Raw genomic sequence first — 71,685 nt, forward strand, 5'->3', positions numbered from 1 at the left:
GCCGATCTCGACGAGACATTCGCCAAGCTCAGAAGATACAAAATGAAGCTCAACCCGGCGAAATGTGCGTTCGGGGTCACCTCGGGCAAGTTCCTGGGTTTCATAGTGACCCAGCGCGGAATTGAAGCCAACCCGGAGAAAATCCGGGCACTGCAAGAGATGTCGCCTCCGAAGACAGTTAAGGAGGTGCAGCGGCTCGCAGGGCGAGTTGCCGCCTTGGGAAGGTTCGTCTCTCGGTCAGCCGAGCGCTGCCTCCCTTTCTTCAAAAGCCTCAAACGGCCGAAAGACTTCCGGTGGTCAGAAGAATGCCAGCGAGCCTTTGAAGAGCTCCGGAGCCTTCTGGCCTCTCCCCCGCTGCTCACCAAGCCCCAGAAGGGCGAGGTTCTTTATCTATACCTGGCCGTCTCCCCGGCCGCAGTGAGCTCAGTCCTCGTCCGGGAAGAGGACAAGCTCCAAAAGCCGGTCTATTACACCAGCCGGGTTCTCAGGGATGCTGAGACCCGATATTCTAAACTTGAGAAGACCATCTTCGCTCTCATCATCTCGGCTCGGAGACTCAGGCCTTACTTCCAAGCCCACACAATAGCTATATTGACCGACCAGCCTATGAAGCAAATATTGCAAAGGTCGGATCGTGCGGGGAGGATCGCCAAATGGGCGGTTGAGCTCGGGGAATTTGACCTCGAGTATCGGCCCAGGCCGGCTATCAAGGCCCAAATACTCGCCGACTTCATCGTGGAGTGTACCCTGCCGGACGACCCCGAGTTGCCACCCGTATCCGCGGAGGAAGCCCCGAGGCAGCCATGGGTCCTGCACTCGGACGGGTCTTCAACCTCGGGGGGTAGTGGAGCCGGACTCATCCTCACCAGTCCAGACGGAGTGGTGGCCGAGCAAGCCTTGCGCCTCGAGTTCCCGGCTTCGAACAACGAGGCCGAGTATGAGGCCCTCATCGCCGGGCTCAAGCTGGCGAAAGAACTGAAAGTGGAAGACCTGACGGCCTTCAGCGACTCCCAGCTGGTAGTGAACCAGATTCAAGGAGACTTTGAAGCTAAAGAGCCATCCATGCAAAAGTATCTCCAAAAGGTGCGGGAACTTACGTCTGCCCTGAATTCTTTCAATATTCAGTACATTCCCAGGGCGGAAAACTTCAGGGCAGACCAGCTGTCCAAATTGGCAACCTCCCGCATGAGCGAGCTTCCCAAGGGAACAACGCTCGAGTATCTTCAGATCCCCAGCACGGAAGAACCCGAGCCCACCATGTGCATCGACTCCGAGCCAAGCTGGATCGATGGGCTCGTCTGCTACCTCCAAGACGGGACCTTACCTCATGACGAGACGGAGGCTCGCCGAATCAAGCGCCAAGCCCCCCGGTATGTCCTGTACGAGAATAGACTTTATCGTCGATCATTCACTTCTCCCCTTCTCAGATGCCTCCGCCCCTCCGAGGCGGACTATGCCCTCCGAGAGGTCCATGAAGGGATCTGCGGAAATCACATGGGGAGTCGGGCACTGGCCCACAAGATCCTGCGGCAAGGATATTACTGGCCCACACTCCAGAAGGATGCGACGGATTTCGTCCGGAAATGCGATCGGTGCCAGCGAAACGCCAATATCCAGCGCCGACCTTCGGCCCTGCTGACTTCTATCATCGCCCCCTGGCCATTTGCCCAATGGGGGATCGACATCCTGGGGCCCTTTCCCCAAGCCTCCGGACAAAGAAGTTCCTGGTCGTCTCCATCGACTACTTCACCAAATGGGTCGAGGCCGAACCCGTCGCCCGGATCACCGAGCAAAAGATGCGGGACTTCGTGTGGAAGTCCATAATCTGCAGATTCGGACTACCCCGTATCCTTATATCGACAATGGTCGACAATTTGACAATGTTCATTTCAGGGAATTTTGCTCTGAGCTCGGCATTGATCACCGTTTCACCTCGGTCGCTCACCCCCAGACAAACGGGAAACTGAGGTAATCGCACTATTTTGCAGGGACTCAAGGCTAGGCTTGATCGGTCCAAAGGACAGTGGGTCGAGGACTTGTACAATGTCCTTTGGGCGTACCGGACCACGTTCCGACTGCCCACAGGAGAGACCCCCTTCAACCTAGCATACGGCACTGAGGCCGTCATCCCGTTGGAGATCGGCCTGCCTTCTCCAAGGGTGGAGCATTATGACCCCGACACCAATTCCTCCCAGCTCAGGAGCAACTTGGACCTCGTCGAAGAGACACGAGAGGTCGCCCGGGTCCGCATGGCAAGATACCAACAGCGAACGGCCCAATACTACAACTCCAGAGTCAAGCCCAAGCTCTTCAAAGTAGGGGACCTCGTCCTCAGGAGAGCCGAGGCTTCTCACCGACCGGCAAGGAAAGCTCCCAAATTGGAAGGGCCGTATCAAATGGCCCGTGCAACGAAGGGGCGTATAAATTAGTCCCTGGGGCCTGATCCCGCGAAGCTGGAACTCCGAGAATCTACGAATGTACTACAGTAAAACCCTAGGGGTTCAAGACAATCAGGACAATGGGCTCAGTTCCTTTTCTGCAATAATCTTTCTTGCGACTGTATTCTTTCTAATGTTGGGCCGTCTGTGTCTCGATTCTCCGGCCAAAATCGGGATGCCTCGAGGGTCGACCGTGAGAACAGACTCCCTCGACCTCGGGAAGAAAGCCGTGAGGGGTGGAAAGGGTGGCTCCACCCGGGGCGCCACAAAGTGGCCGGAGCGGTCGACGCCCGATCCCCGAAGCGGACAATACTTTCCTCGACTAAGGTCGGGATGCCCCGGGTCGACCGTAGAGAACCAGACTCCCTCGACCTCGGAAGAAGCCGTGAGGGGTGGAAAGGGTGGCTCCACCCGGGGCGCCACAAAGTGGACCCCCGGGAGCGGTCGACGATCCCCGATCCCGAAGCGGACAATACTTTCCCTCGACTAAGGTCGGATGCCCCGAGGGTCGACCGTAGAGAACCAGACTCCCTCGACCTCGGGAAGAAGCCGTGAGGGGTGGAAAGGGTGGCTCACCCGGGGCGCCACAAAGTGGACCCCCGGGAGCGGTCGACGATCCGATCTCCGAAGCGGATTACTTTCCCTCGACTAAGGTCGGGATGCCCCGAGGGTCGACCGTAGAGAACCAGACTCCCTCGACCTCGGAAAGAAGCCGTGAGGGGTGGAAAGGGTGGCTCCACCCGGGGCGCCACAAAGTGGACCCCCGGGAGCGGTTGACGATCCCCGATCCCCGAAGCGGACAATACTTTCCCTCGACTAAGGTCGGGATGCCCCGAGGGTCGACCGTAGAGAACCAGACTCCCTCGACCTCGGGAAGAAGCCGTGAGGGGTGGAAAGGGTGGCTCCACCCGGGGCGCCACAAAGTGGACCCCCGGGAGCGGTCGACGATCCCGATCCCCGAAGCGGACAATACTTTCCCTCGACTAAGGTCGGGATGCCCCGAGGGTCGACCGTAGAGAACCAGACTTCCTCGACCTCGGGAAGAAGCCGTGAGGGGTGGAAAGGGTGGTTCCACCCGGGGCGCCACAAAGTGGACCCCGGGAGTGGTCGACGATCCCCGATCCCCGAAGCGGACAATACTTTCTGAAGCAGAGCTCTGCCATTGAACTAGCGCGCACCCTACTTCGGTAGAGCGCCCACAGGCCCGCCGACCTGACACAAGTTCCTCGACTAAGGTTGAGGCGCCGGGGTCCGACCAGAGGGTCTCAAGCTCCCTCGGCCTCGAAAAGAACTGTAGATCGATAAAGCCTCCCCAGATCCTTTCAACTTCGGTGGGTGTCGTCGGGTCCGTGAGAAGCCCGAGCCCCCTTACAAGTCAAAATGACTCCGGAAGACGATGAGGAAGGGAAGCAACCTACCCCGCCATGTGAAACACAACTCCGAGAATGCAAGAGGTACATCCAACTCGATGCCCTCCTTGTCAAATTTTATCTACATACCGCTAATCATCTAACGTTGGAGTCCTATCTCGCCCCAAAGTCGGGCTACTCCAATGGGTCGGCTTAAGACCGATCTCCTAACTACATTATGCATGCTCCGTTCGACAAGTCTCCGCTCGTCAAGTCTCAACTTGAACAAAGTCTCCGTAAGTTAGGGCCCAACTCGGCCCCATACATAGACTCGATGTCTAGCTGAGAAAGCGGTCCCGGCCGCAAGTGCACCAGCCGAACACAGATACTAAGGCGATCTTCAGAGATTCCAGCCTTACTCACTGAAATCTCGGCAGAGTCCGAGAGCAATAACTATGAAAACCTTCGGCGATAATTCGACTATTAGCCCGCGCTCCCTACAAAGGACCCGGAAGTCAAGTTCGGAAACCCGACTAGACTCCCCCGAATAGCGGCACGAACAGACCTAGCCCGGTCCTACTCGAAGGGCTAAGGCCCGACCTCAATGCCTTGGATTTTCCTAAAGGCCGAACGTGACGACTTTCGCGATTCTAAGATCCGAGTTATAGGACTTAGAAAATTTTCTGGAAACCTAAGCTCGGAGCTCCCTTTGCTCGGAATGACTAAGATCCGAGAAGGCTAAGGTATAACTCAGGAAAAGGGCAACTTCGTTAAGTGGCCCGAGAACTAAAATACAGAGTTAGAGGTTGTCGAGGCGGTTAGCTAAGACCCTAGCCTCATTCACGACAAGAAAGGAAAGACGAGCACAAAATGACAAAAGTATTTTTCATTGACAAAGGGCCGGAAGGCCAATTACAAATTGGAGGTCGGCCATTCAAGAGCCGACCTCGGATACAGTGAAAAAGAAAAAATACGCCAAGTCTTAAGCGGCGGCAGTAACATCCGCGGGGTCGTCCGTGGCGATGGCCTCAGGACCTTCAGCCGGCACAGGCTCGGGGTCTTCTCCAACTGGCTTAGCACTTCCAGATCATGCCATCCCCCTTCCCGTTTCAAGTCAGCACCTTTCTTTCTCCCTGACTTGTCTTGCCCACGCTTCTTTAGCATCTCTATCAGGGAAGGATCCATCTTCTCCGCCTGTGCCTCCACAATCTCGCCCGCTGACATGAAAAAATACGCCAAGCCTTAAGCGGCGGCAGCTACATCCGGGGAATCGTCTGGCACTGTGATGACCTCGGGATCTTCAGCCGGCACAGGCTCGGGGTCGGGGGCAGGGGCCTCGGGTGCCGCCACCGGGACGTCGACCGTCTCAGCCGCCGGTGCGCCTCCGGGACACCCTCCGTCTCGGCCGCCCTCGTCGAAGGCTCGGATGGGTCTTGTTCGTACAATTCTGCCTCGGATGTCAAAATGGCAGGAAGGTCTTCCATGTCGGACCCGTAGCCCGCGTCCATCCTCGGGCGGACCGTCGAAAAGTTGTACTGGGGGCAGTACCGGGTCACCTGCAGCCGGAAGTTCTTGAAACCCGGAGAAACCGTCGACCGTCTCCTCCTCTAACATGTTGCGGAACTCCTGCGACCCCTTGAAGAGCTCCACGGCATGATCAGCTCGCTCGAGTGCCCTCCTCTCTCGGGCCTCGAGCTGCTCGATTCGGAGGCGGGAAACCCCGTCCTCATACTTGAGGCCCGCAACCTCGGATTGGACCTCCCCCAGGCGCGCCTCCGAGGCGCGCAAGGCCGACCTGGTTAGGGCGTGAGCGGCCTTCTCCTCCTTGAGCCCTCCGCCATAGCGAGGCGCTCGGCCTCGGTGGCCGCCCTCCGAGCCTCGGCCTCGGCCAACGCCGCCTCCAGCTCGGCGATCCTTTTCTTGGCCGGTTCCAACTCCCGGCAGACCCGCCGGGTCTCTTCCTGGCATCCCTGGGCGATGAACACCAGGGTGTCGAGCTCGTGAACATGCTGCAAAGAAAGAGACAAAATGATCATGAGTTAAAAACATACGGATTCACTAACAACTTTAAGGAAATCGAAAAAAGGACTTACCCGGGCGGTGTTGCAGAAAGCATTGTCAACGACCACCTCCAGCGGAATGTTCTGGAACTCGGCCCGGTCCGCTGGAAGCATCGCACGCCGAAGCACGGAGCGTGTGCAACCTCGGCGTTATGAATGGCCGAGCTCCCCTCGAGAATAGGGGAGTCCGGCTCGACTGACTCCTCCCGGGAAGCTCGGGAAGGGCCCGGCATGCCCGACCCGAGGTCCCGGAGCCACTCGCTTCGGGGCCTCGAGTCGGCTCAGGTCCCGGGCGCTGCTGCCGGATCGTGGACGGCTCCCCCGCTGGGCAATGGGGGCAGGGCAAGGAGGGGCTGATGGCCACGTGGCTGACGGACACGTGCCCGCCTCGGGTCGGCTGTGGAGGCCCCGCCTCGGGGCCACTCGTCCCGGCCGACGTCGAGGCGCCGTCTGATCTTGCCCCTTTTCCGAGGCTGAGGCATAGTTCCGCCGGCCTCGGCCTCTCGCCTCCTCAGGCGGAAAAAAAGCGATGTGTTGCTGGTCGGCATGGAGGGGAATGTCTGAACAAAAAATTTACTAAGTGTCAGACCTAGTAGCAGTGAAAACAAAGGACAAGAAAGAAAGTAATATAACTACCCTTACCCTCGGGCGCGCGCGAGCTCAGACCCACGCTCGCCAGGGGCGCCCTCCCGCCAGGAGCTCGGTCAGGTGTTGCCCCTCCCGAGGGCTCGCAGAGAGTCTAGGGTCCTCAGCTCCCTCCCCGACGGTTCGGAGAGCCTGTTGAGGGCCTTCAACCCGAGGGTGTCCCCACCTCGGGTCGAACCCCCAAGGCGCCTCGGACGCCAGGAAGAAAAACTTCCCCCTTCCACTGCATGAATCGAGGAAGGGGCGCCTTGGAAGAGTGACATACCGCCCCGAAAGGCAAAGTATAGCCACCCTGCATCCGCCGGGTTCTTCTTCAACAGAAAACACCGGCAGAAAAGACCCACTGAGATCGGGATCCCGTGCCCGAGGCACAGGGACAAGAACCCGATTTTTGTCCTCCACAGTTCGGAGCCAACTGCGCCGGGACGAGCTGGTACTCGGCCAGCAGGTTGTTCACGAACTCGTGAACGGGAAACCGCAGACCAGCCTAGAGTTTCTCGCGGTAGACCGCGATCCGACCTGGGGACGGCTGCGTCACCCTGTCTCCGGCCCCGCGGTTTCAAGGCGAAACCCGGGCCGAAAGAGAAGCGGGAGCGGATCAACTCCAGCTCTCCTCTGACAGGCTGGACCCTCTCCTCCGGACCAAGACCATTTTCAAGAGCGAAGTGAATCGAAAACGGAATGAAACTGGGGAAGGAAAAGGAGGAACCCTAGCAGTTGCAGGGTAGGAACCTACTGACATTGCCGGAAATCGTCCGGGCACCGGATGGCGGTTCGGTTGAAGAAGGAAGCAAGGGAGAAAGACACAAAAATAAGAGGAGCATAAAACCTTTTAGAGCACCCAAGGGGTTTAATTAGACCCCTCGGCGGTCAGATCGGCAGGGTCGGTTCCATCCCCCGATCGGTTGTGCCACGTGTTGACCTCGGAGACCGAGGCACCGTATTCACTCCGGATCAATAAATCGGGTACGAAATCGAAGCCCTGTCCCATCGGATCTCGGGGCCTCATTATGGGTCCGCAGAATCGAATCGCCTTGAACAACGAACGGACGGCACCTCCGCTCCCCTCATTTAATAAGGCCCTGGGGCACGTGGAGCCCCGACGTAGCCTTCACCTCGCCGGATCCATGATCCAGTAATACGAGATCGGAAGCGTCCGATCCTAGGTCATGCCGCGTGTCCGTTTTGAACCCCGTAACGGCACGCTCATTGATGAGCGGAGAATTCCGATTACGGGATCGAGGCGTCGCCTCGTCGAGCCCAAGGACCCTCATCATGAGTCCGCCGCACGAAGCGATCTTGGCGATCCAAGAGACGCCACCCCCGCTACACCCGCTCCGAGAAACGTAAAGACACGAGCTCCACCATAAGTTCGCTGAATAAAGCAACCTCGAAACGCCCAAGGCGCGGGTCTCGCCATAAACACTCCGAGAAACACGAGGGCGCAGACGAGATTCGCCCCCCAACTTTAATGATAGACTTTACTTCCCACGTCCGAGCCCGCAAGCCGCTCGAACTCGGAAGTCGGGGGTAGTGTTGGGGGAATAAGATTTTTCCCCCCAAGTGACACAAATGCCCCCAAGAAGCCGCACAATCGCCGACCCTGAACAGCTGAAGTCGGCGTCCGACCTCGGAACGCCCGACCTCAAGACATCCGACCTCGAGACTTCCGACCTAAAAATCCTGACGCTCAAGGTCTACCCTTGTCAGCCACCTACTACGGCCGTACTCCTCCGAGGTCCAACTGAGGACCATGCCCTGCCACTGCTTCAGCATTTATTGCGCATGGCCGCTGTAACCCTCCGGTTCACTCTACAATTAATGTGGATCTCCGGCTTACTCCACCATTAATGCGGATCTCCGGCTTACTCCACCATTAATGCGGATCTCCGGCTTACTCCCACCAATTAATGGCGGATCTCCGGCTTACCCCAATTAATGCGCAGCTCCTGACATCTACGGATCCTCGGCTCTCTACGGCAAGTTAGCCCAGCAGAGTCTGTCAACCATGATCTCTGATCTCGGCCATACCTCCGACACCAATGCAATGATTCGCCTGGTAACGTACTGGTTCGGGTCGTACGACGCCCTCGGCCGCCGACATCAGCACAATGACTCGCCTGACCATGCGCCGACCTGAGCCACATGCCGAGCCGTACTATGGCCTCGCCTGTTACATCACAGGTAAACCGACCCCCACCTATAAAAGGGAGCCTTAGCTTCTCAGGGGGGAAGGAAATTCCGGCGCCTTACAAGCACTGTTCATCTCCTCCTACACTATCTGCCCCCCTCCCTGACTTGAGCGCCGGAGGGCCGTGCCGGAAACCCGCCACCGGCTTGTCTGCAGGCACCCAGACGGAGGACGCCGCCCGCTGACGGATTGCTACCCGCCGTGAGGATCCCCAGCTCCCTCTCTCCGGCCACCCAGACGAAGGACGCCACCCGCCGACTGGTCGCCGCCCCGCCGTGGTGACCCGCAGCTCCCTCTCCCTCAACCGAAGATTGCGCCCGGGTCCAATTTCCAGCAACACCTACTAAAGATATAGATCAACCCCATAAGTATTATAGATGGTATAGCTGATCATGAGATGGGCTTTAACATAGAAAAATATCAAATTTTAAATAGGCCCGACCTGAAGCTCGACTAAAAATGGATCTAGTTTAGGCTTGCCGAGCCCATGATCAGCTTTAATAGATAAGTATAAAACCCAACCAAAGTATTTTAAGAAAATGAGATTCATTAACTTATATATTTTATATCACAACCTCTACAAAAAATAAATTAGATCCTGAAGCTTATTAGTTTATCCTGAAGCTTCAAAGGATAAAGATTTTATTAATAAAGAAAAATATTCAGTAGAAAGTAGAGATGCAGTATTCTCAGAAGAGGCCTAACAAAGACAACCAATCAATAATTAATAATCCTCTAGAAGTATTGGAGAAATAAATCCATTGGAATTGAATAGTGAGAATGTAGTGAAACTAGTGGACCCTTTCCTGTAGATCAACTTTATAGTACCAAAAAGACCCCAGAGAACCTACACCATATTTAAAGGATTATTATGTTCATTTAAGCAGAAAAATAGAAAACTCTATAAATTTAGATGAGATTGATGAATCTGTTAACTTTAAAAATATAAATAATCTTGCATGAAATCCAATGAATCTATTAATTTATTCTTCATTTTAGTCGAACCAGAGAAAAAAAATTCCAGATGTACCTGATGAATGATCATCATTCAATTACTTTGTTCAAATGTAATTAGATTTTTTACAAAATAATTTTTTCATTTATGTGAAGTTGATAACATGCTCAATTTCCACCGTTGCAGTTCTCATGTTACCACAAAGCATGGCGATTTTGTTCTTTCTATTATAGTGCGACCCAAGTATAATCCTGCACCGAGAGATTTGGTAGGGAGGTTTATCATGAATTTGATTACCAAGTTACTATTAGGGAAGAAAAAAACATTTGTACTATAATTATTTATAGTGAAAATTTGTAATGAATATATTTAGTTTCACATCAACTATTTTTTAAATAGTTATTTTGGAATAAGTTTTAAATTATTTATAAATAGTATTAAAGTAGGTCTGGCTTGAAAGCTATTTGAGGCTGATTATGAGTTAATTGTGATACTTATAATTAGATTTATTTGAAAAACTGGAAGACGCTACGTGTGGACTGCTTCCCGAGCTTATGTGTCATGTCAAACTGTAAATCCTACTCGTGTGGCCGCATCACGATGAGAGGGTGCACAAATGGCGTTACCATTGCTTTTCCCCACTAATAAGCGGTGGGCGCTAGAAGGCTGCTTGGTCCGGCAACCAGCCCAACGATTTCTTACCATTTATCCCATGGAAAGAGAAGTGGTGGGCAGCGGTTTTTTCTCGGTGCCGTCCCCTAAATTGGGGGAGTTGGAGGTGTAGCGTGCGTGAGAGAGAGAGAGAGATAGAGAGAGCTGGGACAGAGACAGGTAAGGTGGGGTGGATTCCCAACCCTCTTCTCCGGATAGATAGGTAGATAGATAATAGAGGTTTCCCTCTCCCTCATGGCCATCCCCCCATCACGGTGGCCTTTGTAGCCAAAGGAGACGGAGGAGGAAGAGAAGCGAGCCAGGATCTTGGGCTCTTATCTTCTGTAGAGAGGGGAATGACGGTGGCCATGGCTTCTGGTAGCCTCGCAGCTTACCTTGGTTTGAAGCCGGCCAACAACTTGCTCGCCATCCATTCGGTGCTATTATTTCCCATCGTGGCCACCGCCTGGTCGTTCCGGTTGGACCTAGGGCCAGGTTTGGCGCTCTTTTTCCTGGCTGGTTTCCTGTTCATGTTTGCTGATTTTGTTCAGATCGATGATCATTTTTATTTGATGCTATGGTCCGGTTAGTTTCCCGATCCTTCTTGTGAATGCGGATTTTGCTTCATTGGAGCTCTCTTCTGGTGTGCTTAGACTGAGGAGTTTGTATGAATCAAATTTAGGGCGTTGTTGTACAAAAACAAAAGATTTCTAAGTTTTTTTTAGGGTATTTCTGTCGTGAGAATCTAAATATAGGGTTTGGAAAATAAATTATATGCGCATCGTGTCCTCCTCAACAATCTCTAGTCGTGATTACTTACTGATGATTTTTATCTTGGGGCTGTTGTTAGATTGCCATCTTTTGTAACTGCGGGGATCCTAAAGCTACGTCGCAGACTGCTGTTGAGGTATGGTATGCTTCTTACTCCAGGAAATTGGTTGGAGATTGCATCTGTGATTGCTTAAACTTTTCGGTTAACAGGATGGGAGTTCTAATGAGACTGATACAGTTCCTACTCCCAAAGTTATAATAGATCAGGACTCAGATCCAGATGCAACTATTGTAGAGATAACATTTGGCGATCGCCTTGGGGCTCTTCTTGACACTGTATGTTTCAGCATCAGTTTTTCTTCTAATAATTTATAAACTTTCAGCTTCCAAGTAGTGAGAAGAGTAGTTATGTTGCTAAGTCCTCTTTTAGCTGGACAAGTCTTCTGCTTCCTCTCTGTTCCCAAGATGAAAGCACTAAAAGAATCTTGGGCTCAATGTCAACAAGGCTAATGTATATTTGGATTCTTCTGGAAAGCAACAACAAGTTTGCAAATCACTAAAGCGTAAGTTCTCTCATAACTATAATTCTTCATGTTTGAAGACTTCAGAAACAAAGAATATCACTACATGAATCCCTCTATAAGTTTCTTCCTTTTGTTCTTCACATGGAAAGATAGCTTTACTTCCCCCATATCAGTTGTTACTTCATTGATAGGGATTCTTCACAGGTCTACTGGCCGTAAAATTGATGATCCAGAGTTGCTAGAAGCAATACGCTTGACAATTATTAAACAACATGCTCGAGTATCATCCGGTACCTTCTTAGAGTTTTCTGGTGCTTTTTTACTTTCCTTGAATGGTTCTGGTGAAGTCTCTCTCTCTCTTTAAAAGAAAAAAAAAAGAGAGAAAAAAAATCCTTATCTACTTGTATGCTGTTATTGGAATTCTTCAATTGGTTTGACAGGAGTCTAGGCAGCCAATTGGCCCTGGGAGCAACTTTTGGAGTTGAGCAACCTAAGCAGGTAAAGGTCTTATGCAATCTCTGAAAAGTATGACTTCAATGAAATGCTTAAGTTTGTATACCCAAAATTTGGCTTTTACACAGACAAATCTGGGATATTATATCATGCATGAAGGGTTCTGATTTCTTGTGCACATTGTTGGTGTCCAAAAAATCTATAAGGTTTACCTTAAAAATATCTTATTATATAATATTTTCTTAGAAAAATGTTTTTTATTAACCAAAACATATTTAGCTGGTTATTGTGCAAGCTAGCCAGACAATTCAATGCTTTGCAATTTTATATTTGTTGAAGGAGAAAGAAAGAAAATAATCCTCGGAATGCACTGCTTGTAAGCTGATGACATGATCTGGTTCAATTTAATACAATTTCATTTAAACGCGTCTACCTGTGTTGCTTATTGCAATATCACATATCTCATTCTGCCACTGTCCGAAAAATGAGTATTGTCATTATCAAAGATAATCCATCTCATTGTGACATTGTCCAAAAAGATGAGCGTCTTGATTATCAAAGATAATTCATGCTGTTCCCTTCATCTTCATCTCATATCAAGGGCAATTAAATGATTATGACATCTTTGGCCTACAGATGCCACTTCCTTAATGGTTATAAGATAGCCTAAAGAATTATATTGACTGACTGTTGATTGGGGTTGTGTTGTTTAATACCATTTTCGTTGGTCTCCGTACATGGAAACTTAAAGATGTTACTTTCCTTTTATGATGATCCAGTTCCTTTTACATGCAATGACATATTTCCAACATTTTGTTATTGGTCTTTCAGCTTCTGGTTTCTTCCAGCTAATTTGCATTAGCAAGTCAAGAGAGTGCATTATCACAAAAGAATAGTGGCACTATAAATCCTACGCATTTACAAATCCATACAATTTCAACACAACAGACTAGTAATATCAGGCTGAGAACTTAGTCCACTGGTGGAATCAACTCATTATCATTTGTATGAGTTATTATTTGTAAGCATGGGTAGAATGTTGACAATTTGTATTCCAATCCCATGGCAAGCAGAGTATTGTGCTTAATTTGCTTGTTCATATTGGTCATGGGGAAAAAACACTAAATGATTGGTTACTATTCTTGTGTATATGTTTTCTTCTCTTCCTTTCACTAGCATTAACGAAGTAGATTGAATAAAACCACTTTTTTTGTGCTATATTCATATGATTTTTTGTTTCAACTGCACAACTGTATGCCTTTCTTAACTACCTTTGAATATCCACCACCAAATGGTCATAGCTTATTGATTATGGTCTTCCTTGATAATAGTGGTCAGTAGAAGTGGCATCTTGCAATACTTATGGATACTTTAATACTGTCAATTATATTTTGTCCTATTATTAATCAATAAAATGGGATAACCATATTTTGCCTGGATCATGTAATTGTTTAGGCTTGTTTCATACTCTATATTCTTTTTTTCTAGAGAACTTTGGCTATCATTTTCATTCTTATTTGTTCAGATTGATGTGGATATTGCAACCCATATAGATATTTACGATGATGGCCCTGATCGGAGGTATGTGTTCTTGGTTGATATATGCTTTACTCATTTCTGATCAATACAAAATTGCTGACAAGTGCCATCTTAGAATAGCCTATGATTGGGATAGCACATTATTGGTCAACTTATTTTCCACCTTGTTAACTTAACAAAACTAAGATGAGAATCCAGATGTGTTTATCCGAACAGATTCACTTCATTTGAGCCATCAACCTTTCAATTGGTTCCAGTTCTTTTACCTGCATGCTGCAAACTGGTATCTTTGAGTACTAGAGTATGTGGAAATTTCTGGGCATTCCATGATGCTCAGACTTTCTTTGATATATACAAATGTTTCCAACCAATAAACAAATTAAATGTGAGAAGGAACCGTTGAAAGCCACAATCTATCAAGTGATTACACTTGGGCGGTCTTCCTTGACTATTCCCTGTTACTCTAGGTGAAATGGAACTGGCAAGCTTAGCATCAAGTAAACCTTGTTCATCAGCTTATATGCTGATATCTGCAAGGATATAACTTGGCTTTACTTTGTCGATGATATTGCAAGCAGTAATGAAGTCTTCCAAGTGTACTAGTTGGAGGATTTGTGCCACTTTGGAAAAATATTGTACAGAGGCATTGATAACAGATAACTAAACCGTTGATTACAAAATTAACGACTAAAGAGCAATACATAAACATATAATTGATAGCTTTGGTTATAAGAAAACATTGCCGACAATTCAAAGCATGGATCGCTGAGTTCTTGGCTCAAATTTGATCCCTAGTGGGAGAGAAGACTGATTCTTGTTCTTTTTCAATTTGTATATCCGACGTCAAATCTGACAGTCCTCTTGCTGAGGAAGTGGTGACAATTATCATAGCGTTTTTTTATTTAGATGTTGGCTAGTAGAAGGGCATCTCCAAGGACCTTTTTACCTTAGGCTTTCTTGGTTGCTTCAGCTCTGGGGATTTATGCTTCTCTATACTCATCCTCTGTTTGCATCTGATTCAGCTCATGGACAGATGTCATTATACGATATTTGTAACTCTTTTAGTAGGCAATCCGCCTTCAGTAATTTTTATGTGGAAATGCCTTTTGTTGCCATTTCCTCCATGGAGCTCTTTTAATGTGGTTATCAACCAAACCTGTTTCATAAATGTTTAGACTAAAACACAGCAGGAGGTAAATTGATTGGAATAAGCCAAGTTGTTTTTGTCAGCTTGCAAGGAGTGAAAATAAAGGGAATGCTTTCTCGAAATTAATCAGATGAAGTTTAAAATTAAAAATGCATAATCACTGGTCAAGCAATGACAAGAAGTCAGTTCATGGAAAAATCTATACATAAATTGCTTAAAAATCTCTACAACAGGCAAAGCTCTCTCAAATAACAATTATCACGAGATGGAGAATCATGCCACTTGTCATTGTTCTGTTCGTGTCTTTTTTCAGCTTGCTTGTGGTGGAGACAGCAGACCGTCCTGGGTTGCTGGTTGACCTTGTTAAGATCATCACTGACATAAACATAACTGTCCAATCAGGAGAGTTTGACACTGAGGTAAGATTTGTTTCCGCCAACTTTGTTTTAATCATCCATATATCTCGTGAACTGAAAGTTGTCTGCCTGTAGGGGTTGTTGGCCAAGGCAAAGTTCCATGTCAGCTATAGGGACAAAGCAATCATCAAGCCTCTGCAACAGGCAAGCTATCAATTGACTGCACCCTACAATAATTTTACTTGAGCATGTTTATGTGGATGCATGCCTTTATGAAGTCAATGCGCATTTGCTACTCTAACTGATTTTTAATCTTATAATATAATCATGATAGCTTGCTGTGTATTGATTATTTTAGCATCTGTTTGGCTGCTGTATTGATCTGAAGTTGTTCTTTTAAAATTTTCTGTAGGTTCTTGCTAATAGTTTGCGTTATTTCTTGAGGAGGCCAACAACAGAGGAGGCAAGTTTTTAGATATTTTCAAAACCCATACTCAGATAATATGCTTTGAACAGGTTAAAAAACCTCAGCTTCTCCCAACTGAGTCTTGGGGTCACAATCTAAAGATGATACCTGTCATTTTGATCAAATATTTTACTTCAGAAGCTTAGTAATCTGTGCGATCCATCTGAGATGCATAAATTGGAAATGGTTAGTTTATACAATGGAAACCTTTTATAATAGCAGCACGGAAACTTTTGCAACTCCAAATGGTAGCCTTGTTTTTGCCTTTTAACTTTTTGGGTTGTAGCAGCGACTTCCAGTCAAAAGATGTTTCTCATCCTGCATTCATTAGAATGACATCCTCTATTTGATGTATGGCCATTGAGAAAAAAATAAGGAAGTCCAGACTAAGTGAGGCAAATTGCTAATTTTGTTCATCCAGAATGAGTAATCAAAGAAAGATCAAAGACATTTCATTATTCCGCAAAAGAAGAAAAGACTAGTAGTCATTTCAAGTCTGCTTCATTCCGTATTTATAGATCTTGCGTTTTGTTGCCCCAATCTTGCCTACTTCAGAGAAACCAGAGTCCAACCACCAGTGTTTAAAGATTCCTACTTGTCTATGACAACTGATTAAGTACACAATGACTGAAGCACTTTCTAGCGACTGCGGGTAACAAGCCAGTGATGTACTGAATACCATTGCTTTGAATGTAAAATAGCAACTACAGGATGTGCAGTTGGCAATGCCATCTTAGGTTCCAATTGTTTTTAGAACATTCACAGAAGCCATGATGCGGTAAACTACGAGTTTCTATCAGGCAAATGCATCCAAAGTGTACACCAGAATGTCAGAGCATACAAGGATGTGACCAGGGTGTTCCGGAGGAAGGCTGTAGTAATGGTTTGAAATCAAGTAAGACGACCGTCCAACATATCTGCACCTAGTTTTTATCAGCAGTTACACATCTGGGACAAAGTAGTTGTCATTTGCTATCACGCTTGATTCAAAGTGGTGCATTCCTTGACGGTTTAATTTCAGAAGTTAATAAATTGTTGGCAAGCTGATGACAGGTGAGTTGGAACTGTAATAAGCATGCGATCCATATTTTCCACTATCTTCTTATGAAGAAGCCACTTGGATCTCAGATGTTCTCATGATAGGTGTTGCACTCCTATGAGGAGGCTCTGTTGTCATGGGGGACTGAGGAGGACTTCAAGTCAGGACTGCTGCTCTCTCTCCGCGTTAGATGAAGGTCTGCTGGGTAAGGAGAGCCTGCAAATCAGATGCTGGAATGGATCTGGAGTTGCAATCTCCACCCCTCCTTCCAGCTTCTTCACTGCAACACTCATCCATGGTCTAAGATCAGGCCGGTACTGTACACACCATGATACAACCATTGCCATTCTCTCTGCCTTCTTGTCCTTTCAGTCTCAGCACTTCACCAGCATGTTGCCTATCTCTCATTTTTAAAATTTCGGCCACACCCATATTGGGAAGCAACCGTCTCTCTTCAAAGTTCTCTCACACCTCAAACGAAAGCATTCCAAAGCTACAAATATCACACTTGTGGGTTAATGAGATGGGCATGAACAGCCACAGTGCTGCTTATCTTGGAATCACCCCTCCTTTGATCGTTGAGTGGGTGCCGTACCTGTTACAATATATACCTTTGGTCTCGCCTAATCAAGTTTTTTGATAGACTGTTTGACCCTTTCTGTCACAACACAATCTGCAAATGTATTGATAGAATCATGGTGTGCTGTTTCAGCATCGGATTCTGATAGAATCGTGGTGCGCTGTTTCAGCGTAGGATTCTGCTCTGGTGCTATTCTCACTGTATCGGTACAGAAGAATTTTTTGTATCATGTACCGGTAGTATCGTGTGGTATATTCTGTACCATGTACCATGGATAGAACAATTGCAGGTGCAGAACTGGAGGTGTTTATCAGACCATTCATGACATCATAGCAAGTGCTGGGAAACCAAAAGGAAAAAAAAAGGGTGAGAGGGTTTAAATAAAATTTGAAAAATTAAGGCTAAACGTCTTACTGAAAGTGGCAGGGGGGTATGAGGGTATCTTGTTGGAGCATCCAAAGTTACTTTAATAAGGGACCTGATTGCAGAAGGAAAGAATGCCACCTGCTAGTTAAAGTTAAAAATCTGATAAAGAACTTAGAAGCTGCTCTTAGCTTCTCCGGAGGGATGAAATCAATGAGTTATTCGTACTGAATTATTCCTTGGATACCGCACTACTAAAAGAGATAATTGTTTAGGTCATTATTCTACTATTTGCATATAACTAAATCAACGCTTACTATCCTGGGAGCTAATTGAAACGCAGACCTTGACTGCACTGAGCTCTGATAAACTCAAACGGTTTGTTAAAACCGTGTGACAAAAAGCTATATCGGGGAGAATTTGAGTTCAGAAAGTATAGATCCATAATCAAAGCACGTTTTGTATATCTTTCAAATATTGAAGTTTAGCAGTCTTCCAGTAGATGTTAACTCGTCCTTCGTTCATTAGAACTTAAGGCACCAATCTGCATTTGGTTTATCACCATTGACGAAAAAAGAAGCTCAAACCAGATTAGGATAGTGGTTGGGTTTATCCATGATGAGAGCATAATGACAGAGACGTCTTCCATCTCTCATAATCTATAGGAAAAGAAAGCGCATTGTTTGATCTTAATCTCCCATAATATCAACACTAGCTTTAATAAGATCTAAGGTAACCAGTTGCATTTACAGTACAATGCTTCTTGACGGCATTTCATATTTATAGATCATGCAGATTCCTAATGTTGCCTGCTTAGAGAACCACGGACTAGCCACCTCTCTCTCTCTCTCTCTTGGGTGACTGCGGTTATGTTAACTAGTGCAGGACCATGGAGCAGGCAATGGTATGTTAAGCTCCAAAAATTATTATTCTCACGGAAGCTACCATGCAATGGATTCATGAGTCTCTTCAAAGAAAGTACAACAGAGAGATGCACCCAAATGCCAGGGCCTACGAGACACTAAAATTTATGTCCTGATAATTTATAAATCAACTAGTATGACTGCTCAAAATATGTGCACTAATTTTAAGCATCGGTGCAAGTGGGTGATAGAAGTTGCCATTACAGTGAAGCATGAAATTAAAGGAGAAGTACGGCATAACTTGACAGTTCAAAGTTCATAAAAGGTTTGCAAACTAAGATGGTGTGATTGACCAATAACGAAATATACAAACCAATTTTCCTGCTATGTCTTTACGAAGTAGCTATTTTGATCTCATATTTTCTCATGATAGGAGTTGCACACGTAAAAGAGGTCTCTGTCGACGTATGGAAGGACTTGGACTCAGCACATCGTCCATGTTTGATAATTAGGAAACGCCGGGAAAGGGGAGAGTCGGCAATCATATGCTGAAATGGATTTGGTGGAGCTGGAATTTCCACCCCTCCTTCCGGCATCATCACCAGAGCACTCATTCAAGGTCTAAGATCCAGCCGATACACAACACACCACGGAGCAACCATTGCCATTCTCTCTTTTTCATAATTCTTCCACGCCCAAATTGGGAACCACTCCTAGCTCCTGAAAAATTAGCATCAAGGTTCCTTTGCCTCCCGAATACCTCAAACAAAAGCTATAATCCTCACACTTGTGGGTCATCGGGAAGGGCATCCATATCCTGGAGTTTCCCTTCCTCCGGTCATTGTTAGGTGGGTGATGTCCCTATTGCATAGCCTTGCTAGCCCAAGGTCCGCTACTTTGGGGCAATGTCTTGCATCAGGAAGTACATTTCCGGGCTTTATGCCATAATGTATTATTTTTTGCTGGCAAATTTTGGAATCATTCAATTTACAGGTAGAATTTTTTTTCGCCGAAATATTTTTTCTAGAAAATTGATGCATGAAAAAATGATTTTTGCATGTTTGGTTGATCATGAAAAAATGATACATTATACCAGCTCCAAGATGAGAATTGTACTTTTTCATGTTCCATATAGATTTTTTCTTTTCCATGAAATATGAGAATCTTATTTCAATACAAAATCTACTTTTTCTTTAAAAACTCTAATCATACATGAGATATTTCTCTACTAATCCATGTCAACAACAGCCATCTTTCTCCTCTTCTCGCGATCTAAATGAGTCCTTTTTGTAAATAGGCGGTTGTCTTTGGCTGTCCCAACTGCAATCTCATGTAGTTTCTCCCACTGAATGGTCTTCTCTTGATGGAATAATAGCTTGTCGAGGGAACCCTCCCATGTACTCGTAAACAAGAGATCTAAGGTCCCCTTCATAGCAGAAGCCATAGAGCCTGACGACATCAAAATGGATCCTCCCAGTGGTGCTCACTCCAACCATGAACTGCTCCTCTATCCTCCTATCTGAACTCGCTGTCAGAGCGTCCACTGCCACCAATGCACCATTACTAAATGATCCTGCGTACACTGCATCAAAGCCACCAGCGCCTAATAAATTCCTGTGATTGTCAAAGCCTGAGTTGTACAGATGCAAACCTGATTGGCTTCTCTCTTTCCATTTCACAGGGGAACTTATCCATGGCGTGCGTTCGAAACCTCTGGTCTGGATGCATTGAGCTGCTGTTCAAATCTTCAGACCTTTTGTAGCAGCATGCCATAAGAACCAAGATCTTTATATCTAGTGTTGAATTAAATCAAATAATTTAAAATTTGAAAACCAAACATTTGACTTGGTCAACGGCTAAGTGGCAAGCATCCACGCAAAAGCAAACGAGCAAACATGAAAAGATCCCAAAGAAAGCAGGCTATGACAAGTGTCATGCATCCACGCGCAAGAGCAAGCATGGAAAGGTCCCTCGAAGAAGAAAAGAAGCATGGGCAACCAAGATGCAACAAGCCGCAGGATCAAAGGAGCATAAGAAGACACGTCATCAATCCGCGGAAGGAGAGTCTGCTTCTTTTGACGCGCCTGAGCTTATATAAAGGGCTCTATGGATCATTTCAAATACAATGAAAAAATTTCTCTTTTTCCTATTCCAAGAGTCTATATAAAAAGGGCTCTAGGGATCATAGGGAAGAAAAGAAAAAAAAGAAAATTTTTCTTCTCCTCATAATTTTTCTAAGTTTTTTTTGAGCTATCTGCAAGCGTGAACGTGCTCTTCTTTCTTCCCTGGAGGCGCACTGACGGGGAAGACATGGTTCTGTACTGGGTTATCGTATCTCTAGGAGATCTACATGGCTGTTATTTTGCCCAAGGAGTTTAGGGCAGAGTCTCATTATGTTCCTCAGTTCACGCCAAACATTGGACTTCCCAACCGGTGGAAGGATCTGTCCTTGCATTTCTGAGATAGGGCTCCCTCATGGCATTCTTGCTCTTGCATTTCAAAGTTGAATCGGGATTCCATCTAGAGAAAGGTACTGAATGGAACATGTCATACGGGATTTCCATCCCCTTTTCCAGCAGACCTGTGCGTGGAAGGCATAAACTTTTTTGGGATAACGCGTCAGCATGCTTCGATCCACAGGCCATCTTCTCTCTCTATTTCTTCATTTTATTATTCTATTGTCAAGTTAATTATTTGCTAATTTATTCTTCTTATTTACTGTTTTTGAATATTACAAATATTTAATTATTGATTTATCAATTATATTTGTGCATCTAGGCTAACAATCCAGAAAAGTTTATGTACTGTTAGCATTAGATTTTAAATTGTAATATTTATTATACATTTTGCTGCATAATTGTAAATTGTTATATTTTAGCTGTTACACATTTATGCTAGCTTTACTTTAGTACTTTATTTTTCAAGCAAAATATTAGATTGTCTAACCTTCAAAAGGTTTATTAATACCTCCATTTGGACTCCTCACGAAGTAATTTTCAGATTCTATTCAAACGGAAATTCAGAAATTGATTAATTCATAGGAGCTAGCTAAATATTGCACTTAGGATAAAATTGAACGATATCTAGTGAAATTATTCATTGAATAACGGTGTCTAAGAAAAGCTTATCAAAAAGGCCTATGTGCCTAAGAAAGGCTGGTACTTAAGTGAGCCAAGTGCTCCACCACCGATCTAGAGCTGATTTGGCTGTTATTCTTTCGATTTTTCAACTAGACATCTAAAGTTCAAATTAGATATCAGTGCAATAATTTGACATAAACCTTCTTATTTTCATAAGTGTCAAAATTGTGTTAAGCTATAAATCAATGACTTCCTACACATCTAAAAACCTTAATGCTAAACTTGAAAAGTTTGATAGTTAAAACTTTAGGAGGTGGCAGAATCAAATGCGGCTCTGGCACACCACCTTATGCTTGATCTCAGTCGTTGGTGAGAGCACTACTGAAGTCAGTAATGAGTCTAACCCATCTGCTTCACGATTTGCTACTCGCAGCAACTCAAACCCTGCTCCTTCCTCTTCCCAAATTGCTGCTGCTTCCTCCACCTCCTCCACTAGGACTCTAGAAGAAACCAACTACCACTGTCTTTATAGAATCCTAGGAGCCCTTTCTGATAGGCTTTATGATATTTATTATATAGCTAAGAGTGCCAAAGATCTCTGGAATATCTTAGAAAATAAATATGGACTTGATGATACCGGGGTAAAGAGATTTAAGGCCTTTGACTTTAGCAAGTTTAAATTTGTTGATTCCAAACCTATGAATGATCAAATCCATGAATATGAAATCCTGATTCTTCAACTCTAGGCAAATGGAACCCACCTAGATGAGTCTTTCCAAGTTGCCTGTATCATAGATAAACTTTCCTCTACCTGGTCAGACTTTGCTAAGACTTTGAGCCACACCCAAGGAGATCTGTCTCTAACTCAAGTCCTAAATTTTATTAGGATTGAAGAACAACATCGCCTTAGGAAGAAATTCCACTCCTCCAATCCTTTGCCTAAAGTCAAATATGTTGAATCCAAGCCCAAATCCAAAAATCAGAACTTAAGAATAATGACAAATGTGAGATATGTATAGAGGCTAAATTACCTAAATTACCCTTCCACTCTATAGGTAGAGATTCTGATCTCCTTGAATTCATACATAGTGATGTATATGACTCAGGAAGAACCTCAAGGGGTGGAAACAAATACTTTGTAACTTTTATAAATGATCTTTCTAGATACTGTCACCTCTATCTTATCAAAGCTAAAGATGAGGTCTTAAATAAATTCAAAGTCTATAAAGCAAAGGCTGAAAACTAATTAGATAAAAAGATTAAAACCTTAAGGTCTGATAGAGGAGGTGAATATACCTCATTTGAGCTGACCCAGTTTTGTGAAGAACATGGGATAATTTATAAAGTAATAGCTCCCTATTCACCCCAATCTAATAGAGTAGGCAAAAGAAAGAACATAACCTTAATTGATATGGTTAATGCTATCCTAATTAGTTCAGGTGCACCAGAAAATCTTTAGGAGGAGGCACTAGTAACTGCATCTTATATCTTGAACAGAATTCCATTCAAATATAATGATAAGACTCCATATGAAATCTGTAAACATAGAAAACCTAACTTAAAATACTTAAAAGTGTAAGGGTGTTTAGCTAAAGTAAAAAATTTTAGAAAATAAAATAAAAAAATGAACCCAAAATAGTAGATGCAATATTTATAAGATATGCAATTAAGAGTAATACTAATAGATTTTTAGTGTTTAACTCTCAAATAAATGAAATTAATAACAATACTATAATGGAAGCAAGAGATGCAATCTACTTTGCAAGTATATTTTTCTTTAAAACAAGGATAAATGATCAAATAAATATCAATAATAATCTAGGGACTAGTTTAAGCAGAACCAAATTTAGAGAGAAAGAAGAAGAAGAAGAAACTAAACCTAAAAGAAGTAAAAGAACTAGAGTTGAAAAGAACTTTGGAGAAGACTACTATACATTCCTAATAGAAGACTCTTCTATTTTCTTTAGAGGATGCCCCCTTTTGGAAAAAAACAATAGATAATGAAATGCAATCCATAGTTCAAAACCACACTTAAAAATTAGCAGACCTACCCCCAGGAAATAAATCCATAAGGCATAAATGGATCTTTAAGAATAAACTTAGGCCATGTGGAACTGTAGACAAATACAAGGCTAGGTTAGTAGCCAAAAGTTTTACTCAAAAATCTGGAATTGACTTCTTTGATGTTTATGCCTCTGTAGCCAGAATCACTACCATTAGGATTCTTGTTGCCTTGGCTTCCATTCATAAGCTAGTTATATATCAAATGGATGTTAAAATCGCTTTTTTGAATGGGAACCTAAATGAAGAGATCTACATGGACCAGCCCGAAGATTTCATTGTCCCAAGTCAAGAGAAAAAGGTATGTAGGTTGATTAGATCTCTTTATGGTCTAAAACAAGCCTTCAAATAATGGCATCTTAAATTTGATGAAATAATCCTAACTAATGGATTTAAAATTAATAATACAGATAAATGTGTATATTATAAAAAGAAGAATAACAAAATTATAATTTTATGTCTATATGTAGATGATATCCTAATTTTTGGAATACGCTTAGAAATTATTAATGAAGTAAAATAATTTTTATCTCTAAAATTTAACATGAAAGATTTAGGAGAAGCAAACCTAATCTTAGATACTAAAATTATAAGGAATGAAAATAGAATAACTTTATCCCAAAGTCACTATGTGGAGAAGATTCTTAACAAGTTTCACTACTCTGATTGTCATCCTGTATCTACTACTCCGTATAATCCATCTCTTCATCTAAAGAAGAACTTAGATGATCCAGTCAATCAAAGCTTGTATGCCTAGATTATTGGTTCTTTAGGGTTTCTTGCAAATTATACCAGACCTGATATTGCATACTCTGCGAACCAACTGAGTAGATATACGCACAATCCTAATAATGATCATTGGACTGCTCTATAAATAATTCTCTGGTATCTTAAGGGTATCATATCTCTGGGATTACACTATTGTGGTTATCCTGCTATTCTGGAAGGCTATAGTGATGCCACTGGATCAATGATACAGTTGACACCAAATCTACTACTGGTTTTGACTTCCTTTTAGGAGGTGCAGCTGTATCATGAAAATCTACCAAATAAACTATAGTGGGTAGAAGCATCATGGAATATGAAATGATTGTCCTAGATACCACTAGCATTGAGGCCGAGTGGCTTAGAGATCTACTGGTAGATTTACCTCTTGTAACTTCACCATTACCTTTTATATCTATTTATTGTGACTGCAGATCTACTATAGATAAATGCAATCAAGAAAATGCAAATGTGAAAATGAATAGGCACTTGAAAGTGCGCCATAAATCATAGAGATACAAATTAAAGAATAACTTAATTGCACTAAATTTTGGAAGATCCAAAAGAAATCTAGCTTATCAGCTTACCAAAGGATTGTCTAGAATAGTGGTTCTAGAGTTGTTGAGGGGGATGAGGCTAAGCCCATAAGTAATGTCACCATGGTGGTAACCCAACCTGAAAAGGTTCAATGGGTAGAAACAAGCTAGATATGTGACTAATGAGGAGTACTATTTATTTTTTCCATCCCTAGAGCAACAATGCTCATAAAAAGCAAGGGTTAGGTTGAGTTTTTACTCTTAATAAATCTGAAACCCATGAGGCAGGGTACCTATTTGCTCGTACCCTTTTGAGGATTCACCTATATGCATGTAATCGTGAGGCCGTGACCGTGGGAAGTGGGCTATTCTCTAATAACACACATGAAGAGATACCTGCGCATGGCCGTAAAGCGCAAACCCGCTTCGAGCATGTTCACGCTATATTATGTGTGCTGTTGATGAAATCTGAGCCATGGACCAAAGTTCAAGGCATAGTCCATCTTGGCCCCATAGAGATAATTAATTGTCACTAAGTGAAGGTTTAAACCGAAAGATACCTACACCTATTACATAATATATGATACTTAACACTTTATTTTGATTTTAAATTTTTTAGATATTCAATTTATGTGGGGGATTGTTGAATTAAATCAAAAAATTTAAAATTTGAAAACCAAATATTTGACTTGGTCAACGGCCAAGTGGCAAGTATCCGCGCAAAAGCAAGGGAGCAAACATGAAAAGATTCCCAAAGAAAGCAGGCCATGACAAGTGTCATGTATCCACACACAAAAGCAAGCATGGAAAGGCCCATCGAAGAAGAAAGGAAGCATGGGCGGCCAAGATGCAACAAGCCGTAGGATCAAAGGAGCACAAAAAGACACATCATCAATCCGTGGAAGGAGAGTCTGCTTCTTTTGACGCGCCTGAGATTATATAAAGGGCTCTAGGGATCATTTCAAATAACATGAAAAAATTTCTCTTCTTCCTATTCCAAGAGCCTATATAAAAAGGGCTCTAGAGATCATTAGAAAGAAAAGAAAAAAAATCTTCTCTTCAAAATTTTTCTAAGTTTCTTTTGAGCTATCTACAAGTGTGAACGTGCTCTTCTTTCTTCCCTGGAGGCGCACTGATGGGGAAGACATGGTTTTGTACTGGGTTGTTGTATCTCTAGAAGATCTGTGCAGGTAGATCTGTGCGTGGAGTGCATAAACTTTTTTAGGATAACGCGTCATCATGCTTCGATCCACAGGCCATCTTCTCTCTCTCTTTCTTCATTTTATTATTCTATTATCAAGTTAATTATTTACTAGTTTATTCTTCTTATTTACTGTTTTGAATATTAAAAATATTTAATTATTGATTTATCAATTATATTTGTGCATCTAGGCTAACATCTAGAACTACTGTAAAGTCAGAACAAGAGATGTCACTAAACGTATTTACATCGTATGAGCTAAGAATTGAAAATTGGGAGGAGATGGATGAAAAATTAAAGCATTAACAATGGGAGTCTCACTGAAGACAGCAATGGTGTACACTACTTCAGTATCCAAACTCTGTTCGGTCGTTGCGAAGGAACCTAATAACAGAAAGAGCCCGGAATATTTAATGCTGGTCTCATTAAACCCAGGACATCGATGATGCTAGTTAGGAAATCTGAAGCTAACCTTGGCTTATTTGAAGTTGAGGGAGGGATGATTTCAATGATGGGTTCTTCATAGGTCCATTGGGTTATTTTCACCTCTTTTTTTTCTGAGTAATTTACGAGGAAGACCACAAGGCCAGCAATGAAATGATTGTTTTAAGTCATTACTCTCATCTTTGCAGCTACTCAAAATAGACATTGGTCCAACATAAGACTGCTACCCTGAAAATTCAGAGATACAGGCATTGCTTGCATGTAGCTCTGATAAAAGTCAGTCAACAGTAAAGTTGCCCCTCATTTGTAATGGCCAGAGGTATTTCAGTGCAGAAGTTTGGAAATGACAAGGTTGAATTCACAGTATTGACATATGACCAAACCAGACCCTCTTAGCTATCAAATAAATACTTGTATTTCCTAAAAGGCCACCTTTAGTTTGCTTTCCTAGGGTTGATCAAACACGAGATCTTTTAGCTGACGCTAACTTATGAGCCTGTCAAATATATATATATATATATATATATATATATATATATATATATATATATATATATATATATATATATATATATATATATATATATATATATATATATATATATATATATAAAAGCTGGATTCGTGCTCTTATGGCATGAGTACATCCAAAAAAACTAGAAAAAAAAAAGATGACGGAGAAGAGGTGAAGCAGAGCCATCGCTCTCACAAAGCCAGCTGCTAGAATGCTGTGCAATGAATGAGGCGACCTAATTAATTATGTTGTTTGCCCCACGATAAGCATAAGTGACCTAAGAGGCCACACGGTGCCCATCAAATCTTTAGTGGAATCAATGCTTCAACAATCAGAGTGAAAATAATAAGCACAACAACGAAGCGTGATTTCTTTGAGACGGTAATTTATCCTAGCCACATGACAAAAGCAAAGCAGGGCATTTACCCAATGGGTGGAGTTCACACATCAGCCAATGTACTTCATGCCATGCTTCAAGGTTTGTGGGGATTGGATTCAACACTTCTTAAGGCTTCGACCTGTTATTCCAATAGAATACTTACAAATACATACAGATTACTAGTTTACCTGCACCTATTTTATCAAAGAAAAGCATAAGGTGCCAAAAGAACATAAGCAGTAACCATAACTCTGGGCATAAGAGAATGCATGTTTGTCAATTTTCCAATTTGAAGATCATAGCAAGGTCAAAAACAAAACTCTGACCTCTAATTCATTGCTCATAGATGATATGAACAAATTGCTCTACAGATGATAACATTTTAAATAGAAATAGACTCCATGATTTAGAAGCCACACCATAATTAACAAAGACAGAATGGCATCTGAAGCAAAAACATGAGACCCAGCTTTTCAATGGAATAGTACTCTCTCCGCATGCTTTTGCATAAAATTATTCAGATGGAATTTTCATCATAGGGTATTAGATATGAAGCCATAAGAACTGCATAATGTTGAAGTAACACTGCACAGACAGAACACGACAGAGTAAGAGATAAAACAAAATTTAAAACGATTAAGTCCCTACAAGTAACAGCTGGACTGAACTACATACCAACAAATCACACAACTTGGTGTTTGTTAACAAGTCCTTTTGCTTTGCCACTTTCCTTCACCTACAATTTGGAAACCATAAGTTTGGCATGTTCATAAACCAAACAAGAAATCTACGGTCATAAAGCTTATTGGGAAGTGATAGATCAGATATTTGTTTCTTCAGGAGAACAAGATGCTAACCAATCTTGAGCAACATATGGTTTGCAGCTATAACAGTAGTATATTGAAAAGAAAGGACAAAAAAAATATTGTATTTGAACAACCCTGCTTTGTAAAACTGTTCAGTCCAACATTTTGAGATGCAAACTAGCAACTAAATTCACACCAGGCTGAGTAGATGAAAATGATTTAAATATTATGCTCTAGAAAGCAATCTCGAGTCTAAAGTCACTTATGTTCCACAGAATCCCAGGCATTATTTATCTTAGAATGAAAGGCCTGGATCAAATGATAACATGACTTAAAGTTAATACAAGAATGTCAAGTATGTCCATGAAAGAATGCTAGCAGCTTCTTTTATTGAATGAAGCCACAAAAGATAAACCTTTGCATGGCCCTTCAAAGGTACTAATAAAATGAATATGTAATCCTTTTCAATTAAATTGAATTCTTCGAATTGATGCATCTAGAACAACAGTGAAAATTTACTAGCTGAAGTCAACAAGACTTGTCATGTTTCTTTGTTGTAATGTTCTTCTCAATTTACGATCTAATTTTGTGTCATAAGCTACAACTTTTGTCAGCACAACATATTCCAAAACTAACTTGCAGAATCACTCCAACTCACATATACCTCTCTATCATGTTCTGTTATCATCTTAAAGGCTAAATACAGAGTAACCTATTTCAAATCTAACTCGCAATGAGGCATGTACCTTTAATATACCCACAAGTTCTCTATTCAATTTATCCTTTAGAGTTGCATCTTTTTAAGTTCCTCCATTTTTTATGAAAGATCCATGCATTTTAAGCCTCCCTTCATTTAAGAGGTACATGTTTCTTTGTCCAACATTCTAACACATACAACATTGCCAATTCTATTGTTCCATCCTTTTTTTTTTTATCTACTAGCATGGGTAGATCAGTTAGTAATCACGAAGCATTTTTAGTTACCCTAGTACTGATATAAAGATTTTAAAATATTTCATAATTGCTGGTAAATTAGTCATTGATCGCTGGCGACCCACTCATAGATCCTCGGAGAGTTTGCTTCTTTTTTTTTGTCTAGTTCACTAACAAGTTCAATACTCCATTTTAAAATGAATCAAGTGATACACATTGAACACAATCACACACACAGAAATATCTCAACCCTAGTGGTTCTACGAAGGGCATTCAAAGTCCACAAAATGAACTTCAAAAGTAAAATGCTTCTGGACAGAAAATCAACATAAAAACTCTTATAGATATCAACCAAAAGAAAATTACAGCTCAGCAAACTAATAGTAAATAGTTATGTTTAAACCAAGAAGAGTGTCCTGCTCAACCACATTCCTTGCTGGTACACAAGAAGCTGTTCCACAGAAAAAGCATGGAAGAAACAAGTGCTTCGTGCTGAAGCACCCCAATCAATGCTATACGAGGGTGGGCATACATAAGAAGGATAGACAGAGATGCAAGCTAGAGTAATTTAGGACATTTGTTTTCCTATGTACCACATAAAGCTCATGAAGTCTCATTATTGGTTTTAAACCTTATATATATGTCATTCCACTGCAACGTCAGTCCATGGAATGGATGAGATGCAACCTCTCATAGGAAGAACCACACGTAAAAAGTGATCTATAATATTGAATAGGGCAGGCTTTTTCCCCCAACAAGTAAATGATTTCCTTTATAATAGACAAGTCAAAGAAGATATGCCATTTGGGGAGAGGTTAGTCAATTATGTATCCAAGAGAACAGATTAGCAGTGGCATCAAACTATTTAAATGAAGCTTCTCCCACTTTGGGACCACAGAAATCTTTGAAACTTTGGAAATTAAAATTTGGGAGATTGACCCCAAGTTGGATAACCCTTCATGGATCCTTCCAAGCCCCATGACTCCAAGAGACCATCTACTTACAGCAGTAGATATAAAGAAGATCTAACAATACAAAAGGCAACTAATTTTGCGATTAAAAAAGTCGTATTTTCCATGTAACTATGCATGACTACTCCAATTTCATGGCCAAAATGTTAAATTCTCACCACTCCTTTGTTCTCGTAGTAATTGTTCAAAGCCCACTGATACTTCGATTGGTCCAGCCCCAACCAATTTGCCAAGCACTCATCCAAGCTCGAATGCACTGCCAAAACCACCAAACAACAGCTCAAAAGCTCCTGAAATTTAAAGAATCGAGATGCCACGCCACACCAAAAACCCTAAACCCTCAAAAAGATACCATCTTGGACTTTGGCGACCGCGTTCCAGAAGGACCCGAACGCGGAGCCCGACGATCGGGTACGCGGCTTCTCGAAATTCAGCGGTGGAACCTGAACGGGAGGAGGAGGAAGAGGAGGAGGGGAGGGAGGAGACTTGGGAGGCAAAGGAGCGGCCTTTCGAGGGCTGGAGCTAGGATCAGACCCAGGGTTGGGGACTGGGTATCTCGGGGCCTCGGAGGGCTTTGGCGTCGCCAGAGGGGTCAGGAAGACCGTGTAGCTCCCGGCTCTCCCGATGACCGGCGGCGGGAATGCCTCTCGCGCCTGCGCGGCCTCCATGCCCGACCTCTGAAGCCGATCGGAACCTCCTTCTAGGGTTAGGGTCAACGTTAGGGCTAGGTTTGGTAGCAGGGGAGGCCAGTGTCAAGGGAAGCTAAAGGGCGTCGCCCTACCATGGCCGCCATTGCCGGCGGTTTTAAACAGCATCCCCGAGTTCCCAAGAACCTCTTTTTTTTGGGAATAATTTTAACAAATAAAAATTAATTTGGCCTTTCTTTTTAGTAAAATATCTAGATTTGCCATTATAAATTATAAATAGAGAGAAGCGAGAGGGGGAGAAGTTCGCGGGAGGGGAATGATAAGGGTATTCTGGGAAATAAGTGGTTGGTACGGCAGTTAGATCTTGGTACGTACTGGTCGCTGTCTCCCTGACACCTGGGTATACTTAGTCGCGGAGGAAAATAAGTAGTTGTTATGTCTCTCTCCATATTGATTATATATAGATTATATGACGATTAGCCAATCTAAGACTTTATTAGTCTATCGAATGGTCGAGATTCATTTGCACGAGATGAGTTAGATTATATATAGATTATATATAGATTATATGACGATTAGCTGATCAGACCTTGTTAGCCCATTGGATGGTCGAGATTCATTCGTACGAAAAAATGTTTTGAATACTCCTTAGTGTACTCTGTGATTTGGTTTTTGTAAATTAATAAGAATGTAATAAATAACCAAGTCCTTCGAGGGCTGGCAATATGGGTCGGATAGGTTGTTATTGGGACCCGCCCTGTATTTGCCTCGGATAAGATAGAGCAAATAGATTTAAATGGAACAGGTTAAATAGATCATATCAGGTAAAACTAAACAATCATTTTTTTATATAATTTTTTTATCTCTAAAAATCTATTAAAAGTTACATATATTCAGATAAGTTTGGGATGAATCTTATCATTATCCCTATCTGTCTCAGATAGAGGTTTAATCGAGCTGAGTTGAATCAAAAGGCTCAAGCACGGCTTGATTCAAAATATTTAAATTTAAAATTTAGCTCGAAATTAATCAAACCTCAATATCTAATCCTAAACTCGACTTGATTATAAAAAAAAAAGCAATACTACAATTAACTCAACTCGACTCGAATACCAATCGAGCCATATTCAATCTTGGATTCAAACCTTGATCATAATTAAAAAAACATAGTTAAAACAAAATATAATATAATATTATATTATAAAATATTATAATAATAATATGCATAATAAAATAATAAATAAATATTATTAAATATATATATTTGATTAGGCTTGTGCATCTTCGAAGCAAGTATTCTATTATTGAAGCTTGATTGGAATAACTGTTCGATCTACTTCCACAGGGACTAAAAATTATATACCAGTATTTGGATTGAGCACTACGATCAACTCATATACTTCTAATGTAAATACATTTCAAAAAATAATAAGTCTTGAAATGTTCTAGACAGCTTTTTCTTATCAATGTAGAGAGTTTCTATGGTCATATATATATATATATATATATATATATATATATATATATATATATATATATATATATATATATATATATATATATATATATATACTCGAAAATAAGAAGAAGGCCAATAAAACTGCAAAGTAGATAGTCTCATATATATATATATATATATATATATATATATATATATATATATATATATATATATATATATATATATATATATATATATGAGACTATCTACTTTGCAGATTTATTGGCCTTCCTCTTATTTTCGATAGTAATACTTCTGGAAATAAATATAAAAAAAATGCCGTATAGGATTTGAGGTGGGCCCCGACGGGAGGAAAAGTATGGGGACAGCCGACGCGCAAGGGATGTGACAGCCGAAAGGGGTGCAGAGATCACGGTGCCGTCCATGTGGTGGGCTCCAGCCGCGCGATGAGGGAAGAAGGGGTTCGCACGGTCGGGTTTTCTAAGGGACCAATGGATCCCGCTGCGGTGGAAATTTGGATTTATACGCGCTACTGTATTATGAGCATAGAAAAAAGACAGTAGAAATGCTGCTGATGTGACGGGTATTATGCTAACTTTGGCACGTGAGCATGTGGTTCTTTGTTTTAATATACGGGTTTTCTGATTTTAGTGCGGAATTCGTTTGCGTTGCAATTTGACGCACAGAATGGGAATCACAGAATTTTTCAAAAATTAACAATGATTTGGAGTGAGTCTATTCATTAATCGATAATTCATCTAATAATTGGAGTTCGGAGAACTTTGTGAAGTAGGCCTCCTACTAAAATTCATCTGAAAAATAAATTGATATCCTCTAGTCACTGTCACTAGATGATCTACTATAGACGTTTTATTGTTTTGTTGGTTCTCAAGTTTCCATCTTCTTTGGCTATTTTGGCGAACTCCACATGGTCATAGTTCACCTTTTGTCTGCACACATCTCTGGAGCAGCAGCATTGCGTTTGTCACAAGTTACATTGCATAATTTTGTGCTCTTGACAATCACAGTCTTAGATCCATGTTATAGGGGCACACAAAAAGCTAACTAGCATTACGGTTTGTTTCATTTTTATTTTTTTAATTTTTTTTTTTATGTTGCTAGAACGGATGGGTCATATTTGATAAGTACGAATGCATCCAATAAAATCAAAAAATAGAATACCTCGGAGTGTCAGGGGTAACTTTCCATCTCCAGCCCACAAGGTACTACTGAAGTGCCTGGCTACATAAGCCACCACCCAATCTGCAGCTCCATTAGCTTCACGGAAAATATGTTTGGCTGGAAAGGCCTCTCCATCCCTCACCATTGTGCAGATATCTCGAAGCAAAGGATGTACGCAACCATTACCCCTTGAGCCCTCCGGATCCAACTGATGACAATGGCTGAGTCTCCCTCCAGGACGATGGAATTGGCCCGTCAAACACACTGAGTGTGATGAAGGTCTGCCCAAGGAGCTCGCAGCTCCGCACCCGAAATCGATATATCGAAGAGTTGACTGCTTCATGCAGCCACAATCCTAGCCGACGAGTCCCAAATAACAAAACCCACACCATCTCTCGTATCTCCGTCCAAGATAGATCCGTCGAAATTGACCTTAAGGAAACTTAGAGGTAGGGGCTCCCAGATGAAAAACACAATACGAGATGCTGCCAAAGCTGAATAGGAATTCCAGATGTCCCGAAAAGTTGAACCAGCCTAGTCTCGTCCCATGCAGCTTCCTTAAAGATAAGGAGATCACAGACACGTAGGCCCTCCTCAGCCTCGACACTAACCATAGTCGGCCAATGCCGTAAGAGGAGGACATCTACCCACAGGTTTCCAGCCACTTCAATACTACGCACATCGCCTATCAACCATCTGGTGTGTACCAATGCAACACGTAGGAGTTTAGTTTATAGCTTACATGACAATCCATGCTGTGATGTTTCGTGAGTGCTTTTTTTGCATTTTCTGATGAGGGATGGATGCAATAAGCTGACAAAGACAATTCAATCACAGTTGTAGATTATCAATTGATAGAAGTTGGTCGGGATGAAGTGCAGAGGAAACTTCTTTGTAGGGTAGCCAGCAATGCTTTGGATTTTCCAGCATTAAGATTTACGCAGAGCCAGCAAGTTTTGCTGAAAAATGTCAAATAAAAGGACCATGACGGATTTTTAATTACTCATGGTCGCCTCGCCTCATATGTTTAGCCACCTCTCTCAAGGAACCCAACCTGCAGCTCCATAGACCAATGTCAAATTACTTGCAAGTCCAAAAGGTACAATTATTTTTCTAAATATGGCGTTCTTGCCAACTTGCCTAATTAGCATCCTAACTGTATGAAGGAATTCACAAAACATACACAAGCAATAGCGAGGCTCCAAATTGAAAATTTATATCATACACAGAATGCACCATATGGCCGTGCATGCGACAAATCATACATGTATGTTCTACAAAGATTCTTCCAATGTCTCATTTCTGGGTCCAATGGAATTCATAGGTATAGAAAGAATAGGTATAGGAAGAAGCCCCATCAAATAGAGATTTTTTCTTTCGACCATCTTTCGATTGTTAATACGAGATATTCATCAGATGTTTATCTCGATACACCAATATAAGAATGAGCGGTTGCGATTGGCGATGTGCATGGCCCCATAATACATACCGTGTAGGATATAATTTTTCTTCCAAATTAATATTTAATTTTTTTTTAAAAAAATAATAAGGTGTTCTATTGGTGCTTATAAGGGGACATCCTCTCCATGAGATTCAACAAAACAATAGACTTTGCCACACTCCAGGCAGGCTAGGAAAGTGAGGAATAACAAGGCTCTAACCTCCTGTCTCTAGTCAAGCTCTTTTGAGCCGGAGTGTGGGAAGTGGATATGGGAGAGCGGCATGGATGGTTTGAGACCAACCATGCAAGATTAGACTGCCAAACACATTGAAGCCATCTCCACAGCCCCTAAATCCTCTCTCTTTCTCTCTCTCTTCCCCCTCGCGCAAAAAATGGAGGGAACCCTCTTCCCCAACCGGCCAACGTTGCCAACCCAAACCACAAAACCACCTCAAAAACCCTCAAATCATCCCACGAGATTCAACCTTTCCCTCCCCCCTCCTCCCCCCTCTCCCTCCAAGTCCATTCCCTTGGACTCCCTACTCCAACACCTCACCGAAGAGAATCGCACCACCCCGTCCCATAAAAATCCCACCTTTCCTTCCTTGGAGCTCGCCCTGTCGTCAATTCACGAGGAGAAGCCCTCCCCGGCCTCCCTGCCTCGGCTCGGCAATGGCGAAGAGGGCTTCCGAGGAGGCCTACAGGACCGCCGCCTGGAATTCCTCTCCAGAAAAGGCAAGTCTTTGCTCAATTCCATCATCAAACAGCCTCTCCCCGCATTGAATTCCTATCTGGAATCGGCAAAAGATGAGATTTTTGGCCTGGATTTGATCAGCCTTTTGAAGGGGCTCGAGCGCTCGGGGAATTGGGAGAGAGCCCTCCTCTTGTTTGAATGGGTCGCCTCCAATCCGGACGTCAGAGGAGCCAAATTAGATGCCCCGGCAATCGAAGTCATCGTTCGGGTGCTGGGCAGACAATCCCAGCATTCCATTGCCTCCAAGCTGTTTGATTCTATTCCACTGGAGGACTACTGTCTTGATATCCGTGCGTACACTACCTTGCTCCATGCCTATTCCCGGGCAGGCAAGTACGATAGAGCCATTGCCTTATTTGAACAGATCAAGGAGAAAGGACTATCGCCCACCTTGGTCACCTACAATGTAGTGCTTGATGTATATGGTCGCATGGGCCGGTCTTGGAATAGGATATCGGCCCTTCTGAATGAGATGAAGAGCAGCGGGGTGGCTTTCGATGAGTTCACTTGTAGCACTGTCATATCGGCTTGTGGAAGGGGAGGGCTGTTAGAGGAGGCATCAGAGTTCTTCAGACAAGTTAAGTCTCAGGGCTTTGTTCCAGGGATTGTCACGTATAATTCTCTGTTACAGGTGTATGGGAAGGCAGGAAATTATACCGAGGCACTGAGTGTTTTGAAGGAAATGGAGGATAATAACTGCACCCCAGATGCTGTTACTTTCAATGAGCTCGTAGCAACATACGCTAGAGCTGGTTTCTATGAAGAAGGGGCAGCCGTGTTAGATAAGATGACTAATAAGGGTATCATGCCCAACTCTGTTACGTACACCACTGTTATAAATGCCTATGGTAAGGCTGGAAAGGAGAATGAGGCTCTGGCTTTGTTTGATCGAATGAAGAAGTTGGGTTGCGTTCCAAATGTGTGCACATATAATACTATTCTCGGAATGCTTGGGAAGAAATCACAGTTGGAAGAGATGTTGAACATACTTTGTGAGATGAAGTCTAATGGGTGTGTCCCCAATAGGATTACATGGAACACAATGCTGGCAATGTGTGGTAAAAGGGGTATGGAGAAGTATGTGAGCCAGGTGTTTGGAGAGATGAAGAACAGAGGGGTTCAACCTGATCGTGATACCTTCAACACTCTGATCGCTGCATATGGCCGGTGTGGGTTGGGGACTCATGCTTTGAGGATGTATGATAAGATGGTTAGGGCTGGCTTTAGCCCTTGCCTTACTACCTACAATGCACTATTGAATGCGATAGCTAGGAAAGGTGATTGGGTAGCTGCAGAGTCTGTTATGCAAGATATGAGGAACAAGGGCTTCAAGCCTAATGAACTATCATATTCTTTGTTGCTCCAATGCTATGCAAAGGGAAAACACATCGAAGGGATTGAAGCAATGGAAAAAGAAGTTTATGATGGTCGGGTCTTCCCAAGCTGGGTGATCTTACGAACACTTGTGCTTGCCAACTTCAAGTGTAGATTGTTGAACGGCATGGAGAAAGCATTTGAGGAACTGAAGAGGAATGGGTACAGGCCTGATTTAGTTATCCTCAATTCAATGATTTCAATCTATGCAAAGCATGGGATGTATGGCCGGGCTCGTGATATGCATGATTTGATCCATCAGAGTGGGCTGCAGCCTGATCTCATCACATATAATAGCTTAATGGACTTGTATGCCAGAGCTGGAGAGTGCTGGGAATCAGAAGATATGCTGAGGCAACTTCAAAGGTCAGGAATTAAACCAGATGTAGTTTCTTATAACACTGTGATCAATGGATTTTGCAAGCAAGGGCTCATGCATGAAGCCATGAGGATTCTGTCAGAGATGATGGCTAAAGGTATTCCTCCTTGCTTGGTGACTTATAATACCTTCATTGGTGGTTATGTGAATTTGGAGATGTTCAGTGAAGCTAGTGATGTTATCAGCTACATGATGCAGCACGACCACAAGCCTACTGAACTGACATATAGGACTATGGTTGATGGTTACTGTAAAGCAAAAAGATGTGAAGAAGCCACGGAATTTGTATCCAACATTTTGCAAGTAGACCCATCTTTCAATGAGCAGTTGGTGCATAAGCTTATTCGCCGCGTACAGGAGAATGTTCAGTCATGGCAACGATCCAGCTAATCTCTCCTGGTAAATGAGATTATTGAGATGCAGCAGTGCACAGCTGATTAAGTGCTACCATTTGTTCATAGTTTTTGTTATATAAAACTTTTCTTTGAGATTTAAGTGCCTGTAAAACCAATGTCGACCTGTTCACAATCATGATCTGGAATTGTTATTGGTTCAGTGTTGAACACTTTTCTGGATATATTGTATGAGTTTAATATTTCTATATTCTCATATAGCCAACACAAAGTAGCTAACTTAACGGTTTCCATAATCACATTTTGTTGGCCATGCCATTGGATGGAGGCTTAGAAATGCCTATTAACTACCCAAAAAAACAGAACTTTCATCTCAGTAGTGTTCCGGGAGACATGTTATTGTGGCCAACTGGAAACCAAGGCATTCTCTTTTATTTGAGAGTGTACTATTTGAAAGGCATGCTGTGATCGACGCAAAAAAAGAAAACATCTCGGAGAATGGTAGAAAAGAGTTGCCCTAAATACTGTGCTATCTAATGAAGATCTCTATAGAACTGAACCTTGCTTGGTGGAGGATCTTGAATTTAAAAGAGAGGTATGGGTCATCTCAGGAGATTCAACTTGGACTCTTTTCTGGTCGAAGCTTCATGTAGAGTATGCAGTTTTTGGAAGAATGTTGTCAAAGCTGCAGATATTTTCAGATGCGGTTTCAGATTTAATGTCAGAAATGGAAAACTTGTTCTCTTTTGGAATGATATATGATGGGCCCAAAATTTGCTGGAAATGTATTTTTCTTAGCTTATTTTTGAGATCTAGAATGGGTGGCAGTTTCTTGGCTTATTTCGTGTAGCGTCTAATGGCAATATAGTATTAGAGATAGGATATCTTCGCCTACGGATTTGCTGGTGAAGTTGCAAAATCTGTTTCAATTTTTGAGCGGTTTTAAGGTGGCGGCGTCCAAGATCGTAAAGTATGGTTTGCTAAATTGGGTTGAACAATCCGGTTCATTTCATACTGAACCAAACCACCATGGAACCAGTACGATTTGATATTTTTTTTGGGGAATAGCCTAAATCGTTCCAAACAGGATGGTTCAAAGCAAAACTAGTGCGAACCGCTTGGTTTATCCCATACCGAACCGAACTAGCATGGATCCAGTACGGTTTGGCAATTCTTTTCGGAAAATAGCTTGAACATCTTTAAGCTGGACAGTTAGGGGTAAAAGCAGTATGTATTGTTCGGTTCGCATTGGTTTAGCTTGAATAGCTCTGAGCTAGACGATTTAGGGCAAAAACGGTACGTACTGTTTGGTTTGCACTAATTTGAATCGGTTTAAACTGTTCCATTTGCGGTTTGAATTGGTTCGACCCTCTCTCCTCTTTCAATATCTCAAAAAGCATGAAAATAGCATCTTGAATCGAGGTAAACCGTTCGGTTCATTTTATACCGAAATAGTACCATACCAACCAGTAACTGACCGGTATGGATCCCTACTGATTCAGCTAATCTTGGTGTAAAGATTTAGAGATGATCGGGAGATGGGACCTCCTAGATTAATTATACTATTGGGTCCCTCTATAGATTTTCAAATTTTAATTATCTAGTGGTTTTGAAGATTAGTTTTGGAAGTACATTGCTCCGCTGTAAGTTGAGGCTCTTTCTGCAAGTCTATCTACAGAAGGAAATGCGGAAAAGAGGAATTGGTAAGAATATGATCTCGTATTCTTTGTTTAAATGCTAGGGAATAGGGAGGCATGAATAATTACTCGTGGTTAGGGGATGGCTGGGAATGCCTTTTGGGGGCGTTTGGTATGGAGTAATCGTCATAGGATCAAGAATAATGTGGATGGAGGTGATGAGATCACTGCATTTGGTTGCACCATGGTGATCCTAAATTACCTCCACTCCTCAAATCACCGCCGAACCCGGTGATGGGATACTCGTCTATGAGGCGGGAATCCAAGATCACCCAAGGGCAGTGATCTTGGGTTGAAAGTTAAAGACAAAAATACCCATCAATTTAGCAGAAAAATTGATATATCAATATACCATGAATATATTATGTCAATGTTATATATATATATATATAATATTATGTCGATATTATATATTATATTAATGATATATATTATATTATAATATATTACTAATCATATTATTATCATATCATTATTAAAGGATAATTTTAAATTATAGTAGAAATATATTATTATATTTTATATTTATATAATGAAAATATTTAATATATTACTCCTATTTACCTTATTTTTTAATCAAAATAATTATTAGTATTAAAAAATCTATTATAAGGACTGCTAAAAGTAGAATATGTGACAAAATTATGGAGCTATTATAGGAATTAGTATATTGACTTATATTTTTGATTCATTAGAATTAAAAATACATAAAAAATCCATCTAAGATATATCAGGGGTATTTATGGTATTATGTGGTCGGTGATCTTGGACTCCATACCATACCAAATAAGTTACTCATGGATATCCGAAGATTTTTAATCACTGGACCATAGCCTATCAAATACATTGATCTTAAATTACTGAGAGCATTCGGATCACTGGAGATCTTATATCACTGGAGTGATCATGTTGGGGTTGCTAAATGCCTCTTACGAATTCAACGAGTGGGCCCCCAACCCCTTCGTCGTGGTCCCCTCGTATCTGTGAGAGGGTCTGCTTGGGGGTGACGAAGACGTATGTCTACGATTTCTCTCTCTATTTTTTTTTAATTCACCACCCTATCGCGGTTCCGCGGTCTGTACGGAGCAACGAAGGTTTCATTTCCGCTAAAACCCTCAGTCCTCTCGCTACTCGGAATAGATGCACAAATAGAAATTGGAGGCTAGGGTTGCAGGGCTGGGTCCCTTCGGAACTCCTTCCAAGAACGCTTCTTTATCGGTCTTTCCTCTTCGATTCGCCGAGAGCCATGAATACTCTTCTTCTCCGGCCCTTCTCCTCCCCTCCCCGGCTACTTTGTTCTTCGTCCCGGCGAGGTACGTGCTTCGAACTGAGGGATTTGAGGGGAAGAAGCGTTCTTTCTTGTAAAAATGCCTAGATTGATAAGAAGGTGGGGGAACGTTCATAGGGGAAACGATGGCGAAAAGGGAGTAGACATATCGAGAAGAGGGTGAAGCAATTGGAGCGGCGTGGCTATTCCAGGGTTTCGATTCGGAGGATATCTGCCGTTTCGTATGGAATACCACGACATCTTTAAACTGTCTAGCTAAAGATAGTTTTCTTTTTCTTTAAGTCTCAAAAAAGAGAGGTCTTTTAGGGAATATGTATCATGGAGCCTCAGAGATTTGAATATGTGGTTTGTGGTAGGCATTAAAAGAATGATTATCTTGCTTTCTTTCTTTAAATGTGTAGATGCGTAGAAAGCATGTATAACTGCTAATCTATTCCATGCTGATTGGAACTGATGCAGACAATGTTTTGTTCCTTCAATCGAAGTGGAAAACCATCTTTGAAATGTTACGTGATTGCAAGTATTGATAACCGGCAGCCTTAAACATTTAGACTTCTAACAAAATTCCTGGGTCAAAATTGGACTCAGAGTTTGCAAAAATATTCCCCATGCATTTCCTATAATAGCTGACCATTAATAGTTGTCTTGCGAATCTTAATCCATATTGGACTAATATAAAGTGGTCAACAATAACAAAGGAACTGCTAATTTGATGTGACATATATTTGAAGCTTTTTCAGAGCTAAAAGAACACGAGCATTTCTGGCTAAAGTTGACCTAAAGACTTGTATTTATGAAGAATTCTCTGAGGATCCAACCCTAAAATTTCAGTTGAAGGCCTCATTTGGAAAACCTCTAAGGGTCAATTTGCATCTAACAAGGAGCTAGTAGAGTATTCATTGACATGAACAGCCCATGCAACTCGGGCATTACGGTAGAATTACTACACATGCTAGGCCAATGTGAAGCTGTGCTATCAGGTTTACATCCTTGTTTGAGTGCCTATCTGAGCTTGCCAAGTTTAAAAGGGAAAAAGAAAATGCTTGGACTGGCCCACCAATTAACTTTCCTGTACATCTGTAAAAACGAGAAAAAGATTCACCTCTTTTCACAAAGTTCTATAAGGAGTAAAGAGATACTAAACTTTGTTTGAGCTCATTCATTTTATCTGAGGGGGGCTTATTTCCTTTTTATTTAAATTTTTACATGTCTTAATATTTTCGAGGGAGTTAAGTGGAACTTATTGCATTACTGAGGCAAGGTTGTGTTTCATTCTCATAGGCTCTGTTGCACGTAGAAGTGATATTTGAATATGATAATTCATATGTGAACATGGCCTTTGCTCTACATGTTATTAGTTGAATCTACAGATTATCTTATTTGTCTGGACAGATTGGAACTGACATGCGACTATGGAGAGAAGAGGGAGATAATGGGTCTTCCCGCAGATTTTAGGTTTAGCAAGCAGTGATGAGAAACAGATTTAAGGTTTTAGGAATAATAAAAAGGGATATAAAATGTTGTTTAAGCGATTTGTAATCTGATATGTCTTACCTGGCAGGCTTCTGCAATTTATCAATTGGTTTTCAGTGATTCTGGTGGAGGCATAGGGTGGGGACAGTGCTAGATATGCCATGGTACCCAATGGATGACAAGACTTCTAGAGTTCTCAAGGAACCAAAGTAGTGCCTGACATGTTTATTACAGATTTAAGCTTGTTATTGGCCCCAGAAAATAAAATAGGATAGCAGAAAGAATGGTAGAATGGTAGAGAGAGGATTTAGAGAAGAGAGAAGCAAAAATAAAGAAAGAAAATAAGAGAACGGAAGGGTGAAAAACCAAACCTTGCCCTATGATTTCTTTCAATCAAATCAACTGAAAAAAAAGGAAACAAATCAACCTTAAAAAGAGATGATCACAAGCTGAATACCCTAACAAATTTAATCTTGTCCTTTGAATTAAAATAAGAGACCCTAAAAGACACAGCAGACCAATATTTTATTGCTAAACTTCCCTGAACCGTTTCCTGCTGCAGTACCATGAATAGTACTCATTACATTATGGTACAGTTATCTGACACCAGAGACTTCATAAGCATCACTATACTCTTCCTGAAAATGTGGATGCTGGATCTTTAAACTAGTGATCGTTTGGGCTGCTAGTTGGAAATTAGAGCTCTGATGAATTCTGATGTTGTGCCTGTGACTTGGATATGAACCAAAGAATGGTTCTCCATCAATATTTTTGTTAAATTAATTAGGTAAGACTTTTCTTTCATTATGTACTTAAGGGGAAATTAGTTCTCAGTTTTGTTTTGACTGCTATTTAACAATGAAAGCCTGCCCATGTTTTGTTTTAGTCCCTGCTGTGTAGTGTGTGATAACCATCCCCGTTTCTAGGAGAAATGGGGGGAGGCCATCACACCAAAAGGCAGGCGTTTGCGTTGCCTGATGGTGGGCGGTTACAACCGGCCGCCTTCCCTAGCGATCAGAGGCTACAAGAAGCCCGATCCGTGCGACATTTCACCACCCTCCTCCCTCTGTTTCTCCTCCATTGTCTCTCTCTGTCTCACAACTCTTCTTGTTGGACAAGATCTGGTGTTAGACCTGTGCCGCCGGAGCTGAAGGCCGCATTGCCGGAGTAGGAGACGAACGATCCCCTTCAGGTAACATCCTTCCTCATAATTTATTCTTTGTAGATCTAGGTTAGAGATTAAATCAAACGAAAAAAATATATAAAAAAAAACTTACCGGTGGGTGATCCACTGCCGGAACCACGAGCACCGGCCTCGGCCACAGGTCACAGGCCGTGGGTCGCCGGCTGCAGGACGCCGATGCAGCCACGGGCCGCCGATGCATCCGCGGGCACGACCACGAGCACGGTTGTGGGCATGGCCGTGGGCGCGGTCGTGGGCGCTGCAGGCCGGCTGCCGAGCACCGTCGGCCGCTGCCCATTCATCCCGAGCCATTCCTCCTTCGCGGGAGAAGAAAGAGGGATGAAGAACCTTCAGGAAGAAAGAAGAAGAAGGGAGAATAGAAGAAAAAGAAGAAAAAAAAGAAGAAAAGGAAGGAAAGAAAAAGAAAAAAGAAGAAAAGAAAGGAAAAAATATATACATAATTAAATAGTCAATAATTAATTAGAGATTTAAGATAATAAACAAATATAAATATAAATAAAATAATAATATTAACCCTGTAAGTGGGTCAGGCCTGAACCAGAGATCTGAGCAGACTTGAACCAGACATTGGGTTAGACCTAAACTAGAGATCTGACTAGACCTGAACCAGACATTGGGTCAGATCTAAACTAGAGATCTGACCTGACCTGAACCAGACAATGGGTCAGACCTAAACTAGAGATCTGACCAGACCTGAATCAGACATTGGGTCAGACCTAAACTAGAGATCTGACCAGACCTGAGCCAGACATTGGGTCAGACCTAAACCAAAAATCTGATTAGACCTAAACCAGAAAATTGGTTAGGCCTGAATCAGAAATTTGACTAGACCTGAACTAGAGATTTGGATCAGACCTGAACCAGAAATTGATTAGACCTGAATCAAGAATTTGACTAGACTTGAACCAGAAATTGAAATTGAACCAGGTTAGGAACCTGATAATGAAATTGAGTCCTATGGATGGGTTGTAAATGAGTTAATTAAGAAAGAATATAAATAAATAAAATTGAACGTGCAATTAACAGGTAATTTGATGATGTAGTTAGGTAATTGAAGAATTGACACCTAAACCTAGGAATTGGTGAGCAAATTAATGTAAGTGACCCTGACATAATCTTATGTTTTATCAAATACATGTGATTATTTGATTATGAAATTGTATATGACTATTTATGTTTTTACAAAATTAGGATCAAGCATGTGTTAGCAAATATTGCATGATTTTAACTGGATGACATTTATCATGAGTATCATGCTATGTACATAAATTTATGATGATATAGAAGTTGCAGAAAAATCAAAGTTTACAGCATGATCATGAATTTCATATGTCATGATGCCATTATTCATTTTTCAATGTATTTATGAGATATGATTTACAAAAAAAAATGATATGATTTAAGAACTCTCGGATCACTATGTATGACCCCTGCCAGTGGGTAAAAGTAACTTGGCTTTATGACCCCCGCCAGTGGGAAGAAATAACTGGAAGATGACCCCGCAGTGGACCCCCGCCAGTGGGTAAAAGTAACTTGGCTTTATGACCCCCGCCAGTGCGAAGAAATAACTGGAAGATGACCTTGCAGTGGTAAAGGCCTTGCTGTGGGAATAAGAGCGGCCATAGCTACACTACCATCTAAGAGTATGAATTTCAAAGTATGGAATAATGGCAAAAGCTTTATGATGCATAACCATAAATATGTATTGTTTTTATGACTGGTTTAATTATATGTTGTATGAAATGCTTACTTTGTTACAACTGTTTATTTTTTAAAATGATGGACTGGTATGTAAAACATTATGCTTGATCCGGTAAGATTATACATGGTCACTTACCAAGCCGTGTAGCTTATATCGTTTTATTTATCTTTTTTTTTTTTACAGATAAATAAGATTGCTAGAAGCAGGGGGCTTGATGTTATTCAGGGTTGGGGTAATTGAAAATGATATGTAATATTCAAATTTTAGAAGCTCTGTATCGCTCCTAATTGTTCGGACACTTTATGACATTCATGAATAATATAGTTCATTTGGATTTAAAAATTATATGTGGCTGTGTGCTATTGCGGGCAAAGGTTTGCAATAGTACGGCCGTGTCATGATCCGGATTTGGGGCGTGTTATAGTGTGTATTCTATACACACTTCTGCCTTGGTTTACGCTTGTCCCTTGTTTTATACACACTCATACTAGTTAGGGACCTAAAACTAAATGACTATCAAAACAAGGAATTAGGAAAATAATTTTTTTGGCCGATACCCCAATCACTCACTGAATGGCTGGGAAAGCAGGAGCCTTGCCCCATGTGATTGGACCATAACCATGTAATTTAAGGTAACTGTGTAAGCACAGTAGATTCTGAAGAGAGCCATGTTTTTCTGACCAGTCGTTACATTGACTGATGCAGAATCTTGCAAACAATAATTGGTTAATTTAATGCTTTCTGTAGAAGCAGGTTGTTCTCATTGTTACTAGCTTCAGTGATGATGCTTGGTAGTCTTCTATTCTGAAACCTGGAAAAGATCTCAACTGATTGAAATGTCTATTTCATCAGGTAAGAATGCTGCCTTCCTGATTTATGTAGGTTTTGGGCCATGTGGTCCTTGCTTCAGTCCTCTGGAATCATTCTAGATCTCTGGACTTGATGAGTAAAGCTGCAGCAACATCCTTTTACGTGCTTATTTGGAAGGTGATTTACTGAGCTTACCTAATGACCAACATTTTAGGAAGTATCAAATTTTTAGACCTGCTCTTTGACTTGACTAATTTAGACTAAGGCTTTGTTATTGCACGTGCTATTGAATTTTTTTGCTTGACCAATCAGGCAAATTATGAAAAGAAAAAAATGTTGGTGTGCCACTTTAGCTTCAAATTGTGGTCTATGAAGCAGTTTGTGGCTTTATAAGCTCACAAAACAAAAGAAAAATAGATATGTTGTTTTCTTATCTTTTTTTTTCCATTTATTTGCAGCTCTTTTATGCTGAGTACTTGCACATTCCACTCGTGAGGTGAAAGCGAAAGTATAAAGTGGATAAATAAGCAGGATCAGCTTTTTGTGAATGCAAGGTTCTCAATTGCCCAGGTTTTTCATTTCTTGATCTACTTATATCTGCCCTAGCAATGGCCATCAGGCTGTTCGTTTTTTTTTTTAGGTTGTTTTTCTTTTTCTGTTCCATCACACAAGTCAATGTAGTAACCTGTCTGTGGATAATATTTTGGAGTGTAGGCGTATAGCTGTTTCTTGTTAATTTCATATGGTAGGAAAAATTCTATGTGAATTATGATTTCAATATTTTATTTATGTTTATTTGAGAATGAATGGTCTCTCGATAGATTCCTGTTTGCTTGCACTTTAATTAATTTAAAATCAATGTATATTGTGCCTCTTTGATCTTCTAGTAGCAGAATAAGAAAACCCATATCTTGATTTCTTTTATTACCAAACACATATATTCCATCATTTCTTCCTTCCTCTTGTTTTGGCAATGGTGGTATGTTTCAGCAACCTTTTGTAGTTTTGACATAATGGACCTGCAGTATGTCTTATCTATGCTAGCTTTTCTTCTTTTGGTTGATTTTAGTATCATGTTCATCTGTCTAGAGGTCCAAGTGAAATCACAGTGCCTATCCCCTCCTTCTCTCCTGCAGTATCTCCACCTTCATATCACCTTGTGTGATTATGATCTCCTACGTACGGGCAGTTGTTACTGGACATCTTATTCTTTGTTCTCATGCATGTTATATTTAGCCCCCACTAGGACACCCTCGTGCTGCCCTTTGTAGGGTGGCAATAAGCATAGGTTATCCTCCGCTATCGAGACTAGATGTCTTGAATGAAAACCAACACCAGCAGGTCATACTTGTTAACCTAAATTAATCGTCAAATCATCTAAACCAACCCATGATAAAGTGGAAAATGAGAGGAGAGGGGGGGCACTGCAAGGTTGCTGTGACATGAAGAGACAAGCAGGAGGTAGAGGTCTAGGAGGGAAGGAGAGTGCGAGGGGGAAAGGAGATAGAGGAAAGGAGATTGTGGTTAAGGTAGATTATGGCTGAGCCACAACAAAGAGTAAAGCTCCCAGGGTCAGCTGGTTATATGGAAGGGGCATTTGAGCTTGAGCCAAGCTTGACAATAGATGCTGAAGTTTAGCTTCTTGTTGACTAAACAAGCACGAAGGAGCTTGTTTCTATTTCAAGCCTGAGCTTCTGTTTGCTTGTTATATGCCCAAAGTGGCTGCTTTGTGGGTCAAGCCTTAAATGAAGTCTGAGATTGTCTGGTTTCCTAACTGAAGGAGTTCAGTTGAGCCTGTCATCCAGCTAAGCCCGAGCTGTGCATGCACTCTTGGTTCATTTGCAGCACCGGGAGAGGGAATAGGAGGCGGGGAAGAGGGGAAGAAGGGAAGAAAAATGTTGGTAGGTCATTTAAGGTTTGCATCAGTAATGTCTGTGTGTAATTGAAATATAATATTTATTAGTTTTGATAACTTGGTGGCCCAAATTTAAACAACACGAACCCTACTGAATTTGTTAGTGGGTCAAGCTTGTATGACCCATACTCGACCAATCAGAGAGCAGAGCCAGCTGAGGCAGCCAGATAGAGTAGGTTCCAAAATGGCCAGCCCTAGATCTTGAATATGCTTTTGTCATTCACCTTCATGATGGACCATGTTTATCCATCAGTGTTAACCCTAACAACTCTTTCACTCTTCAGTTTTCTCCGAGGCACCCTATACTAGCAATACTAACATAGTTCTTGGCGCATTGAAGTGGCTGAAAATGAGGATTTTTTCTGCAGATAACACCTAAATAACTTAAGATATTTTTGTTGTCTATTAAACCAAATTCTATCCGAGATGTGAATGTTTTATATGTTGATGTAGGAAGGAACAGGAGATTGGTTTTGCTACGGCGGTGTTTTAAAAGGGTTAAGTTTGATCCAACAACTTGTTGAAATTTCAGGATGCCAGTACTTATTCTAAAGAAAACTGGTAATTGGCAACTAGTTCTTTTCCTCTTGTTGAGAAATACAATAGGAGGAAGTCCGGATGAAATCTGGTGAGGACAGGATTTGAACCTAGGTCACTGTTATTAACATCGAGTGACTTTACCGATTAAGCCAGTTGGCATTTTCAGTGCGTAATTAGTCTTTGAACTAAGATTTAGTTTCTTAGGTTTTACGTTGGACTCGAAGGCCTGGGTTTGATTGAACAAAAGAAATTATGTATTTATTTCCACAGGCAAGGTTAGATATTTGGGGAAGTAATGTAACAAGGATTTCATTTTTGAAAAAACAAATCCTAATGATTAATGCATTTACTGTAACCATAAAATAATTGAGGAATATTATTTAAAATATATAAAAGAAACAAGAGTGCGCCAATGCTTACATACTGCCATGAATATCGTATGCACAAAGTATATGGCTTTACTTAAAAGTCTCACATCTGTTTAACAATTCATGACACTAGAAACTTTCAAAAATTTTTGATTACACGAACACACTCTTTACAATTCTAGTCCTGTTCTTAAATACTTATCCAAGTCAAGACTATATATATATAATGGTAATATGATCTTCTTAAAACTGCAACTGATAGATTTTGAGAATTCCTTTTGGAAATAAAAGTATGTCAAAACACAATTTAGCGACTTCTAAAAATTCTTAATCCATTCAATAATTCAAGCAGGAGACTGGTCCTATTCAAATAGGACTTTAGAGCCAGTCCAACAAAATAGCCACAAAATTCAACCTGGTAATTGCTATAAACCCAAAACAAATTGCCTAATTTATTTATGGTTTTATCCATATTGTGTGGCCCATGAAAGTTTAGTTTTCTTTCTCATCTCTACCCTCTTTGAGTTTTCTCTTAAAATCCAATAACAACTTCTAGAGAAAGAATATTTGTAGAATTTCTCTATGAATATAACAGAACAAGATATAGTCTACACTGTATACAGAAGTTCCAATAATTTCTGCCTAGAAGTTCTCTGTATCTTTAAATCTAATAAAATCGATCCTCAACATCTGTCTGTGTAGCTATAAATTATTCAGAATCATGGGCCCTGTTATGGTTGGCTTGCATCCCAAATGGCTCTCATGGTCAACCGAGGACAGTTGCTGGATGTTTAAGACCAAGTTGGCCACAAAATGGGGGATACTTACCACTGTTCGGGTTGCTTTTTAGCCTACGTTTAGATTTGGTACGAGTTTTTGGGATAAAAAAAGGTTGTAAATCTTAATTTTTGCGTAAGGGAAAATGATGTTATACCAATTAAAGATTGCAGCTGTTTGTTTGGACACTGGGAGCGGGTAAGAGATACTGTTTGGATGTTGCTTGGAGAAAAGTGGATGAAAAAAGTGATTTTGTAATGTATTTTTAGTATTATACTATGATATTACATTATACATCATACTAAATATTGCAATGTAATATTATAATGTTATGCAATATTATATTATATGATAAGATTATAATAATATTTAATAATATAGAATATCATATTATAATAATATTATAACGTAGTATCATATATATTATATTATATTATATTATTGGAGATCTAAATTGGTCATTTTCTTAAATAATGGAGGGCATAGGGGAGTGGTTGGGATCAAGTTTTACACTATAGTTAGGCAACCGTCCCTTAGATATAAAGTTGTAAAGCGTATAAACTTCGTTGACTGGATAACTGGGCCTAACTTATCTTGGCCGACAGATTAGCATTTTTAGTTGTTATTCCCAGGATAAATGGGGATAAATCCCACATATTGCCTATCCGAACAGTGCCTTAAGGTCATGGATATCTCTCTCTCAATTCATGGGTCACTGGGCTAGAAATTTAGTTGGCACTGTAAAGCTTGGTCCATTAGAAACATTATAAGTCCATAAGTATGCCTGTCTGCACTGACCTGCAATCAGGGATGAGTTTAACGTGCATCAGTCTTGCCCCACATCTAGATTTGACATCCTGATTGGAAATCGCTGAAAGGTCAGTGATTTTTCAATATCCATATCAAATAATTTCCATGTCCACTCATCATCTCCTAGAAATGCCGGTGTGCACATCTTATCATGCTCCCTTCATGATTAAAGTGGATCTTTTGGGACCATTTGAGTAGGGTAGTAACAGACATTTAGTGTTCATGTGTCAATATTAGAATATTCCTAAGTTGGAGGGAAGATGATGGTTGACCTCTGATTGAGTTATAGCTTGCTTATTTATTTACTTATTTATCTACTATTGTTATTATTATTGTCGTTGTTATTTTTTCCAAGCTACCATACTAAGGTCAATAATGTTAATAAATGGTCAAATGAAAAGATTGAATAATTTTTTTGAGCCTGTCTAGTATTCAAGTTGCGCCCTTTCAGATTACTTCATTACCTCAAACTACGTAAAAGTAACCTACATGGACCAAAATTCAACTAAGTTTGATACTTAAAATGTTTTATATATATATATATATATATATATAAAATTAATAACTTCCATATTTTGAGTACTTCAATACCTATTGTGATCATTAGTATTTTTGAGAACAGAATGTGGAGCGGCCTTTATGTTATAAAATTTGAACATAATAAATGGTAGAACAAGGGCTACCTAGAGAGAGACTTGACCTCATAAGTTGCTCTGCTCTCTTCACACATGTAATGAATCCCATAACCTCTCCCTTTTAAATTATGGTACAACAATGCACCAAATAACACATACCAGGGGTAGATCTTTATGCAAGGCTGGGCTATCCTAGGTTCTCCACTGGTAGAAGACGGGAAAGTGAGTGGGACAGGGGTGAGAGAAGCCTACTAAAGTGTCTTTCCTTCATCTTTAGTGGGTATCTGAGGCCACTGCCACAAATCATTTCATAGGTCGCAAAGGTGGGTGGGTTGCAGGTAGGAGAGATAGGAAATGGGTGTTGTATATCGAAAGTCAACTTCTTTTTCTTTAAATTATTGCTATTACTGTTGTTTGGTGCTTGAAGCTCAGGGCCGCCTTGGAACATAATACTGATAAGCCAAGGCAACTTTTCCGACGGTCTTCTTCACATGTATGCAGCTCTCCACCACCAGTGCTGACTCTCTTTCGGCTCTCTGCATGGGTCTTCTGTGTGATTTCACTTGTGACACTGCTGATTTATGTGATAACTTTTGATGGGACATGAAAGATTAGGGCGAGTTAGTGGGATATGATGAAGAGGAGAACGCCTATTTGTGGAGAAAGACTCCAAGTCTTTTCATTAAGTAATCCATTCCATCCCCAAAATTATTTTGAGGAGAATAATGGTAGATCTGGTCTCTGTTCTTCTTCTTCATTCTCAACATGAATCCATCAAGGGAACTTCCCGGCATGTAAAATTTCCTAGTGAACTTCTCTTCCTAGTGATCAAAAAGCCAATGGTTGTTCTTGGGCAGGCTTTGGTTTGCTATACTACCGCCGGATATTAGCTTTTGTATTAACATATAATTATCATCTCATATGGTTTTGTCGATCATTAACTAATACTTTTCTCTCTAAGGCTAATGGATGGACTGAAACCAATACTAAGCTAATACCGTATTTAGAATCTCCACTGCCATTTCACCTATACTAAGCTAGGTATAATTATCCTTCTCACACTGCCGGAGACAGAACTCTTTAGCTTTAAAAGTAAAGTCTCTTAATATTTTTCCAAATTCTGCAATAATGTTTACTAGCGAGTTCTATTTGCATTTATTGTAACAAATAGCTTGTTACATTTGTTACAGTTCTGAAGAAACAATACCATGATGATTGTTTGACCCTAGCATACTCATTATATACTGATGTTCTTAGTGCAAATTATTATTCTTCACTGACCTTGTTCTTTTCAATTTCCATCATATATTTCTTATGCTTTTCTTTTAATGGACACCGGATACATAATTTTTTCTAACATGTAAAATGTATGTGGTTTGAGGGTCAAAATGTTTTTCTAATTCAGATCACGTAGTATTTAAATGGGATTTGAGTGACTAGAAAATTTATGACAGTTGAAATTGCAGTGGTTAGGCTCCCAAAGATTTTTCATCAATTGGTGTCAAACTTACTCGACAATTTTGCCAAACAAATTCAGGACGGACTTTGCCTTGGTCGGCCAGTATCAAGATGAGGCGCATCCTAACACGTGGTTCACGTAGATGCGCATGATAAAGTTCTCGTGCGGTGACAGTAGAACACCCTCGAACGATAGCCTTTTTGTCCGCTCACGAGGTTCTTATTTCTGCGCTACATAGTCTTGGTCATGCTGTCAATTGTCGAATCCTTGAGGGCTCGTTTGGTTCGCGGGAAAAGAAGGGGGGAAAGTGTGGTCAACGGGAAAGTAATGAGATGCCTCTTGTTTGGTTGGAGTTTTCAAAGAAGAGAGAAGGGAAAGTTATATTCCCATGGGAATGTGATTCCCACATTTCATGGGAAAGTCTTTCCCATGAGAAACATGGGAAAGTTACTTTCCCATGAGGCGGGAATCACTCCATTTTTACTTTTTCCCAAAAAGTCCCTTCAGCATTAAAGAAGCATTAAAGAGGCATTAAAAACCTAATTTTTATTAAGGGCATAATAGGAATTATATATAACTTTCCTAGGAAAGTGGATGGCCAACCAAACATAAGCACCTTGGAAATTTGTCACTTTCCCATGGTCAACCAAACATGCCAAAAATACTTTCCTAGGCATTCTCTTCCTAGGAATTTGTTTCCCAGGAATCATATTCCTAGGAAGGAAAATGCTTCCCGCGAACCAAACGAGTCCTGAAAAATTTCCTTCGCCAACGTGATCTTTCTTAGCTGTTGGCGCAAATGCAATCAAAGAATTTTGGAAACTTTACAAGAACCCACACGAGTGCACTGGATTTTGAGGGGGAAAAAAAAACGATCTACTATACAGACCTATGCCGAGAGACAAATCCAATGCTACTTAAAAGTGTCGGTTGGATTGCCTTCTTTGTTGCTCGTCACTCTGAAGAGTTTATCTAGACTAGAGCTGCTGATATTCCTTTTTTCATGGACTATTTTTTTTTTCTTGTGACTTGCTGGCTATACCTATTTGAGAGTTATATGAAATACCGTATTTATCAAAAAAAAAAAGTGTCGGTAAATTTTGGCATGGTGATTAAATTATTGACGTTTCTTTCTAGTATCGGTAGATCACAGTTGGAAAGCCTATTTTTTTTGTAGCGATTTAGGTCCATTATGTAGTGAAAGCTAAAGATTCTGCTAACATTTAGTGCAGTACATGGCGAATCTTGAGATTCACGCACTCTGAGACGATGAATCTTATAGTCCGTTGTGTATTTTGTGTGGCCCTGTAGTAGAACTAGAAATTTCTACCGCATGCTAGACCTGGACTGCATCTCTTATTCTAGTTGGTTGTCCTTCAAAGGACTTGAGAATCGTTATTTGGAAACAGCAAGGGACTCAGAAAGAAGCCAACCCTCCTTTCTCCTCCATAGATTTGGAAGGTCCTAAAGCAAAAGGCAGCGCATGCCATGGGACTCTAATAATACCAAGATATCGGGCATCTTTTCTGGAAGTACTGGTCCAAAAATGAACTCTAATGTTAGGTTCTTAGGCATCCTGGTTCAGTAGATATGATTGGCTTGGCATCTTTCTCTCCTGTCCGACTGACTTTGCATGCTTATGACTCTTACTCTAGCCTTTCTTAGGTCAGATGAGGTTTTCAGAGGACCAGATAAGACTTCCAGAGAGGCCAACGAAGTGGGGCTTTTCTGAGAGATCTCTGCACTACAGTCCTAGGAATTCTTCTCCATTCATTTGGTCTGCACTGAGGAAAAGCAGCGCGTGCCCAGAAATCTCTCTGATTATAACACCCTGAAAGCACTATAACCCAAATATATATTCGTAATGTTAGGTTGTCATGCCCTTCTTTTGGTGAAAGGATGAGGTGTCCTTGAATAGAAATGATTAGCTTAGTATCTCGTTCTCTCTTCCCTCCAGCTTTACATTCTTGTCTCCCTACCTCCTGGCCCTTGTTTAAGTCGAACAGAATTTTGGGGAGATGAGTCCTAGTAGGTTTAGGAGATGGTGAGTTTGCGAGTCATCTTGTACTTCAACATCCTCCGCCGTTCGCTTTAGATCGTACGTGGAAAGCATAATTCATAAAATGCTTTCAATATCACTACAATATATACCCTTAGAATAAGACAAGGCTTCTGCGGTGGTAGGTACCTCCTCTCCTATAAAATGAGAAGGGGAAGAAATTAGAATTTTTTCGTTTTGGTATATCAGCTGCTCCTACAGCCCTTATGAGTATAGCCAGTAGAATCAAGCGAAAGAAAGTAATGTAGAAAAGGAAGGACAACTGTTACACTTGTCCATAAGACCATTCCGTAGTGCTGAGCCACGAAAGAGGCAACCTAATCAGTAGCTTTGTTCGTCTCCCGATACACATTGGCAGCCTGAAAGGAGCCCAAACATATGACCAGATTGTGGATATCACGAAGCATCGAGTGACCATCCCTAGACCGACTCTTGTCTTGTATCCAATCGATCACCGAGATGAAATTTTCCTCAAGGCATACACTGTCCGCGTCGAGTACGCGCCTTGCGAAGGTGATGCCCTCTCATGCTGCCCACAACCCCGCCCCTATGGCAATCAAGCCGATGGTGTGCTGCCCCCCAGTCGCAACCAATCTGGCATCTTGATCCCTGATCACAAAGCCCATACCTCTATATGCTCCATCCGCCGATGCACCACCGTCGAAGTTCATATTGAGATGGCCAAGGAATAGGGGCCTCCAAGAGACAAGGACAAACCTGGATGGTGTGTCAGTGGAGCGGGATTTCCAAATGTCCCCGGCCATCCCAAATGAGATCATAGCAGAAGCCGAAGTGATCTCCGCAGCATGAAGAAAGACTCTCTCCACCACAGTCCCTGGTGCTGACCTCCTGCTTTTGAAGAGATGGGCGTTCCTGTCCAACCAAATATGATAAGCTAGAAATGCACATGTGACCCACCACTCGGCAGTGCTCGGCCTCCGTAGTGCATCCCTTAGGTAGCCTAGAAGGTCCTCTGCTAACACCAGGGGCCCTCGGTAGCGGAAGGGAAGCCATCCTTCAGATCTGCGCTGCCCTCGGACACCCGAGGAGGATATGGCTAATTGACTCCTCAGTGTCTGGGCAAACCTCACAAAATGGCGAGGTTCAAATACCTATCCTAGCAAGCATGCTCTTGGTGGAAAAGCAACTCCATGCCACCTTCCAGAAGAACAGGGCCACACAGGGATGTACCCGCATCCTCCAGATCCAACTACTATCGATCTGTCGAGCCAGCTCCCTGCTAAGCAAAGCATGAAGATCTCTAGTGATCACCCTCGATTGCCCTGTCGATGCCCAAATCAGTCTGTTTGCCGCCTCCCCGGACGGAATAGGTAAGGCCAAGATCCTCTCCATCAACTGCTCTCTGAAGGCCTCCCTGATCAGCCCCTCGCTCCACCTCCCCTCACTGGGGACAAGTAGATCGCTAACTCTGCACCCGGCAAGCCTTGTCGCATCCACCATCGTCAATAAACGATAGAGTGGCATCTCGGTCACCCAACTGTCCCCCAAGATGTCAATGGAAAGCCCATCGCCAACAACTCATCTAACCGCAGGGAACACTAGTAGGGTGCGGGCGTAGATCTTCCTCCAAATAAAGGAATAATAGCGAAAATTAGGATTTTTTGATGGTAGTATGAGCCCGTATCTCTTGACAAGCCACACCTTGTTTAGACCTCATGCTATGAGCATGGTTGGAATGGAGGGATTGAAGAGTGGCGTTTCGAGGGATCCCTTCTATTCTCTTGGAAGAGTGTTTTTCTTGTTGGGAGGCCTTGATGGAGGAATCTTCATGAATCCCAAGCTTTGGGAGGAGATCATATCAGTTTTGGAAGATCCATCCGCAAGTCCAAGGTTGTGGACTTGTGAAGCTCATAGGTGGATGAAGTAATCCACCCATGTATGATGAAGAATCACGTGTATGACAAGAGTTATTATCTCGATGCGTGGAAGCTTCTATGTGTGCCCTAGAGAGTTTGTGATTCATGGGTGGTGTCTCTGGATATTAGGAGTAGAGATGTGTCTCGTAATGCTGTGATCCAGGAGAGGGAGTCTCTTGATTTTGTGATTGTTGGCTTGGCCAAGAAGAAGGAAGATCTTGTAATCCCATTATTTCTTGGAAATAGTGGAAGATCTCTCAGTCCCTTGGTTTTTTCCTGTTGGGGTTTTCCACATAAGACCTTGGTCTCTTGTCTATTGGTACTTTTCGGTTGCTCGCGTGCTCTATTTATATTCCCAGGGTTCACATTATGGAAGACACAGAGATACACTTATGCTGTAGCATTCCCAGTGTATGCGCACTAGTTTCAGGTTCATGTGCTTGGATGCTATCCTCTCTGTACTAATATTCTTCACCATGTGAACTAGTTTGACTTGAGACTGTTTGTTGAGCTCATTCAGTCTTTCCTGTCCATCAAATGCTATCAAAGCATGGCATTGATCCAGATAAGCGGTATGAGACCCGAGGCTCAGTGATCTTTTTTGATCGGCGAAGATAAAGACAGGTTGGTTTATTAGGCTCCATGGAAACAAGTGGAGAGGAAAGAGCAAGGATGTAAGCAATTAATGATCTTGGAAGGGAAAAAAAAAAAAAAAAAAAAAGGAGGGGAGAGATAAAGTGCCTCCTCAAATCGCTTTAAAAGATCCCGGTGATCTAGACAGTAGGGAGGACGAATTTTTTTTTCAATCCGGTCAATTTAAATCTCTCAAAAAAAATTAAAAAAATTTAAAAAAATTGCAAAAGTAGGGTTTACGTTCCTTTTTTTCTTTTCTTGATAATTCATACTATAAATTGAGGTACCTAGTCCCTATTTATAATAGTAGTGAGATCGTTCCTTTCACAATTCGAATTATATTTCTCTTCTAGTTTAAATAAGACTAGGTTTCCAAAAATAAATATGATAAGTAAAAATAATTACCAAAAAATTAAAATCCTATATAAGGTAGATCTCAACTTTTACATCAACTTTGCCTCATGTTTCTAATTTGCACAAATTAAAATATATGCTCGATCAAAGTATTTCCAAAAAAAAAAACATTCAGCTTGATTGGCTTCTTTCGGGATCCAAATAATGAGATTTTAGCTTGTTTCAGTCTTCTAATAAATTAGCCCAAAATTTTATATTTTAAAAAGTTGTCCGATTTTTTTTTAAAAAAATCATCCTAATCGAACATCGTATGACCAAGTTATGGCCTTTTGAAGTTTGGTGTTTGATTCGGCTTTTTGATGTAATGGATCTTACTTCTTAATCCTATCTAGCTCTATTCATAGTGGTCAAAATAGTCTACATGAAGTCTAGTAATTCATATAGATTATTTGATAATTGGGGGAGACGAGTAGGCACAACCTAGCTTCGTGAAACTGCCTAATCGAAAAGAAAGGTCCTCAGCAGCATATGGGTCTATTTTTGGGAGACAACGGAAAAGCTTACAGCCAAGGTAGCAAAACCGGATGTGAAAGGATTTAGCCAAAGAAGAGTATACTATGAAGAGTTTCTTGCTGGCAGTGAAGATGGCTTTATTTACCCCTTGCATGCAAAAATGCATAAGAAGTAATGGAAAGATAAAAAAAATGTGTCCATCATAGTGGCATCAAATGCTTGAATCTTTGATGAGACCAGACTGCAGCAGGAGGAACCGGCAACCAGCTCAATATTTCAATATATCTAAGGAATTGTCAAAGGCCAAGACTCCTTCAATGAACATTGTCAACGAAAACAATTCAATGGAAGCAGCTATTCGGAGAGCGGCATGTCCTTGCAGTCATTGAGGCATCTTAACGCGCGGCTTTCAGTGACTTCAAAGGCCGAATCCACAAAAGAGTCCTTCGTTTCACGTGGCCTAGCTTGGGTTCATGCACCCAAAATCGCGCCGCGTGTCTTAGACTTTATTTTATAGAATTATAGTAGAGTAGACGGCAAGCATGCCCTCGTTAGGTCATTAAGACTTGTGCGATGCTGCTATTTTAAAACCAGCAATTTCAATGACAAATATTAAATTTGGATCGTTCGTACTCTTCATACTTTTCAGGGCTCGTTTGATTTGCAGAAAAAGAAAAAAAAAATATGGTCAACAAAAAAGTAATGAGATGCTTCTTATTTGATTGGAGTATTCAAAAAAAAAGATGAAAAAGATGTATTCTCATAGGAATATGATTCCCACATTTCATGAAAAAAAACTTTCTATAAAAAACACGAAAAAATTACTTTTCCATGAGCCAAAAATTACTTCATTTTTTTTTTTCAAAAAGACCCTTCAGCATTAAAGAGACATTAAAAACCTAATTTTTATTAAGAGTATAATAGGAATTATATATAGCCTTTTCAGGAAAGTGGATAATCAACCAAACATAAGCACTCGGAAAATTTCTAACTTTTTTTTATGATCAACCAAATATACCAAAAGTATTTTTCCATCAATCATATTCTTAAGAAGAAAAATGCTTTCCGTGCGAATCAATGACATGACATGCATGTAGATTTTAATACAACTGATAGGGAGTGTTAAAGAGCCGTGGGAGGAATTAGTGTCTTCATAAGAAGTCATAAAGTTGACACTAAATGGCCATTAACTATCAAGACGGACATACATCAGTGCACAATTGCCCAACTTCAAAGAAAACGCACTTAAATTCTTGGGACGTACCAGGGACATTGACTACAGCCAAAAATCAAAATTAAATGATATGATCATCGTTTCTTGATTAATTATTGCAAATAGTGGAAAAGTAAATTCAAAGGTTGCAAAACACAATAATGGCTCCCGAGAAATGCTTCCAGGATGGTCAGGACTTTCTTATTTCCGCTTACACGAGCTAAGACAATCATTTTCAAGTCTGTTTCCGCAACCTATAGGTCATCCAAGTTTTAAATATGATGGATGCCTAAATAGTGGGAACCCTCAAAAACTTTTCTTTCTCATTACATCGTAAATGAAGCATATTTGTTTATCCAATTAAGTCTGTGGGTAAAATAATGGCTATCATATTTGCTATTACTTCACCATGGTAGGAACAATAAACGACACCATTAAATGTTGGTATCGTTTGATTAATTATTATTCACATAATAAAATGTTATTTGACCCTGATGGAGACTTGAAAAGTAACCGATAATAACAGCTCGATGATGCTTATTTTCTAAATTTTCATCACATATGAAACCAAGGGAGGCGTTCAAAACTCCACTGTTGTTTGACGTTTGAACTTTTATTTTTTTCACTGGCTGACTTTCCAGAATATTTGTTAGGTTGAGAAAAACAAAAAAAAATTATTGCTGTCTGACCACTCGATAGGACCAACCATCTCTCAAGTCCTTTCGATGTGAACTCCTACAACTTCCTCTCAAAGTCCTTGTGTTGACCACCATTGTACGGCCCCTTACATCATGGTACGTGGAACACAAAATTTTAACGGATTTTCCACAAACTTTTTTGCTTTTTTTTTTGACTGGTCTCATCTTTCGTCTCCAGGACTTCTAAGGATTTAAGACTCATGGCAAAGGAGACGGGAGAGGTTGCATGCAAGGAGCTTACCACGTTGAGCGCGTCATGCCAATCATTTTATCTTCTTTTCAAAAATTTTATTTATCATGCACTCATTTTAGATTGCCATCCTTCTTATCTCATCTTGGATTGTTCGCTGTAGTGCATGCATGGTATAGAATATAGTTTTTTGGGACCATCATGTGTCTAAACTTTGGCCCTTGTTGTTTGTCAAACTTAGTGAGGCTGCCCTCTTTTTGGGTTGGGGCGTTTTACGTGACTAACTTCCAATACCATGGACAGAGTTGGACACATGTTAAGAGACAATATGAGGAGTTAATCAGATTTAGATGAAGCAAAAAATGACATGTCTTTTCCAAGATCTCCATTTTTCCCATCTTTAACGTGCTCTAGCTTGGGATAAATTAAATAAGCAAGATTATACATTGAACCTAAGTTGATGATATTTCATTTTCCTTTCCTGTTTCTTTATTTGTTGCGACTAGTTTGGTATCCTTAGTAGTATGTTTATTTTTATTTATTTTTTTTGACATATTGAACAAAAAACCTTCAAAGAGCAAACTGTTGCAGTTTTAACTTAGAAAAAAAATTTAAATTTCAAAAAATAAATAAACCAACCTTATCTTCTAAATTTTAGATGGTTTAAAAAGTTTAAAATACTTATCATTTTCTTCATACGCTTCTTTCAGAAGAATTACGAATATTGATCACCTGATAGAGTCTATAAATTAATAGGCTATGGGTCCGGTGTTTTGGATTACTCAATCCATATTACTACTTTTTTGCTTCCTAACATGAGACAGAAAATTCTTCTCTCTTTTTTTTTCTCTTCTTCCAAGCTTTTTTCAATTTTTTTTTTATCTAGGCATCTGAGAAAGTCGGTCGAGTCAATCCTCCAGTGATCATGCTTGTTAGAGGAGGATCGGGATGAGCCAAATTGTTGTACCTTGGGAACGAGATCGTTGTAGACTTGTACATAGAGAGTGAATCACGTTCTTAGGATAGTGTATATCACACGTTTCGATCTAGGCAAGCTTTTTTCAATCTTCTGAATATATTCTAGTAGGTTATTTTTTTATAATACTTTTATGAAATAAAGATATAGTAATTTTATACAAAATATTTTTAATATAAACAAGCCTACCGTAGAAATTGCATTAGAAGGATGCTGTAGACATGGCATAAATAGATCGAGATCATGAAAAATGATGTCGCGGACCTGCACATACCAAATTCCTCGTCAAGCATATGCTGTCATATTTATTGCACACGCTCTAATGCAAATTTGTTTGCATGATCATCTTTCTCCCTCCAGTAATTAAACGCCTTAGCAAGCCTTGCATAGCATGGTATGTCAACACCTGTATGTATCAATGAATTTTTTCATACACGCAAGCCAGGATATTCACTGCATCTTTGTTGGAGCAGCTTTGCAGTACTCTAGCATTCTTCTTCAGTGATATTCTATATATGGAATGGAAAAAAAATGGAATTTGCAGGTGAAGATTCAAAAATTAGCATCATAATTAGGATTAATGCAATTGCTAAAGAAAATGGTCCTCCATTAGTGTTTTTCTCCTTTTAATAACAAAATGGTGAGAGAACCACCAAATATTTTATTAGCAATGGACAAGGTACAAGAGAGAAACAAAAAGAAAGAGAATCAAGAAAAGGAAGGGAAACAAGTCCTTGATTGGATCTCAAAGCGAGAAAAAAAAGGTTCGAAGGTCTCTCCTTGCAAGTAGCTGATGGTTAATATGTGAATGGATGTCATGTTCAACAGTCTAGAACCTCAAGATGGCGTGCAAGAACCTACGTCCAATATCAATAAAACTTAAGTGGTCCACATGATGGATGATGATGTGTCCCCTCTTTTCAACATATAATCTCTTGGAGAAAGTTGGATGATGACATGTCCTTCCTTTTCAACATACAGCTTTATTGGCGAAAATAAATCATCTCACTTTTGAACAATGACACCTTCTACACTGTGGTATGATCCATGCGGACGTGTCTTCAGTCTTATATCAACAATGTATTGAATAGATCTTAGATACTTATACAGAGCCAAAAAATCTAAATAATATCTTTTAACTAATCATTTTAGATGAGATCATCAGTTGTGACAAATGGTATTAAAATGAATCTGGTCCATAGCTCATATGAACTGCAGGACACTGCAGCATGGTGTTTGTGATTAGCTTTAAATGGATATGCATCTTTAGCCAGGCAAAGATGCCGAAGCTTAAATAGAGTTTTTGCGGATGTGTATTTAATTCCATATCAATTATGTATTAAATAGATTTTGAATATCTATACAAAGCTAAAAAATTGAAATAATATCTTCTGGCTAGTTATTTTGGACGAAATCTTAAAGATCTTGAAGCCAAGCAGTGAGACAGTATGCTGCAAGAAAATAAATAAAAGATGATATTATTTTTTTACTATTTTAAAATTTTATTAGACGTACACTTTGAAAGCACGAAGAGGTAATTAGGAAGAACTTGGCAGACACCTACACTTTCAGACTTCTAGTGAGAAAAGTCTCAGGTATGATCATCTAATAGCATACGTATAAGGAAAGGCTGCATCGGATCTAGCGATCGAGCAACATTCGACAGCCTTTGTTTCCATCAACCAAGAGACCCATTGCTTGGGCGGTGGATGAGGCCATGACATGCCGATCAATCCGGCGACAGGTTTGCGTAATTCCAACGTCCTTTTAGACCATTTTACAAGTCTAATCATTTTCAAGGCAATATGAGTACGAATGAATTGACCTTTTGTTGGCCTATGGGACGTTTTTTCTTCCTTTATTTATTGCTGACCACGATGCACATCAGCTCAGGAAGAGGTCTAACGTGGAATGTTATTGGGCTAAACTTCTTGAACCCGGGTTGCTGCCCTTTTGGAGAAAACTTTTACGATGTTGATGGTATTTTCTATGGTTGAAATGGCTGGGGCAATACCTCATGGAGTCATGGGCAAGTTGTGGAAAAGTTTATAAAAAGGCCAAACTATGAATCCTATCCGAATGAATATGTTGGATCCGATTTATATTATTTTTTTTAAAAAATAGCTTGATATTAGTTTAAAAAAGATTTGAACTGAAATGGCTGGGGCAATACCTCGGGAGCAAGTTGTGGAAAAGTCTGGTCATAGCTGGAGGTGTGCCATAAAAGGGCCATATCAGAAATCCTATCCGAATCGATCTATTGGATCCGGTTTATATTACTTTTTTTTTTAAAAAAAGTTTGATATTGGTTTAAGAAAGATTTGAATTGAAATGGCTAGGGCAATACCTTAGGGGCAAGTTGCGGAAAAGTCGGGTCATAGCTAGAGCTGTGCCATAATAGGGCCAAACCATGAATCATATCCGAATCGATCTGTTGGATCCGGTTTATATTACTTTTTTTAAAAAAAATTGGTTTGATATCGATTTAAGAAAGATTTGAACTGAAATGGTTAGGGCAATACCTCAAAAGCAAGTTGTGGAAAAGTCTGGTCATAGCTACAGATGTGCCATAAAAGGGCCATATCCGAAATCCTATTCGAATCGATCTGTTGGATCCGGTTTATATTACTTTTTTCTTAAAAAAAATTGGTTTGATATCAGTTTAAGAAATATTTGAATTGAAATGGCTAGGGCAATACCTTAGGGGCAAGTTGCGGAAAAGTCGGGTCATAGCTAGAGCTATGCAATAATAGGGCCAAACCATGAATCCTATCTAAATCGATCTGTTGGAACTGGTTTATGCTACAATTTTTTTAAAAAAATTGTTTGATATTGGTTTAAGAAAGATTTGAACTGAAATGGCTGGGGCAATACCTCAAGGGCAAGTTGTGGAAAAGTCTAATCATAGCTAGAGTTATGCCATAAAAGGGCCAAACCATGAATCCTATTCGAATCGATCTGTTGGATCCGGTTTATATTACTTTTTTTTACAAAAATAGTTTGATATCAATGTGAGAAAGATTTGAACTGAAATAGCTAGGTCAATACCTCATGAACAAGTTGTGGAAAAGTCTGGTCATAGCAGGAGCTGTGCCATAAAAGAGCCAAACCGTGAATCCTATCCGAATCGATCTGTTGGATCCGATTTATATTGCTTTTTTTTAAAAAAAAATAGTTTGATATTGATTTAAGAAAGATTTGAACTGAAAAGATTCGGTTCGATTTTGGTTTAATTTATTGGAAAACCAGTTCTATCTGACCTAACCTATATGTATATATATAAATATATTCAAAACAGCCTGACTTGATCCGATCCCATCCATATATATGTCTATGTATATTTTATTTTTTATATTCATTGAACATTAATATAAATCGAACTGAATCGAATTTTTCAAATATTTTCGAGCAGTTTTTGTAGGTGCTTGGTTCGTTTTTAGCTTCGATTTTAGGAAATTGGTTTAAACCAGTTCAATTTTGAATTTATCTCCTAACTGGACTTATGCACACACCTAATAATAGCAGGGACAAGTCAAGGGCTATAATCTTCTACTCCTAACTGAACTATATTTTTGGAAAAATTAAAATTTTTAAACATTTATATTTTGAATTATCCTATATGTGATAACTAAATGAAATGAACTTACATCTAATAAAGTCCAATAGTTCAAGGTCTATTTGGATCTTGTATATTTCAGGCCAAGTGGCTAATATTTTGGTTGCACTCCCATTTAAATTTAAATTTCAAGATCTATCTTCGACCAAATTCTAAATTTAATTTTTTTTACCATCTCACCATTTAAATTAAATTTCAAAAATTATCTCAGATTTGATTCTTGCATTTGTAACATATTTGGCCACAATCCCATTTAAATTTAAGATGCAAAACTTAATTCTTGCATCTATAACATAGGATTTATTCTCTCATCCATAATGTATGCTGGTAGAAATTTTCAAACTTCAACATGCTTATGGGCTAAACTAGGAGTGGCTTGGACGTCAGCTCCAAATAGGCTCATGCTCCAATATCCCTTGGTCCATAAGGATTATAAACTTAGTTTGCTCTAATACTATTTATAATAATTTAAAATGTCATCTAAAAAAACTAGCCACCTGGACCGGCCTATACAAAGACCCTAGTTCCAAATTCTCAAAAGAAAAGGATCCTTCTCTATATCCTATTTTGCATCTTTTTTTTCTCCCTCTACTTTTCTCCCAGGGCAAATGAAAAGAGCTTTTAGGTCACTTGATTTTTCTCGTGATGGGAGGCTTTCGACCAAGCTAAGTTCGTTGTACTTTGAAACAATATCGTCAGACACCCGCATGGGGTGGGGGAGGGAGGCAAAGTTGTTCTAAGAATTGTGTTCCTATACCTCTGAATTCGAGGCATGCCTTTCTTATTGCCTTCACAATTTTTAACTTTTTAATTATTTTAATTATTTTTGAATAATAGTATATTATTTTTTATAGAGCTGAAATCGGATTGGATACTAATAGGTCCATATCTATATTTATTTTATTTAACGAATATAGTTATGGATACAAATGTTAGTCGAATGCAAAAATTTATATTCATATTTGTTTTAAATATATATGGATGTAAAATAAATACAGATAATATGAATATAAACATAGATATAAATTAAATAATTAAATTTTATGATCATAAAATTAAAAATATTACTAAATTGATGGTAAATCAAGTTAATAGAATATTAATGTGGTCATTTATTTTTCTTAAAAGTTCATTAGTGCTATATAAAATTAAATAGAGTTACAAATGGAATAGAATATTCAGATAAGAATTGCATATGTGTCTATCCATGTCTATATCCATTTTTCTTTAATGGATATGGATTCAAATATTAGTTCGATGCTTAAATTTTTATCTATATTCGTATAGTTTTGGATACGAAAACAAATCTAGACAGATATTATCTAATCCACTTTCCTCTCTAATTCTCCAACATAAGCAAGATCTCGTGCCGAGTTTATCCCGGTGTGACTATAGCTTCAAAAGACGTTACCTCCCAAGGTGAAATATTTATCCCACAGTGGGAGGGGAAAAATGCATCAACTAGAAGTAGGGGTGCTTTTTACAATGGAATCTTAATATCTATCAAAGATCGATTCCTCTGATGCGCTGTCTAGTACTAAGATTAAAAACGGCCATTCTCGTCATATTCAGAAGATATATTATATTTGTAGATAATGTTGTTACGTCCTACAGAGAATATACGAGTATATCCCAAGCAGCAAGTTGGAAATTTATTAATGACAAACGACTTTTATAACCATAATAACTGCTATCAGATTCCATGAACTAGATAATGGAGCATATCTTATCCAAAAGAAAGGGTGGTTGGCGAAGGATATCCAGAAGTACACAATGCGAGAAGGATTGGAGCAGGAAAAATATATATTCGTGATAAATCGATCAAGAATGATGCAATTTCCGCTTTTATATTAAAGGGCAACAATGTCCATTAAACACAAAACTCCAAAGAGTTCTTCCAAAGAAACTGCATGAAAGGTGGTTCAGCAATTCCAATAACTTCGGGACTTCATATCTAAATAAATGCAAACCCATGCGGCTCTCTGCAAATGTCAGCTATACCTGCTTCAAGTTACAAAATAATAAACCTTAACTCTTGCAAAATAACTAACAAATAATGAAAGAAAATTGCTGCAAGAGAAGCACCAAAATATTAAAAAAAATTATGGAGGGAAGTGTAACTAGCGGGTTAGACAAGCTCAACTCGAGCAAGATAGACTAGCCAAAACTCGGCTCATTTCGTACACAACCTAAGGTTCGAGCTAGCTTATCGGATTTTAAGTTGAACCTGGCTTGTTCTCAAACAGTTCATTTGATTTTGTGAGAACATGAGATATCCTGAAAGTTTCATGTATGCATTTTATTATTTTGATATTGATTCTATAAATAAAATATTTTTATATGGATTATATTCTCTTTTAATAATATCATAAGTTAGATGTTATGTTAAAATAATTATAAGTTATTAAAAGTATTCATTTATTTATGTTATAAACGTGCTTGAACAATCTAAGCTAGCTCCAACTTGGCGGTCAAGCTAGCAAGCCAAATTTAAGGTAAATTCAAAAACAAACACAAGTTAACTTATAATAGCTTATTTGTTTGATAGCCCTCATCAATGGTGAGGTCGGAGGACGGAAAATACCCCCATAGCGTTGGACGCACGGGCCGGAGCCCAACCTCTCTTGAGCTCAACAATAGCCATATGCACTCTTCTAGTAATTGCTTTGCTATGTCTTAAATCTCGTACCATGTAAACGATAATAGAATGAAAAGAATTTGTGAGCCTAAGGCAGCTGAAGTCTAAACTGGCCCAAGATGCCCAACTCTAGTACCTCGATTGACAGCAATATGATCTTCAGATTTCAGCAATTCAGAAAATCTTTAAGTACTTTCCTCCTATAAGCTTGCATTTGAAAAGATCCAAGCCCTCCACCTTAGCTAAGCAGGCCTAAGAATGAGGGGCAAGCATCTCGTAGGCAAATCTATTCAACGAGCTGACCTATAGTAGGCCGAAGAGCTGACCTTCACAATTTTCAACACAAGAGGCCAACACTAGCAGCTCTCAAAACAAAAAAAATTCCATGGCACAAACAAACCGAAGTTTGCGTACCTGATCGCATTTTCGACCATTTGATTATAGATGCTTAGATCTCACATGTAAATTACTTTATTTAGTATTATTGATTTATTGTTTGTTATGGACTTAACATTTGTTTTTCAAGGACTCCAAACCACGCTAGCCAACCATCTCTCGACACAGCTTCTAGCCGAACCCAGATGGAAAATAATCTATCAATAGAAAATTGGATGAGGCATTAAAATGGGCACGGTGATCGAGTCCTCATTCAGTTGGCATACCATATAAAAAAACATTTTTTTTTATATATGCATTCTCTTTTATCTTGCTAATACCTAACCATCTGATGTACATAAAGAGTATATTATATTTAAACAACCAAGGATCAGCCGGACTTCAATTTTATTTAAAACGGGAAACCACGTTGCGTCGCCTTCTCGAAGTCAACAGTTCAAAACCGTCACGAACTTGCAGTGGGGCCCGCTGACAGCCAGTAGCACCTCGCCACGTCGGTAGCTGGCCCCGTGCCCCGTCTTCCCAGGAGATGGGTTGTTATTTTAAATGCGCATGAGAGTTTGTATGCGGGGATTCATTTACCGGTGAAACGATCCGAGCCGCTCGTGGTGGGAGGGTATAAAGGTGTCGTACGATGGGAACGCGTCGCGGGAGTGCGCCAATCGATGGAGGCGGGACCCGTCAAGTTGGCGAGGGAGCGGGCGTATAAAAGGGGGGAGGGAGGGATGGATGGAGTCCTCTGTACCTCAAGCCGTCCTGCGTTCTCCTACTCCATTGCGTGGGGAGAGTGATATAGGGTTGGAGGAGGAGGAGGTAAGGTCTCTTCCTCTATTTCCCTCGGTTTTTCTTTTTCCTTGGCTTTTGTGTTTCTCTGAGTCTTATTTTCTTGACCTAGTAGGGGTTTCTTAGTCTTATTTGCTTGACCCTCATAGGGGTTTTGGGCGGCCGCTAACAAAATGGGTGGAGGGTCGACGATCAGTCTGGAGGAGATCAAGAACGAGACTGTTGATCTGGTGAGCACTGCCTCGTTATCGTCTATTTTTATCGTTTTTCATCTTTTTGTCTCGTTTGTTGCCCTGCTTTTTGGTATTATTCGCATTAGATGTTACTTTATTATTTAATTTGTTTTTGCGTATGACTTATTTGATCATGACGGCGTGGAGGTAGGGCAGGAAGATCTGGTTATTAGCTAGATTTCAATGTAACTTGACTCTGGATTTATTTTTTTTATCGGAGACTTTATTCTTTGGGTTTTGGAGCTTTGTGGGGGATTTTTCTAGATATTTGTATTTTATTTTTATTTGAGGAAATAGGCTGCGATCCGACTGGATTTGGATTTTCCAGATTCCAATCTACTTTTTCCCCTTTTTTTTTCTTTTTTTCATGGGAGATTCCAATCGTCAGGCTTTCAGATCGAATGGAGCTCAAACTATTCTTAGATCTCCTTTATCTCCTTTATCCTTACTTCCAGTACTAGAGGCATCTCATCTTCCCTGGACTCCAAGGAAGGAACAAGTAGAAGAGGAAAGGATCGAAACGAGATTCTTCTCTTTTTTTTCCTTCTGTAATTTTCTGCTAACTAAAAAATATATATCAAAGATCGTTATCGCTCTTGTCGTTTTCTCTTTATAGGAAAAAAATAAAAAAATAAAAATTCACCGTCACTTCTGATCGATGCGCATTGCCGTTTCAACTTTGAGAGTACTTCCGTGGTACTCCCCTCGTCCGGTCGTTCCTCCCATCCCCTTCCTCCCTTGTCCCCCCAGCTTAATTTTTTTTTTTAAAAAAAGATAAAATAACAAAGTGATCGCCATAAAAAAACATAATTTTCTAAAAAATAAATATTTTTTAGAAAATATTAGTTCCACCCCCCGATGCCCATCAAATGGCTGCGTTGCGGACCATTCTACAAAAATAAAATTGTTCTATTTTGGACGGAAACCATCCTCTTGTTCTCTTTTAGAGATGAGTCCATCGAGCAGTTAGGTCAGTTTCGGCCCTTTTGCTTTATTAGCTTTTTGCTTTCTTTAGTTAAAAAGATAGCTTTCTCCAAAGCAAAGTCGTTTACCACGAAATAGTAGCTTTTTCCTCCTTTATTTTATTATCCTAGGCTATATATATGTTTTTTAGATTCGTTAGATTAATATTTGTTTAATTTCAGAAATCCAAATTATTAATAATTTTTTTGGATTTGATCCCGCCCATTAGGCGGCATAAGGTGGAGAAAGAGCATCAAAAACGAAAAATAATAAAGTGGGACCCTCTTCCACTTATACTGCTTGATTCAATAGAATAAAGAGCACAAATCCTCACGCAACAGAATGAATGGCTATTAAATAAGATAATCTATTAGTATACATGGTTATTTGATGGCCATAATAATAGCTGGTGTGCAGTACTTTAAATCTACAACTAAAACTAAATAGGCCGTAAAAATATTTTAGTTCATAAATAGTGCCATCTAGTATGGCTTTTTAGTTCATAAATATTTTAGTATACTCTCCATGATGTTCTTCTTTTTTTTTTTTTTTTTTTTGTTGACTGTATTCGCATGCGCTATATATGGTATTTTTATTTTAGTAAAAAAAAATAGTGCCATCTTTGCATGGCTTTTTATTTTTTATTTTTAGTTTCGAATTAATAAAGAGCTATTACTTTTATTAAGGCAGCAGTGGGAAAATAAATTTATGGCAGTTCATAACGGCCTTAGAAGGAGGGAAGCCACCGTAAGGGGACCGCGGTGCTACAAGTTCAGGATCACTGATTTGATGATGCTGTGGTTGTGTGTTCCTTTCAGGAAAGGATTCCGATTGAGGAGGTCTTTGAGCAGCTGAAATGCACAAAAGAAGGTCTCACGTCGGAGGAAGGAGCCAACCGGCTCCAGATCTTCGGGCCCAACAAGCTAGAAGAAAAAAAGGTACTTGTATTCTTTTTCCATCCACCATCTTCCATCTCGAGCTCTGTACTAAATGATAACCTGCTTTTATATGACAGGAGAGCAAGATTCTCAAGTTTCTGGGATTCATGTGGAACCCCCTGTCCTGGGTGATGGAATCGGCTGCCGTCATGGCCATTGCCTTGGCCAACGGCAGCGGTAAGCCCCCGGACTGGCAAGACTTTGTCGGCATCATCGTCCTGCTTGTCATCAACTCCACCATCAGTTTCATCGAAGAAAATAACGCCGGTAACGCCGCAGCTGCCTTGATGGCCGGTCTCGCTCCCAAGACTAAGGTGCGAAGCATCTCGAGTCCATACGCGGTTATTTTGAGCTCTGTCTTCTTGATAGTTTATTCACATGTATAAACTTGGCAACTACAGGTGCTCAGAGATGGTCGCTGGAGCGAGCAGGATGCAGCAATCCTTGTGCCTGGAGACATAATTAGCATTAAACTCGGAGATATCGTGCCTGCCGATGCACGACTTCTCGAGGGAGATCCGTTGAAGATCGATCAGTCTGCCTTGACCGGAGAATCCCTCCCTGTCACCAAGAACCCAGGAGATGAGGTGTTCTCTGGCTCGACCTGCAAGCAGGGTGAGATCGAGGCTGTGGTCATAGCCACCGGCGTCCATACCTTCTTCGGAAAGGCGGCCCATCTCGTGGACAGCACGAACCAGGTTGGGCATTTCCAGAAGGTTCTTACGGCCATCGGTAACTTCTGCATCTGCTCCATTGCCGTGGGGATTCTCGTTGAGATAATCGTCATGTACCCGATCCAGCATCGGAAGTACAGAGATGGAATCGACAACCTTCTGGTCCTCCTGATTGGTGGCATACCAATTGCAATGCCTACTGTCCTCTCGGTGACCATGGCTATTGGATCCCACCGACTCTCTGAGCAAGGAGCAATCACCAAGAGAATGACTGCGATAGAGGAGATGGCCGGCATGGATGTTCTCTGCAGCGATAAAACTGGGACTCTCACCCTTAACAAGCTCAGCGTTGACAAAAACCTTGTCGAGGTTTTCGCGAAAGGTGTGGATAAGGATCACGTGATCTTATTGGCAGCCAGGGCATCGAGGACGGAAAATCAGGATGCTATTGATGCCGCCATGGTTGGAATGCTTGCAGACCCAAAGGAGGTATAATTTCATATAGCTATCTTTCTACATGGATGTTAAGTTTTTCATGTTGCTACTTGCTTGGATAATTAATTATATCACTTCTAACCATT

General features: G+C 40.8%; 4 protein-coding genes, 1 long non-coding RNA gene and 1 pseudogene across 8 annotated transcripts in view; 4 read left to right on the top strand and 2 right to left on the bottom strand.

Moving 5' to 3' along the window:
• Positions 1-10,645: 10,645 nt before the first annotated feature.
• On the top strand, positions 10,646-15,791 carry LOC120110589 (ACT domain-containing protein DS12, chloroplastic-like). Its single transcript, XM_039126039.1, has 9 exons — positions 10,646-10,726; positions 11,140-11,196; positions 11,271-11,396; positions 11,858-11,874; positions 12,025-12,082; positions 13,563-13,618; positions 15,037-15,142; positions 15,215-15,283; positions 15,492-15,791. The coding sequence occupies exons 1-9, from the start codon at positions 10,646-10,648 to the stop codon at positions 15,552-15,554; spliced, it is 633 nt and encodes a 210-aa protein (XP_038981967.1). The 3' UTR covers positions 15,555-15,791.
• Positions 15,792-15,810: 19 nt separating this feature from the next.
• LOC103698233 lies at positions 15,811-20,106 on the bottom strand (annotated as a pseudogene).
• A 7,501-nt stretch (positions 20,107-27,607) lies between these two features.
• Positions 27,608-30,960, bottom strand: LOC103698235 (formin-like protein 2). Its single transcript, XM_008780225.4, has 4 exons — positions 30,433-30,960; positions 30,239-30,336; positions 28,046-28,106; positions 27,608-27,955 (listed from the first exon to the last, which is right to left on the bottom strand). The coding sequence occupies exons 1-3, from the start codon at positions 30,746-30,748 to the stop codon at positions 28,053-28,055; spliced, it is 468 nt and encodes a 155-aa protein (XP_008778447.1). The 5' UTR covers positions 30,749-30,960; the 3' UTR covers positions 27,608-27,955; positions 28,046-28,052.
• Positions 30,961-34,991: 4,031 nt separating this feature from the next.
• Positions 34,992-37,922, top strand: LOC103701530 (pentatricopeptide repeat-containing protein At2g18940, chloroplastic). Its single transcript, XM_008783613.3, has one exon. The coding sequence runs from the start codon at positions 35,205-35,207 to the stop codon at positions 37,707-37,709; it is 2,505 nt and encodes an 834-aa protein (XP_008781835.1). The 5' UTR covers positions 34,992-35,204; the 3' UTR covers positions 37,710-37,922.
• A 2,515-nt stretch (positions 37,923-40,437) lies between these two features.
• On the top strand, positions 40,438-46,653 carry LOC103701529. 4 transcript variants are annotated; one of them, XR_003384582.2, is made up of 4 exons: positions 40,438-43,322; positions 44,382-44,430; positions 45,889-46,023; positions 46,305-46,653. It is a non-coding gene; the product is annotated as an uncharacterized LOC103701529 (long non-coding RNA). The 4 variants fall into 4 exon arrangements; XR_005512809.1 differs by lacking the exon at positions 44,382-44,430 and having other exon boundaries at positions 40,438-40,682; positions 40,775-43,322; XR_003384585.2 differs by lacking the exon at positions 44,382-44,430 and having other exon boundaries at positions 40,439-43,322; positions 45,919-46,023.
• Positions 46,654-68,252: 21,599 nt separating this feature from the next.
• The window catches only part of LOC103701528 (plasma membrane ATPase 4), a 7,546-nt gene continuing 4,113 nt past the window's right edge, over positions 68,253-71,685 (top strand). The window contains exons 1-5 of the mRNA XM_008783611.4: positions 68,253-68,326; positions 68,446-68,526; positions 70,311-70,430; positions 70,508-70,744; positions 70,832-71,593. Coding sequence (XP_008781833.1) covers positions 68,470-68,526; positions 70,311-70,430; positions 70,508-70,744; positions 70,832-71,593 — 1,176 coding nt within the window. The 5' untranslated portion in view covers positions 68,253-68,326; positions 68,446-68,469. The remainder of the gene's footprint in view (positions 68,327-68,445; positions 68,527-70,310; positions 70,431-70,507; positions 70,745-70,831; positions 71,594-71,685) is intronic.

Source organism: Phoenix dactylifera, chromosome 1 (assembly GCF_009389715.1).
Source record: "Phoenix dactylifera cultivar Barhee BC4 chromosome 1, palm_55x_up_171113_PBpolish2nd_filt_p, whole genome shotgun sequence".
In the NCBI taxonomy this organism is placed as follows: domain Eukaryota; kingdom Viridiplantae; phylum Streptophyta; class Magnoliopsida; order Arecales; family Arecaceae; genus Phoenix; species Phoenix dactylifera.

What these genes read in the sequence shown, in the direction of transcription:
- LOC103701530 (XM_008783613.3), top strand. Translation starts at nt 35,205, where the DNA reads ATGGAGGGAACCCTCTTCCCCAACCGGCCAACGTTGCCAACCCAAACC.
- LOC120110589 (XM_039126039.1), top strand. Translation starts at nt 10,646, where the DNA reads ATGACGGTGGCCATGGCTTCTGGTAGCCTCGCAGCTTACCTTGGTTTG. An exon ending in CGTCGCAGACTGCTGTTGAG is followed by an intron (nt 11,197 to 11,270) that starts GTATGGTATGCT and finishes TTCGGTTAACAG; the next exon opens with GATGGGAGTTCTAATGAGAC. An exon ending in GAGTTGAGCAACCTAAGCAG is followed by an intron (nt 12,083 to 13,562) that starts GTAAAGGTCTTA and finishes TTATTTGTTCAG; the next exon opens with ATTGATGTGGATATTGCAAC.
- LOC103698235 (XM_008780225.4), bottom strand. Translation starts at nt 30,748, where the DNA reads ATGGAGGCCGCGCAGGCGCGAGAGGCATTCCCGCCGCCGGTCATCGGG. An exon ending in GGTCGCCAAAGTCCAAGATG is followed by an intron (nt 30,337 to 30,432) that starts GTATCTTTTTGA and finishes TGGTTTTGGCAG; the next exon opens with TGCATTCGAGCTTGGATGAG. An exon ending in ACTACGAGAACAAAGGAGTG is followed by an intron (nt 28,107 to 30,238) that starts GTGAGAATTTAA and finishes TCCAAATTGTAG; the next exon opens with GTGAAGGAAAGTGGCAAAGC.